Source organism: Trichosurus vulpecula, chromosome 5 (assembly GCF_011100635.1).
Source record: "Trichosurus vulpecula isolate mTriVul1 chromosome 5, mTriVul1.pri, whole genome shotgun sequence".
Classification (NCBI taxonomy): Eukaryota; Metazoa; Chordata; class Mammalia; order Diprotodontia; family Phalangeridae; genus Trichosurus; species Trichosurus vulpecula.
The window spans coordinates 69,096,415-69,163,016 of record NC_050577.1 but is presented as its reverse complement, the minus strand read 5'-3'; the positions used below and the strand labels follow the sequence as shown (position 1 = coordinate 69,163,016).

Here is a 66,602-nt window from a genome sequence, read left to right as displayed (position 1 = left end):
GGTAGGTACGAACTAGTGCCACAGGAAATGGGCATTAGAGTGGCTGTGGTAAAGTTCCAGTGTGGCTGTATGGTCAGCCAGTGCCGACAGAGGTGAAGTGTAATGTGGCTAATTAGCAGTCTTGCATAGCACTGTATTATGGCCCAAAGAATCTGCCTCCCAGCAGAGTACACTGGTAGTAATAATATACTGAACCTTGTTTAAATCATTCTCTTGATACATGCTTCAATTCCCTTAGACTTATAACAATAATATTCTCTGTGAGAATAAATTACTTGCCCTATGCTTGACTTTTACTATTCATTGAGTACCTCTTTTATTTTTCCTTTTATAGGAACCCCTTTGACTTTCAAGCTATAGTCACAAATATTAGTATAACTAGCAATTTTCCTCAGAATGATGAGCTATGAATGTGAGACTAGGAAGCCTACTGGTGTTAATGAGAAGCCAGGCTTCCTTAGAACTGAGCCTGAGCAAACCTCAAAGGCTAGGTAAAGGCCAGGAACTGAAGTAGATTGCCAGCCCCAGGCCCTCTCAATCAAGCCCTTGCCTCTACCATCCATGCTAGATTTCTATAGACTCCTTCCAACACAGGCAGATAACCCTTGAACCCTCAAATGTGAGTGCTCCACAAGGTTCTGTCTTAAGACTCTCCACTCTCCATATACTCCTGGTAACACCATAAACTCCTCTGGCTTTAACCAACATCTCTGTGTAGATGACTCTCACATCTATATATCCAATCCTACTTTCTCCCGAGTTCCCTGTTGGACACTTCAAATTCAACATGTCCAAAACTGAACTCGTTATCTTCATCCCCAAACCTTCCTCTTGTCTATACTTACCTATTTCTGTTGAAGGTAATCACCATCCTAGCAGTGCGCCAGGTTAAAAATCTTAGCATTATCTCAGTCTCCCTACTCTCCTTCCCCTACATGTCCAATAAACTGCCAAATCTTGTCATTTTGTGCTCCATGAGGTGTCTCTCATCCAACCTCTTCTTGTTACTCACAAAAAAAAAAAAACCAACCCCAAACCTTAGTTCAAGCCCTTATCACCTCTCACCTAGATTGATGCAACAGCCTTCTAATTGGTCTCCCTGACTCAAGTGTCTCACTTCTCCAGTCCAGCCTACACATGGTTGTTGCCCAAGTAATTTTCCGTAAATGCGGGTCTGACCAAGTGTCTCCTCTACTCAGTCACCTCCAGTGATTTCCCATTGCCTCTAAGATAAAATACAAACTCCTCTGTTTAGCTTGTAAAGCCCTTCACAAGCAGGTTCCAAGCTCCCTTTCCAGCCTCATTGGAAATTATCCCTGCTCCTGTAATGAAGCAACCAAGTGGACCTTCTGTCTCAGTTACACACACACACACACTCTCTCTCTCTCTGTCTCTCTCCCCCCCCTCCCCTCTTCCCCCCGCCCCCAGCTCTGATCTCCTGCATCTGGGATTTATTCCTTCCTTACTTTTGCCTCATAAAAGTCCCTCCCTTTGTTCTTTAAGATACAGTTCAGTTACCATCTCTAGATGAAGTCTTTTGATTCACCCAGCTGATAATGCCCTCCCTCCAAAATGGCCTGGTGCATAGCTACTTTGTATTTGTTTCTATTTATTCACTATATATTTATGCTGATTATATATGTTCTTGCTGCTTCCCCCATTAGAATGTAAGCCCTTTGAGAGTAGGGATTGTTCTGTTCTTTGTACTGGCTTCCCACCAGCTTAGATAGCATAATGCATGGCATTTCATATATGCTTGTTGCTTGATTGGTTGATGTAAGTGACCCACCTATTGTCTCTCAATTGAATTTCCAAGTTTAAATGACTTACTTTGTATACTTCCCCCATTGCTTTGCTTGAAGTCAGCCCTTAAGAGATATTTCTTGGAAATTAATTGACCTTGTAGTTCTTTGAATAATTAGAGGCTGACTTTAAAAAATATTTAATACCTTGTAAACTTTAAAGAGGTTGCAGTAAACCTAATTCCACTCATTTGAAATTTGGCTAGACAGGTTTACTTTTGTGCTGTCTTCAAAAGAAACCTTTGCAAAGGACATCAAACGTACAAACATTCGCAAATACTTAAGCTATATGAAGTTGTAAACCTTTGAAAATCATCCTTCGGCTCTTTAGAAGCAGTAATTCTCATACAATTGATGTAGTAATTACACATTACCTTAACTCCAATGAAACTGCATTTTAAAAATTGTATAACATACTTTACTCATCAGATTGGCTTATTGGCACAGCTAGGTCAAATCTGAGATTTTTGCTTGTATCAAATCATTTTCATCTGCTACTTGCTATCCTTTAATTTGAGATATTCAACCCAAAAGAGCTTAATTTTAATTCAGGTTTTCTTTTGCTTCATATTGTGGCAGTTTATGTTAGTCTCTTGTAAAAACTATGCATCTGGTTAGGATCTATATCATGCCTTCCCTCTCTCGCCAGTGAGGCTGTTGAAATACTCCTATACAGTATCTGACAAGTGGCACAGTCACTCTTCTAAACTCATTACTAAACCTTGGGCTTCCTTACCCCGCCCACAGTTCTACCCTGGGGAGAAATAGCTTAGTCTCAATCCCAGCATGCCAATCTCTATCATTCACCTGTCATGCAGTCTCAGAAATTGCTAGGAATTTGAACACTCAGAAAAGTGCCAAAGTGATTTCTCATATATGGATTGTGAAAGTATCTAGATGGAGACATTGTCTTTATGCCCTTTCCTGTAGATATAAACAGCACCTCAAATTACAGATAAAATAAAACTTCCCAGAGAATGGGTGGCCCCCTTCAATTATGGCCCCTCCATTCCAAAGCAGCCTGAATCATCTTAGCATCGTAGATTTAACACTGGAAAAACCTTACAGATCTTGCAGTTGATCCCTTTCATTCTACAGATATGCAAACAGGGGTCTTAGGACTTGCTTAATTAAGGGCTGACTTGCTTGCAGCAAATTTTTTGTTCTTGAAGGGGGAGGTGATGCCGTGACTAGCAAATGAATTGGATTACTTTGAAGGAGGGCTATGCAAAGTTACTGGCCTCACTTTCTCCTCCAACACCATCTGGATCCAGTGGCCAGATACCGACCAGGACTACTGGAGATGACCCAGGATGCAGTGGGAGACCTTGACGCTTTTCAAGTCAAATTCTTTAACGGGTCTCAGTAAGGTTTAATGAGAAATGAGGCAGAAAATGGCCTCTTAAAAAATAAAAAAGACTTGAGAGGGGAAGACCCTAAGGGTTTCTGTTTAAAACAAAAACAATTGCTGTTTACATTCACTCTGAGCCAATCAGGGCCCAAACAGTGACCCAATAGGGCTTGGTCTGTGACCTATTGTTGGCCAATCAATGAGAGCACATAGAAGAGCTGGAACTGTCTCTGCTACCTACTACCAGAGTGAGCCTGGGCAAGTGCAAAAACTTTCTTTGGGCTGGTATTTCCCCATCTAAAATTAGGGGTTTGAATTTAATCTCTGAGGTCCCTTCAGCTCTAAATCAATGGTCTTATGTTCCTGTGAGTCTGGTGTCACCAGGTCTCTCAGACTGCAAGGAATCTATATAGGAGAAGAAGCAATGGCTGTCAGAGTTCACTAGACTTCCTGGATCACGGGTGGGGAACCTGCAGCCTGGAGGCCACAATCAGCCCTCTAGATCCTCAAGTGCAGGCCTTTGACAGAATCCAAACCTCAAAGAACAAATCTCCTTAATAAAAGGATTTGTTTTGTAAAACTTGAATTCAGTCAAAAGGCCCCACCCAAGGACCTAGAAGGCCACACTTGTGGTCAAGAGGCCACAGGTTCCCCACCCCTGTCCTAGATTCCTACAAAATTAGTGGTTAAACCAGGTTAGGAAGAGAACGGAAAGGAAAATAAGAGAAAGTATTTAATCAATAAGCACACATGCACCTACAAATTGCAGCTATATGGCACAGCACCAGGCCTTGAGCAGGAAGACCTGAGTTTAAATCTAGTCTCAGACAGGAATTTTCTATGTGACCTTGGGAATGTCACTTACCCTCTGCCTCAATTTCCTCACCTGTAAAAGGGGGATAATAACAGCACTTACCTCTAAGTGTTGTTGGGAGGACCAAATAAGATAACGTTTGTAGAGTACTTTGCTTAGCACTAGATGCTATATAAATGCTTAATCCCTTTCCAAACTCTTGGGCAGTGGGGGCACAAAGGCAAAAAAAAAAAAAAAAAAACAGACCTTGACTTCAAGGTGCTGAAATTATATTGTGAGAAACAACATGTATGTGTATGCTTAAATATAAAAAATATAAAGAGTGAATACAAGATCTGTCTCTCCCTACTCCGATGCATCCTCCACTTAACTATCAGAGTGTTGTTCCTAAAGCACAGGTCTCATCAATAAACTCCAGGGGTTCCCTCTTAATCTCCAGGATTAAGTATGAAATCTTCTGTTTGGCATTCACAGTCTTCCATAACCTTCCTACCTTTCCCTTCTCTTATGTTCTTCTGCCCTCTATGTACTCTACAATCCACTGGCACTGAGCTCCTTGCTGTCCCTTTCAGGAGACACTCTCTCTCCCAGCTCCGTGCATTTTCACTGGCTGTCCCCAAACCCTACAATTCTCTTTCTTCTTGTCTATGTCTTTTTGGCCTTGTCTGTGTCCTTCAAGTCTCAGCTAAAATCCCACCTTCTGCAAGAAGACTTTCCTGTACCCTTCCATGTTAGTGCCTTCCCCATCACCTCCAATTTTATCTTGTACATATCTTGTTTGTACGTAGTTGTTTGCATTGTTGTCTACCCCTTTATACTTTGAACTCCTTGTGAACAGGGGCTATTTTGCCTCTCTTTGTATCTCCAGCAATTAGCACAGTGCCTGACACACAGTAGATACTTAATAAATGCTTTTTCACTTGACCATGTAACTCCCAGAGGAGGCACTGAGTAGCTAGAGGGGATTTTGGGCTCACCAAAAAAAATTAAGAGAAAGCTTTATGCTAAATGAGGAACCTAGGAGCGAAATTACTACCAAGGCCTTCCAAAAAGACACCTCTCTGTCTCTCTCTCTCTCAAAATAATTAACAGCACTAGTCCAGGGGAATGATGGCTTCATACTATGAATCTCTCTTTGCTTTTCTTTTGCCTACTTATCCCCAGGAGCTGCCTTAGAAAGCTGTTGCAGGCAGGTAGCACCACTGGAGCTATGAGTTTCTGAGGAGACCCTGAGGTTGTTCAAGCCGCTTCCCATCTAGACCTGACCCCTCTCTCCCACCCCCAGCTGCTGCTGCAGAATGAGTCTACCCCTTATCCATATTAGATTTGCTCTATCACCCAAATAACAGCGCAAAAACGAAGGTTGGGGTACTCATATTCACGTTTTGTTTTATCTAGCAAAGAGATATCCAAATAGAAAAAGATGGACAAAAAACACAAGGGGGAGGTAGAATAACAAGTGCTGGCCAGCACAGTGCATTGGGAATAGAGTATTCAGTGCAGTACTCTTCTGACTGCAAGGCCAAGACACCAGAGGGGTGTCTTCAGAGACTCTCTGAAGCTCAGAGTTTTTGGGGAGGGAAGATGTCTCTGAGAATCCACCTCATCAAAGTGATTCCACTCTGCACATCCTCCTCCACTACAGCATCACAGTAGTAGCAATCATCTGGTATTCATCATCTTTTCTTTGAATGAAAGAACTGGAGAACCAGCATCCTTCCATATGTTCCCAAGAAAGAGAATACATTTGCACCCTGTACTTTGCCTCCTCCTTCTCCTTTTGGTGTCTTTCTCCCAGAATACTCCATGAACAAATCCCTGTCACAAGTTCATGACTACAGGGACTATGGAATCTTACCTGCATCTACAATAGTCATTCTTTTGCAAGGTAACATTCTAAATGTCCCAAGGATTCTTGTCATGACTAGCCTTACAAAATCATGAGTTTAGCAAGATTTACTTTTGGATCTCCTTCTCCCTAACCACCAACAACCCTGCTCCCAAACTATTCCTTTTAATGTCCTCTCTACTCCCTTAACATGACCTTTAATTCGATATAAGGGTATCTCTATCAATACAGACCTGCAGCTATTCTCTAATTTAGAGTCTTAGAGAGTTTCCTGGGAAAATGAGAGATTAGAGACTTGCCCAGGGTCATAAAGACTGTACAACATGAATAAGAGGAAGTACTTGAAACTTGGTCTTCCTGACTCTGAGGCTGGTTCTCTATCCACTGCCCTATGCTGCCTCTCATCCATTTCCTACCATAAATCATTCGTAAGGGTTCCACCCAACTTCACTCCAGTTTTGTTATTGTTTAGTCATTTCAGTCATATCTGACTATTTGTGACCCCACTTGGGGTTTTCTTGGCAAAAAGATTGGAGTGGCTTACCATTTTCTTCTCTAGCTCATTTTACAGATGAGGAAACTGAGGCAAACAGGATTAAGTGACTTGCCCAGTGTCACACAGCTACTGTCTGAGGCCAAACTTCTTGGCTTCAGGCCCTGCCCTCTATCCACTTTGCCACCTAGCTGCCCATCATTCCATTAGACCTTTTAAAATTACCTGGATACTAGTGCAATGCCTTATTATGTAATTAAATGTATTCCTCTAATACTATTGTACTCTAGAAAGGATAAAGGGTATGGTTCCAGAGAAACCTACAAAGACTTGTATGAACTGATGGAAAGTGAAGTGAGCAGAACCAGGAATGTAATTTATACAATAACAACAATGTTGTAAAGATAAACAGCTTTGAAAGACTTAGAAACTGATCAACAAAATGACCAACCTTGATTCCAAAGGACACATGATGAAACATGCTATCCACCTCCAGGTAGAGAGGTGATGGACTCAGAATACAGATTTAGATGTTTTGTCTTGTTCTTTAGCCAATGCAGAAATTTGTTTTGCTGGACTATGCTTGTTTGTAACAAAGGTTTTGTTTTTGTTTTCTTTTTCAGTGGGGTGTGGGATGTGGAAGGGAGAGAATGCAGGGCTAAAAATAAAATAGAATTTTAAAATAACAAAATGTATTTCAATGATTACAAAAATGTAAAACTTTGCTGCTTTCCTTTAAAAGTAAGTAAAATCACAGATTTAGAGGCAAAGGTCATCTAGTCCAACCTTTCTCATTTTACGTATGAGTAAAGTGAGTCTCAGAGGTACACTGAGATTATATAGTCAGTAAATAGTTAAGGTATGCTTAGAATCTAAGTCCTCTGATATCAAATCTAGTTCTCTTTCCATTGTACCACTCTGGTGGTAAAGAGGCTGGTTGTGACAAAACCCAGTTCCTCTAACCCATTCTAAAACACTGGAACCCAGGTATTGGTAGTAACTACATTGATGAAATCCATTAGTAAAGAAGTATCGTCTAGAAGATTATTTTTCTGTTCATTCTTTAGGGTTTTCTAAGCATATCATTATATTATCCAGGAGTAGAGATAATTGTGCTTTGCTTTTGTTAGTGATATGATTTGCTTCTCCTATTCTTACTGTTAAACCATTTTCAGTATGATTTAAAATAAATTGGTTTGAGTGGATATCTTTTTATAATTTTTGATCCTATTAGAAAAGTTTCCAGTTTCTTTATTACAGAGAGTTATAACTGTTTTAGGCACATACTTTTGATCATATTAAGAAAATTTTTTCATTCCTATGTTTTTATTTTTCATTTTTGTCATGAATGAGTGCTGCATTAAATTGAGGGCTTTTTCTGCATTAATTAATGTGAATTATAATGCTATTTCCCCTAATATTAGACCATCCTTGCATTCAAGTTAGAAATCTAACTGGGTAATAATCAATTTTTTTGACATATTGTTTAATCACTTTGTCAGTTCTTTAATATTTTTTGCATCAATGTTCATGGCTGAAATTAGTTTATAGCTATGTTTCTCTGATTTACTTCTTCCTCATTTCTACTATGGAAAGAGTTTGATAGAGTGCCATCCCTGTTCTCAGACTTTTGATAAGAATTGTAGCATTTTCAGTCCAAATTCTAGCATTAGAGAAGATTTGATCTCAAGAATTTGACGGACAGAAGTATGATTTGAATCATAGAAGCAGACCATATTTTCATGCCCTGCTCTCCTAAAAGAAGTGGTTCATTTGCATAACAATAAGTATTTGTTAGAAAGGGTTTCTCTGTTTCTCTTTAATCCAGTATGGACAGGTAGCTATTTTCTCTAACCTATGCTACCAGTGTTTTTTTTTTTTCCTGTTAAAGAGGCTGTTTATTATCCCTCTACATAAGAGTCCGTAGACTGACTGAGGTAATTTTAGCCAAATCACCTCAGCCTCAGTTTCCTTATCTGTGAAATTTCCATATTTTTGAAATACCTGCCTTATTTACTCACCAGATTCCTGTGCTGATCTAATGAAAATATGTGAGTGTTTTGTAAGATTACAGTTTACATCTCTATGCAAATTATCATTATTAATCATTAGTATCTCATTATTTTCATCTTCTCATTGGATCTCAGATAAAGACAGTTCTGGGACAAGCTGCTATCCTACTACTTTTCTTTTATGTTTGATGTTCCATAGGCTCCTGCACAGGTGGATAAAATAACTCATAATTGTAATGGAATAAATATATTGGGATGCAAGCCTATATTCTATAGGTTTACTAAAAACATTATCAGAAAGTCTCTGGTATCTCCAGAGTTTGATATCCTTGAAAGTAGAATCATTTCCAAAATAACATAATTGTTGATAAGGAAAATATCTTTTCATATATGACATATTTAGAGTCTGGAGCTACTCTCAATCCCCATTTGTGTTGGCACATTGGGTCCCCAAAGGGCAGCTGCTTCTTGTCCTCTCAGAATCTAGGAAGTAGCCTTAAGGAATTGGTGGTTATTTTTTCCCTAATGTTATAATTCATGAATTCCCATGAATATATGTTTTCTGCTGTGAGTATCAATTGATATTAATTAGCCAGACTTAGCTTTTAGAGATACATTTTTATTACAGTAATACAATTTGTAAATAATATCCTCCCCTCCAAAATCTGTGAAACATTCTCCCCCCCAGTTCACACAGAATACAGTAGAAAGTGAGTTCAAGCTTAGAGCTTGTGGCAAAAGGGTTAACTCACAGTTCCTGATTGCTGGAAGCATGTCTGCTCCTTTGTGTTGTGCTCATGAAATTTCCTTTAGGCATTATTCAGCTTTTTATTTGGAGGTCCTTGTAGAGTCTCAAATCTGCCTTTTCTCATCACATTCATTCTATTATTGACTTCCTGGGAATGATACTAGAACACTGATGGGAAGTCTAGAATCCTCCAGACACTTTAGAACTCTCAGAGCCTTCCTGTGGCCAAGGGGTTGAGAGTGAGGGGTGTTAGGGTAGTGAATAAGATCAAGACCAAGTCTGAGGTGCTCCCCAAGTGACTCTGAAGAGGTTTAAAAAAATGATGTTGGGGGGGCAGAGCCAAGATGGTGGCTGGAAAGCAAGGACTTGCATGAGCTTCCTGCCAGGTCCCTCCAAAAACCTATAAAAAATGGCTCTGAACAAATTCCAGAACTGCAGAACCCACAAAATAGCAGAGGGAGGCAGGGCTCCAGCCCAGGACAACCTGGATGGTCGCTGGGTGCAGAGGGGAGCAGAGCCCAGACCAGAAGCCAGGCGGAACAGGCCCTAGAGCCATAAATCAGTGAGCTGTGGCACTTACCAGACTTTTCAACCCACAAACACCAAAGACAACAGAGAAGGTTAGTGGGAAAAGCTGCAGGGGACAGAGTGAAAGGAGTTTGAGGTTCCACCACCACCCTAGGGGGCAGCGGGGGTAGTGAAGCTACAGAAATATAGCTGCAGTTGCTTCTTGCCCCAGGCCCACCTGGTGGGAGGAATTACGTGGTGGATCAGAGCAGGAGTGCAGAGCCTGCTTAAGATCTGAGGCAGGTCCTGGTTGGCAGTTCTTGGGGGAGGAGGAGCACTGGTGTGGCAGAGCTTGCTGTGTAGAAATAGCTCTGAAAACAACAGTGCAACCCCTCAAGCTTGGAACAAAGTAGTCTTTACTCTACAAGCAGTCATACCCTGACGAAAAACTGAAGGGTCAAGTAAGTTGGCTGGGAACATGGCCAGGCAGCGAAAATGGACTCAGATTCAGACTCAGACTTTGGAATCTTTTATTGGTGACAAAGAAGACCAAAACATACAGCCAGAAGAAGTCAACAAAGTCAAAGAGCCTACATCAAAAGCCTCCAAGAAAAACACGAACTGGTCTCAGGCCATGGAAGAGCTCAAAAAGGATTTGGAAAAGCAAGTTAGAGAAGTAGAGGAAAAATTGGGAAGAGAAATGAGAATGATGCAAGAAAACCATGAAAAACAACTCAGTGACTTGCTAAAGGAGAACCAAAAAAATGCTGAAGAAAACACTGAAGAAAACAACAACTTAAAAAATAGACTAACTCAAATGGCAAAAGAGCTCCAAAAAGTCAATGAGAAGAATGCCTTGAAAGGCAAAATTAGCCAAATGGAAAAGGAGGTCCAAAAGACCACTGAAGAAAATACCACCTTAAAAATTAGATTGGAGCAAGTGGAAGCTAGTGACTTTATGAGAAATCAAGATATAAAACAGAACCAAAGGAATGAAAAAAAATGGAAGACAATGTGAAATATCTCATTGGAAAAACCACTGACCTGGAAAATAGATCCAGGAGAGATAATTTAAAAATTGTTGGACTGCCTGAAAGCCATGATCAAAAAAAGAGCCTAGATATCATCTTTCATGAAATTATCAAGGAGAACTGCCCTGATATTCTAGAGCCAGAGGGTAAAATAGAAATTGAAAGAATCCACAGATCGCCTCCTCAAAAAGATCCCAAAAAGCAAACTCCTAGGAATATTGTTGCCAAATTTCAGAGCTCCCAGATCAAGGAGAAAATACTGCAAGCAGCCAGAAAGAAACAATTTGAGTATTGTGGAAACACAAGCAGGATAACACAAGATCTAGCAGCTTCTACATTAAGGGATCAAAGGGCTTGAAATGTGATATTCTGGAGGTCAATGGAGCTAGGATTAAAACCAAGCATCACCTACCCAGCAAAACTGAGTATCATGCTCCAAGGCAAAATATGGATTTTCAATAAAATAGAGGACTTTCAAGGTTTCTCAATGAAAAGACCAGAGCTAAATAGAAAATTTGACTTTCCAACACAAGAATCAAGAGAAGCATGAAAAGGTAAATAAGAAAGAGAAATCCCAAGGGACTTACTAAAGTTGAACTGTTTTGTTTACATTCCTACTTGGAAAGATGATGTGTATGATTCATGAGACCTCAGTATTAGGGTAGCTGAAGGGAATATGCATATGTGTGTATATATATAATATGTATGTATGTATGTGTATACATATATATATGTGTGTGTGTATGTATGTATATATATGGCCTTAGGGGAAGGCCAGATCTAGTTGGAAGATTCAAGGAGAATTCAAGGGGGCTCCCAGAGACTGTATTCCAGATTCAAGGAGGTTCCCAAAGACTGTGCCCTCATGAACTCCTCAGATCACCAGCCAGAACTTCTCTCTCCTGGCTTGCCACTTGCTGGCATCTCTTGGATTCTGAACCAGGTCCTGGTTTTATACAGGTCTCAGAGGGGATACCAACATCTGAAAAGATGTCACACCTAGAGAAATATCCAGACCTTATTCACACCCAGTGAAAAATAATAGATATATTCTCACCTGATAAACATATCAGAACTAAGTCGGTGTGATTTCAATCCCTTTGTTACATTTATGTAATGTGAATGTCTGTTCTTGCAATATGATATGAATGACTCGACAATTTTCTTTGCATATTTGGGTTTTCCCCCTGTAATTGGCTAACTAGCATGATTCCTTTTTTAAAAACCATACATGAAGGCTCATTATAAAATTCATTACTTTTAGATTTTTGTGGTTCTTTTAGTTATAGTACTGACTCTACGTTTATTTCTGCTATGTAAATCTCATTGAGAACAATATTGTTTTAGGATGTGGATAGTAAGATGGCACTCTTGTCCCTGATAGATTTAATTAGCCTGTTTCATAAACTCAGACTTTTTTTGTTGATGTTTTATTTATTCGTTGACCTAGATTTCTTCTTGACCTAGAACTTATATATATATATATATATATATGTATATATATATATATATATATATATATATATATGTATGTATGTATGTATCTTGGCGATTAAAAGCACTTCTTGTGTTGGTAAGAAAAATGGCATTTGTTTTCTTTGAGTTACTCAGTGTATTTCATTAAGCCTTGCTAGGTGATGTGGCCCTATTAGGTGTGGAACCTATGTGGGTGTGGATTGGTGACTGGGGTGGGGCCCAAGGTGGGGCTGGCTAAGGCGAGGTGTTAACTCCAGAGCCATGCCCTATTAGGTGTTAACCTAATCTATGTGGATGTGAACCTCCCAGGGTCCTAAGGGGAGGGGCCAACTCAAGAACCAATCACCAGAGCCTAAGCTCTGGTCATTCAGATGACAACACTTGATGATGTCAAAAACTCTAGAAGAAGAGAAAAGACAGCTTGAAGATTGATTTTCTGTTGGAGCCAGAGACAGCTACAGCCAAAGCTGAAGATAAAGCCGAAGCAGGAGCTGCAGTGGACCGAGGAGTCCACCTGTTATATTTTATAGTATGATCATGGGCAAGTCCTTTAACTTCTGAGCCTCAATTTCTCCATGTGTACAATGGGAATGATCACATCTGTAGAACTTACATCACTGAGTTACTTTAAGGATCAAATAAGATGTATGCAAAGCACTTAAATCTTTGAGAACTATATAAATATCAGCTATTATTAATAAGAACCTTTCTCCTCCAGCCAAAAGATTCTATTAATTTTTCCTAGGAAACACTGTACATAGTCCTACCTCAGTAGTTTTGCCCAAGCTTATTCATTCTTCTATAGGAATTTCTTCCTTCTACCTTACAACTTAAGCTGGAGATAGTTTCAATTCAATTCAATTAATATATACAAGAAATTGTGTTGGGAATATAAAACAAACAAAAGATAGCCCCTGCTTTCAAGGAGCTTATATTCTACTTTAATGAGTCAGGTCTAATGTATTTAAAGGGACACTGAATTTGGAATCAGAAGATGTAGGTCCAAATTCCAGCTCTCATCGCAATCTCAATGCCAATTTGTGTGACCTTAAAGCAAGTCTTGTCATCCCTGTGGGTCCCGGTTTTCTCACTGTAAAATGAGGGCTTTAGACTAATCAGAGGTGTCAAACTCATGGCCATGTAGCTAGTATGCCCTGAACCAGATTAAAATGTAATTGGAAAATGGTTAACAACAAAATAAAAATTCAATACGACATAGATGATGTTAATTTGTGGTTTTCTAAGCCAAAATGCAGGCTGGCAGGGATCCATTTCTAATGAAATTTGACACCCCTGGTATATGATCTCTAAAGTCCTTTCCATCTCCTGTATGGCACCAAAGTCCCATCACCTTCATGAAGATTTCTCTAACTGCTCAGCCCTCACTATTCATATTTTGCTCAGAACACTTGTAGTATCTTATTGTGTTTGTCATTATTTTCACAGTACTACCTTGTGTTCTTATCTTTTAAAAAAAAAAACATCTTTATGGCTTGGGTCCCCAGCTAGAAGAGAAGCACCTTGAATTGCCTTTTCATTCCCTTTCCATATATAACACCTATTACAGTGCTCTCAATGTAATGGTTAATCAGTAATTATTTAATGATGGTTTTCAGCATCCTACTTCCCTATCCTCCTTTGCCCTTCTCTTACCTCCTAGAAAATACTGGAGTACCCTTGCTGGGCTCTCCCTGTCTGAAATATATCATGCTCCAAAAGGTTTATTTACTTCTCTGACATCCCTCCCCTAACACAAAAAAATCTCCACCCCACAAGTGCTTTCCGTTCCCTCAGTTTTTATTATCCCTATTAGTAAGTACAATAATTTACTCTAATTTGTGAGTACTTAGTTGGCCTAACTCAACTGTGGGGTGTTTGCATTTATAAGAGGAATATTCAATAATCCAATGATTTTGAATTAGTGTAGTGTGTGGGGTGCTTCACTCCTCTCAAAAGAATAGGAGCCTGTGACTTGGTACCTCATTTCCAAGAAGTTTGTAATCCCTGAGATAATCTACAATCTACCATCTACCTAGCTGATTTAGAGGCTTTTCTCTTTGCTACGAAGTAGGGGACAGAGCCATAATGAGGTAGGTGGTCCAGCAGGTACAATGAGAAGTAATCTTTTCTGAAGAATGCTGGGCCCCCAATGCCCTTCAGGGTTCCCCAGTTCTCAACATAATAAATCACTTCCCTTTAGCCTGTGGTAAACAGCTCGGTTAGAGTCTTCCCTGCCTTTAGCAGGAATAGGGAAATACTGCTTATCCATTTGGCTAGAATGAGAAAATCCTATCTGAAGAGTTCTCAGGGGACAAAGAAAATGAGAATCCGGCTCATTGCTTATAGCTTCAGTGTCCTGAACTACCAGACAAAATTTTGAGAAATTTAAGAAAATGAATTCTTATATATTTCAAAGGGTTTTTTTTTTTAGCATTTACAATATTGTTGTTATATAAATTGTTCTCCTGGTTCTGCTCACTTCACTTTGTATCATTTCATACAAGTCTTCCCAGGTTTCCCTGAAACTGTTGCCTTCACTATTTTTTACAGCACAACAGTATTTCACCATATTCCTATACCATAATGCAGCCATTTCCCAATTTAAGAGCATTTCCTTAGTTTCAAGTCCTTTATTACGACAAAAAGAGTTACTATCATGGGTCTTTCCCTCATTCTTTGATATCTTTGGAGTATAGGAGGCTGATACTTAAATCTTATCAGAATATAAAGTTTGAAGGGCACTGTCTCTCTTAAAGTCTATGTCTTCTGGGCTTAGGTGCCTCCTCTTTTCAGTGTCCTGTGAAGAAACTGCCCTCATACTAGGCAGCTTTACTCAATGGACTCAGGACCTTAAAACCTCTCTAACTCATAAGGTTGCTTCCAAGCCTAGATATATTCATCCTCAAAGTTGATTCTTGGTCACACACCCAGGAAAGGAAATACAAGACACAAAGGGCAACCAGGGTTCCAGGTGTGAGCTTGCCTAATGGAGTCCTTCTTCTACTCTAACTACCACATTAGAGGTAAGGTAGGGAAAGGCCAGTCCATCCTTTTCTCCTCACTTTAAAAAAAATAGCATTAGATTTATAGATTTTTATTTATTATTATCTATAGATTTATAGTTATTTTGCTATATTATATTTATTATATCATATCATATATATCATATTAGATCATATCATATATCATATGCATTATTTTGCATATTAGAAAACTAGCATCCCCTCTTCCCCAAAGGTTAAATTACATGCCCAAGGTCTCATAGGCAATACATAAGAGAACTGAGTCTTCTGACCATGAATCCAAGACTGTTTCCACTTAGCTGTGCTACTTCTTTTATATTCCATAATGTTGAATATCAGTCAGGCCTCTGCCAACTAAGTTTTAAAAAAAGGGCTGTTTTTCTGAGTTGACTATTTCCTTTTTCTTAGTGATTTTGGTGGTAGTACCAGGTACACTGGGGAAATTTGCAGTGGGAGAATCCACTTTCCATGGCTCAAATGAAACATTACCACATACCATGCCAATTGTGATGCTATAGAAAAAGCAAACACAATAACATAGGGACAGAAGGAAACTACTCATATGACTTAAGTCTGTTCAGTTGGCTGCCCTGGTTTCACTCTGCATTGAGTAAAGGTTTCAGTTTCTGATTTTACTGTTTTTCACTGAAAGAGAAAAGAATTCACCTCTACATCACCAAGGTCAAGAATCCAGAGCCTCGTTTCTTTTTTTCTACTTTAAAAAGCTAACACTAGCATGTTGAGATATTTTTCCAATGTACGCGAGGTATTCTGTAGCTTCTTTCTCGCAGTAGTTTTAAAAAAAGGCACCAAAGTTCCATAGATACTGTCTCACTAATCACAGATATTAACGATGGAGTTACAAAGACAGTATAAAGTTAGATTGTTGTTGCTTGGAAAGGAAGCCTCACAGTGCAGTGAAAGTTTCATTAGTCTGAGAGTCAGGAAACAGCATTGCAATTGTGGGAAACTGCACACTCACTGACTCTCTCATCTCTAAAATGGACAATTGGGTTTGGGGGTGGGGTGGGCTAGAATTCTAAAGCCTCAAAGCTCCAAAGTTTTATCAGCTAGTGTTTATACGGTACCTTAAAGCTTGCAAAGCACTTTCAAAATATCTCATTTGACCAACCCTAGGAGGTAGGTGCTGCTATTATCCCAATTTTATAGATGAGAAAACTGAGACAAACCAGTTAAATTACTTGCCTAGCATCATACTGTAGTAAGTGTCTAAAGCTGATTCAAACTCAGGTCTTCCTGACCTGAGGTCCTGTATGCTATCTGACACAACCTAGCTGTACCATGAATCTCAGCTCAAGGAGAAAAATAGTGGATTCACCTGTTTTTTTAATTTTTTAATTATAAATGTAAGAAACGTCAACAATCATGGACAACCCAGGGAAAAAAGAATAGTAAAGGATATTATATATGTTGTAGGAGACTGGCCAATAAAGGCTTGACCTCCCAAGTATAATAAACATGGTCTGCCTGCCTCCAAACCTCATGGGGAGGCTTTGGTGAGCTCATTTATGGAAGTTTGTAAGGATGGGTAATGAAAGATTGCTGGTCATGGATGGGGGGTGGGGTGGGGGGGTGGGCGGGGAAGAGGGAGGAGAGATGGAACTCAGTCTTTTTTTCTTCCCTAATGTCCAGTAAGGAGAATAAGCTGCTCTGGGCCTCTGCTTAGGGAGGAGCCTTAGACCCTCTCAGCCAGGAGAAGGCATAATAGCCCCAACACATGGCCCTGCTGTTGTTGAGGGAGGTAGCAGCCAGCACCAGTGGGCTATCATCCAGTAGACCCAAAGCTGAAAGCACTTGGCTCTGCCATTTCCTTGGGTCTACTTGTAGCTTTTCTTTCCCATCTTGGGCAAGGAATATTGGAGATAGAATGGACTAGACTTCGACCTTAGGAGTTTTTGAAAGGTCGGGAAAGACCCAAGAAGTCTGGGAGCTGGTATCTACTGCATCCACCGAGAGGCTCGTGGAAGCTTGTGCCTCTTCTGGACACCTTTGAAGGAGCTGCTGGTAGGTACTCTCACTTCTGGCTCAAGCCTGTTTCTTCACTACCAGGTGATCAGACCATGAAGAGTCATACCTGTACAAGCTTTGAAGAGGAGAGCAGTGCCCTCTGTTGTATCATAGACTTCCAGAAGCCACTTCACCAAACCTTCCCATGTGGATTGGGAGCAGACCGGGCAAGCATGCTCTGAGAATAGTATGCCCATTGCCCAGGGTCCCCGTAGACAGAAAAACTATAACCTTCTGTTACATAGGGTTTTTGGAAAAAAAAATTATATAGATATATGTATACGTATATATATTAAGTTGAACAGGATAGTAACAAAACTGCTCTCCTTGTCAGTGTCCTTTTCTGATGTCCTTCTGCTCTCTTCTACGTTCATTTCTTCTCTTTGTTCTGTACAACCTTCTCATAAGAATAACAATGACTAACCCATATACTTACCTATATTTGCACTTACTATATTACTATATACACTATGCTAAGCATTTTACCAATATTATCTCGTTTAATCCTCACAACAACCCTGAGAGATAGGGCCTATTATTATCCCCATTTTATAGACAGGGAAATTGAGGGAAACAGTGCTCAGGTTACTTCAGCACTCTATCTACTGTGCCACCTAGCTGCCCCATTATTACATTATTATCCATCACCTCCCCCCACAATGACTATGTCTATAATGTATGTTTCTTTCTGTATTTCTAGCCCATCCTGTCTCTACCAAGAGGTAGAGGGCATGCTTCATCCTCAGTTTTCTGAAGTCATGCTTGGTCACTGCACTGATGTGCCAGCTTTTACAGTTTTAAATTATTGCTACTCATCTCCAATGTTTGACTCATACCTCACAGTATTGTGAAGAAAGTGCTTTGTAATGCCTAAAAATTATATCAGTGTGAGCTGTATGCATGTATTGAACATGAACAGTGAACAGTAGAGTCAGTGCTCCTGGACAGTGAGTAAATTCCCTTTGTCCTGCCTCCTCATTGGCCTTGGACCATAACTTACATAATTAATGACTTGACATCTCAGAAAAAGTCTTAAGTTGTCTTGTCCATTGTGATCCCTTGGGTTTTGCTTTTAAAAAGTGGATATTGGGCCTGGGAATCCCCTTGAAAACCATATGCACAGAGGAGCCACTGTCATTTGGAGACCTGAGAGAATGAACTGGACCCAGAGGCAGAGAAGTAGGCCCACAGAGAGGAGACCAGCCGCATGGATACGGAGAAATATCTGTGCAATGATAGCCTCTATAGAGAGACACATTCACCTAATTGCTAGGGCCAAATGGAGACACAGAGAGATTCTATGCCTGAATAAAAAATGGCAAGAGAGAAAGATAGAGACTTCCTGCCTCAGATCTGGAGAGGCCTGAAGGCTCTCCTTCAAAAGACCAGCTCAGCAAAGAGTGATCGCAAAAGGAACCCAGGCCTCTCTTTTCACTACTCTGAAGTTCCGTGGACTGCTAGGGAATAACACTTTTCCAAAAGAAGAGAGTATTCCTGACTGTCAGGGGATTAGGTATGAACCTATTCTGAATTCTCTGTTGGGTCAAATAAAATTGTTCTATATTTGATACCTTATTAGCCTGAATGCTTTTAGGGGAGCTGAGAGCTCTCTTAAGAAGAAACAGAGCTAAATTCTCCTCTTTCCAGGGAAAACCAAAGCATAGACATGAGCCAAAGGGAGGCTGCAATAGCCTCCTAAATGTCAGGGCATAGAGTACAATTACCACACTAGTTTCATGTATTTTCACACCAGACAAGAAGTGAAATAACACTAATACTATTTATCCAACTATCTTGAGGTATAGAATTTATTAGTCTCTGAGTGTCTTTTTTTAAAAATAATTAACAAGGCTAATCTATGGGAAAGTATAATTCCCAAATGTAGTCCTGATTTTTTTTAAAGCCTTATTTGGACTTTTTTTTTCTTTTGCTTTTTTAAAATTTGGGGGTAATAGGGGAAGGTGTAATTGACAGAATTCCCAAAAAGAAAAGAAAAGGAAAAAAGAAGCAATGATTAATTTTTTGAAATGTACAGAAGACAACAGAAGGAAGGTCAGAAGGAATCACAGACAAGCAGGATAACTGAAAGTTGCTTTTCACTGTATAATGGATTAATAAATAATATTAGTTAATTAATAGAACTCTTCCACCTCTACAAGGAAGATGAAATACAGAATAGCAGGCTACTTTCATTTATTTATTTATTTGTTTGTTTGTTTGTTTGTTTTTGCTTAGCTTTATCTAGATCTGAAAAGGGTACATTGAGGTTTCTCCATTATTACATTTTACTATGTTTCTTTGTAACTCATTTAGCTTTTCCTTTAAGTATTTAGACACTGACTCTCTCTCTCTATATATATATATATACACACACATATGTATGTATATATGTATGTGTATATATCTTATTTTTATATATATGTATACACATATATGTTTATAGCATTATTTCGTTGTCTATGGCTCTTATCAGCATAAGGTAGTTTCATTGCTTATTTAAGTCTTTTTTTGTCTGGTTTTTGTCTTTTTGGTTTTTTGGTTATTTGGTTTTTGCTATTGCCTTGTCTGAGATCAACATAGCCCCTTCTAACCCCTTCCTTCCCCCACCCCCACTTTGTGTTTAAAAAGACTGTAAAGGCAGCCACTGAAAACAAGGTATTTCAGCTATTTCACAGTTCTACTTGGGGTCATTCCTATTTAATTGTATCTGGAGAAATAGAAGCTGAGGTACCTCTTTCCTAGTGCCATATAAGTAGTCTAGATACATGCTAATAAGTAGAACATTGCTGTTTAGTTTTTGGTGCATGCCAATGCCGGTTTGCACAATTTATAGAGGGGGTTCTTGTGTTTTAACATATTTTTATTTATTTCATTAAATATTTCATAATTATGTTAAAAAGTGTAACATTTGTTTAAAAAAATTGACTTTCAAATTCTCTCCCCCACCTCCTGCCAGTCCCCCAGCCCTTGAGAAGGCAGGCAATATGATATGTGAAGCCAGGCAAAACATGTTTTTGTAATAACCATGTTGCAAAAGAAAACACACATACATAAACAAAACCCCCAAGAAGAATAAAGTGAAAAAAGTATGCTTAAATCTACACTGAGAGTTCATCAGTTCTCTCTAGCATTTTTCATCATGGGTCCTTTGGAACTGTCTTGAATCATTGTCTTGATCAGAGGAGCTAAGTTTTTTACAGTTGACCCCATTATAATATTCCTGTTACTATATACAGTGGTCTTCTGTTCTGCTGATTTTGCATGAGTTCATATAAGTCTTCCCAGGTTTTTCTAAAACCATCCTGCTTATCATTTTTTATAGTACAATACTTTTCCATCATAATTTATTCAGCCATTCCCCAACTGGGGAAATTGTCCCCTCAATTTCCAATTCTTTGCTACCACAAAAAGAGTTGCTATAAATGTTTTTTGTTTGCATATGTCCTTTTCATTTTCTTTGATCTCTTTGGGGTACAGACCTACCTAGTGGTTGCTGGATCAAAGGGTGTGCACAGTTTTGTAGCCCTTTGGACATAGTTCCAAATTGTTCTGCAGAATGGTTGGACTTGGTTACAACTCCACCAACAGTGCGAATTAGTGTCCTAATTTTTCTCTATCCCTTCCAGCCCAATTGATCTCCCTACACAGAGCCAGTTGGGAGAATTTTCCTTTTCTGTCATGCTAGCCAATCTGATGGGTGTGAGATGGTTAATTTATGGAGTTTTTCAGAATCATCTGTGTAACCTTATTCCACCCAAGCCTGAGGTGGTTTCCTGAGGAATGGTTCAGTGGTACTTGAAAGTGTCTTGTGGAGGGGAGGAGAGTTGAGATGTAACTCCTGATTGACAGACATCTAAGCCCTCCCAGCTGCATTCCTGCATGAACAGAGAGACTTTTTTGGATAAGGAGAGGCTCAGAAGGAATTGGAGATTGACAGTGAGAGGCAAGCTTGACTTTGTAGCTGGCAGACATGTGGGAAAGCTATCCCCCAACATGATCATTTACTTCAAGTTGCTGAAACTCTAGTGACCACTAAGAGAGAATCCTTCCCACCCATCACGGTTCTATTTCAGCTGAGCTGTTATTGTCTTGCTACCCAAGGACTCACTTTTGTGTATTCATTTGCCTATTTTATAAAGTCTCTGATTTCTGGATTCTGTTTAATGTTTTCTGTGATAAAGAGATTTGCTAGTTTTCTGTCATTGTCTTTCAGGTAACCAGCCTTTGATAGGAGGGAGCTAAGCTAGTGAGAGTAATCTAAGTGTTACCTTCCCCTTTAGAGCAATCAGGGAAAGTACCTTTTATTCTGAACCTCTAAAAGAGAAAGCATGATGCCCTTAGAAATATTTGAGGCATGGCAGATATATATAATTCTCTCAGAAATAGAAGAATGAAGGAATGGTCACCCACTCGTAGCTGTGCTCGATCCTACCTGCCCCACCTCCACTAGGCTGTTCAATCTCCTATTTTCCACAAAAATGGAAATCAAAGTCTCACTTTTAAGACTTGACAGGGCTTTCCAGATCTCAGGCCAGATATCTATCTCTCCATGGCACGAGTGCCAGCCATGCTTATATTAGAAGCGTTCATATGTGGGTTAGGAAAACAGATCCATAGTCTGACTTCACTTATTTTTAAGGAGGTTTTTGTTTTTGTTTTAGAATGGGTTGATCATTATATCATCATTCTAAAGAAATTTTCTTTTCTTTTTGTTTTCTTTTTAATTAAATTTTTTTTCAATTAACAAGCATTTCTTTTTCTCTCCTTCTCACTTTCCTCACCCCCTTCACTAAAAAAGAAAAAGAAAAAGAAAATCCTTGTAACCAATATGCAGAGTCAAGCAAAACAAATTCCCACATTGGCCATGTCCAAAATTTTATGTCTTTTATTCCATTATCTCTCTGTCAAGAGGTGGGTAGCATTCTTCATCTTTGGGCCTTTGCAATTATGGCTGGTCATATTAATCATTGTATTGGTCTGAGCTCTTAAGTCTTTTCAAATTAATCATTTGGGGAAACCTGTTTCCTATGTACTATTAGTTTCCTGGTTTCTTAGAGGAGTCAGAGGCCAGCAAAGGATAATCTCAGTTTACTTGTGGCTAGTTTAGTTGCGGTTAGTTTATCATTTTTTAAAAAATCATCTCAAAGGAAAGAAATGTTTGATTAGCCTTAAAAAAACAATTAACAGAGTACCACCTGAGGTTCCCTCCCACGTTTTTAGAGATGTTAAATACTTCAGACCACTCATTCAAATGGGGATGGAAGGGTGATGGTGACTTTTTTACAAGTAAAGGACTGATAATGCAGTCACACTTGACCACCCTCCACTGAGCCAGTTGGGAGAATTTTCAAGATGTCAGGCCACCAGGCAGCTGGAGGGCTGAGAATGTGCAGAGGCTGACAGGGAGGGGCTGGTACCTGTGCTGTTGGTGGTGGTAATGGTAGGCCAGTGTTATTACTTTCTGTCCATTACATATGTAAAAAGTACAGGTTACCCAATGGGTCAGAGACCAAGTGTTGTACTATATTGTCTTTAGGAAATAGTCCCAATAGCATTTGCTGACATAGTCACCCTTAGACTGAGAAACGCTGAACTAGAAGTTTTTATTTGTCAAGGGGAAGAAGGTGGAACAGAGAAGTAATTGGAGTTTTGGTTTCTGTTTGACAGTGTGGTCCAAGGTCTAGGGTTTGTGGAAGTGATGGTGTATAGTAAGGTAACACAAAGGCAGATCCTTTTATTATACAGTGTCCAAAAAAAAGTTTTAATACTCAAATGGCTCTGTGATCTCATCAGTGTGGATGATCCCTCCCACAATGAATCTTACCACCTATTCATGCTTACCAGTCCTGTTCAACTTTTGTCCATGTCCTCATGTAAGTTCACCACGGCATTCTACCCAACCTACCAGAGGCCTTTGTTGGTTTTTGTTATAGCCTCGTGAGGATACCAGTGGCACATAAGCTGTCCATCATTTATCTTTGCCGCTTATCACATGACCAGCTGATTTCTCTTTTCTGGTCATATGTTCCTTTGATGACACCCCTTACTTCAGTCCTCCTTTGTAAAAGTCCTTGTTTCTAATGTATGAGGTCATATGACATAGTGAATAGTGACTAATATGGAAATGCTTTACATGATTGTACATGTATGACCTAGATCTGATTGCTTCCCATCCTAGGGAAGAGGGAGGGAATGATAGAATTGGGAACTCAAAACATTTTTTTAAAAGTTTAAAAATAGATTTAACATACAATTGGAGGACATAAATATATTTTTTTAAAAGAGAGAGAGAAGCATCAAGGAGATCTGGGTTTAAGCCAGGGATGTCCTGGAGCCACCTCAACTCAAGAGCTGATTGCTATATTTGCAGCATGGGCATTTATATCTTGGGCAAATGAGACAAATCAGGGCTTGATTCATTGTTTTGGTGATTGTCTAGATTTAAGAAAGTAAGGGAGAAAATGGTAATAATACAAATCAACTTAAAAATGTAATCCTAGGTATATTTTGGCCCCACCCCCCACCGCCCAGAGAGCTGATTGTTAAACTTCATCAGCACCTCCCGGGTTCCTGTTTCACCTCTGACACATACTACTTGTGTGATCTTGAGCGAAGTGACTTCTTAGGAAGCTCTCTAAGATTACAGGTTGCAGAACACTGAGTAATATGCAGTGGCAGAAGGAGTTCTTCATACGGGTGAAATCACAGCTCCTGTTCCCCTCCCCCCCCTCCAAAAAAGGTGCAATATAGACAGAAAAGAGAACACTGACACTGTTTATAATGATTTCATATAGAAGTTTAACTGCTATGAACCAACTGCTCTTATTAGGTGACTAGAAGAGCTTACAAAGCACTTATTCAGCAAAGCAGATTTACTTGCTAAGCAGAGAAATATGGCAGGCAAGGGAGACACTGGTTTAGGAAAAAAAAAAGAAAAACTTGGTTGTAACACCTTATGGGGAAGAATGATGGAGAGTTATGAGCTGTTGCCCCTCTAAAATAGCAAGAGAATGTAGAGGATGAGACCACTTTAAGGAAGACTTGGTAGAACCAACTAATTAAAGTCAGCCTGAGGCCATTTTCAGGATGAGAGTGGAAGGACAATAAAACAATATAAGATAGAAACAATTTTCAAAGATTTTTAGAACAAACTCTCTTTACCAAAAGGACAGTGGAGCCACCATATTTGTTCTCCAACATCTTCATCCTGGGTGTCATTAGATAGGAAATAGAAATTACATGGAATGTAAAAATGTGAAAAGCAGCTAGACTAGACCAAGTGTAGACAGACAGATCTATATCTACATCTATAATTATATATCTATGCCTATAAATATTTATACCTATTTATATAAGACCCTGCTAGACCCATACCCCAAAGAGACCAAATAAAGAGGAAAAGGACCTCACAAAACTTACACAAAACTATTTATAGCAGCTCTTCTAGCTCAAACTAGAAAGTGGACTGAAATGAGAACTGGAAACTAAGGGCTCTCTGTAAATTGAGGAATGGATAAATAAATGATGATGTATTGATGTAATGGAATATTATTGTGCTGTAAGAAATGGCAAAATAAATAATTTCAGAGAAACCTAAGAAGACTTTTATGAGTTGATGTGGAATGAGCAGAACCAGGAACATGATTTATATTACACAATAACAACAATGTTGGAAAAATAAACAGTTTTGAAAAACTGAGGAACTCTAATGGATACATTGACCAACCATGCTTCTAGGTGATTGATGATATAGAATGCTACTCACCTCTGGTCAGAGAGTTGATGGACTAACTATGCAGAGTAAGACACTTATTTTTGGGTGTGGCCAATAAGAGAATTTGTTTTGTATGACTATGCCTATTTGTTACAAGGATTTTGTTTTTGTTTTTCCTGGAGGGGATGACGGTAGAGAAAATAAATGCTTAGTAATTGGAAATAATTAGTTTAACAAGAAGCAAAGGAATACTCATCATTGGAGTTCTTCAAATGGAGGTTGGGTGCCAACTCATTAATAATAGAAGGGATTCCTGACCAGGTGCAGGTTGTATTTAGACTTAGAGATCCCTTTCAACTTTGGGATTCTGCGATTTAGGAACACTAGGGATAAATCTCTTACTTACCAATCATCTACCTGAGTGGCTGCAGAAACTCCCCATCCCTCCCCACTGCTTTTGGTGATTTCCCTTTCCTTTCCCTTCCCCAGCAGAAGTACCAGTGCTGTACTTCTCTTCCCCCAACATTGATTCCTTATTCTCACTTCTCTATATCAAGATCTGTAGGGGGGGTTAAGTGGAGGGAAGGAGCTTGTAGAGATGGAGGAGGGAAGAAAGATAAAGTCTTTCCCTCCCCATCAACTAGCACTTGTTTGTGAAGCTAAATAGGGAAGAAGAAAAAGGCCATCCCCAAGGCAGGTGTACTTTGGAGAGGGCAGAGTGATAGACAGTGGGACAGGGTGTAATAGGAGGTGTATATCCATGGTATCCCAAATTGGTTATCTTTGAATGCAATTTCCCATAGGAAAAAAATTGTTATGCTTGATACTTAGGTTCTTTACAACCCTCTCTGTTATGACACTGCAGGTACATTGCAAATTAATTAGATCATCTGGGTTCTGATCTAGAAACAGAACCATTAGGTGTAATTATTTCTGTAATAACGGTGATAATGAAGTTTGTTAGGAGGTAGTATGAGGGCTTTGGAAAGAACATGGGAATTGGAGTCTTGAGCACCTGGGTACAAATCTAATGTGATTTACTAGCTTGAGTGACCTTAGGCAAGATTATTTAACCTCTCTCTGGGTTGCAGATTCTGTATCTGTACAATGAAGGGGCCTGACCAAATGACCTCCAATGTCTCTTCAGCTCTATGATCATGTGATGATGAGTTTCAAACAAATGAACTTTGGGAGCATGATTCTCTGCTCCTAAGTTGGGGAGTTCTGGATCAGTCTGCAGTCAATTGGTTGCTCTCCCCTTTGAAAGCAAATTCTGGCTGCTTCAGGTAAACCATTCTGAACATTTGTCATTTCACCTTCATTCACACCCCTCTTTCCGTACAGTCTCAATTTGCTCATTTATCACTTTGTTGACACAGACACATAGTAGGTGATTAATACATGAATGAAGTTTCACCTAGACTATTGCAGTAACCTTTTGATTGATCTCCCTGACTGAAAGTCTCTTCTCATTCCAATCTAACCTTTACTCAGTTGTCAAAATGATTTTTCCTCAAGGATAGGTCGGGCCATGTAACCTTTTGCCCTACTCAATAGACTCCAGTATTTCCCTGGAGTCAGGAAGACTTATCTCCCTGAGTTCAAATCTGGCCTCAGACACTTAGTAGCTATCTGTGATCTTGGGCAAGTCACTTAGCCCTGCTTGCCTCAGTTTCTTCATCTGTAAAATGAGCTGGAAAAGGAAATGGCAAACCACTAATGACTGAACAACATAAAAACAGATGCGTAGCATTTAAAGCTCTTCACAATTTGTCTCCTTCCTACTTTTACAGTCTTTGAGCTTCCTCCTCTCCCACGAACTCTGCAGATACTTCACCTCCCGCCTTTGCACTGACTAGCTGGCTGTTTTACTTAGACCGCTCTCCCTCTTCCCTGCTCCTTTTCACTTCCCTGGCTCCTTCAAGTCTGAGTTCAAATCCTGCTTTCCTCAGTAGTCCCAGCTGCTCCTGACTTTCTGAGTTTACCCTGTTTGTATCTTGTATTTCTGTAGCAAGTTAGTCGTCGTTGTTTTCCCCTTAAGGATGTGGACTCCCTGAGAGCAGGGACCCTTAGGATCTCTCTTTGTAGCCCCGTGCCTGGCACCTAAAACCTCTTGTCAGCATTGTCACTAATAATTAAGTGTGCAGGTCTGTGCTAATCGCTGCAGATAACCCCACCTAAAAAGAGTCACAAACCAGTCCCTGCTCTCCAAGATTTTTACAGGCTAATGGGGAAGACAATATACAAACAATTATGATATGTGTGGTTGTGTGGTTTTGTGTGTGTGTGTGTTTGTGTACATTGTAAATGGAATGTGATCTCAGAAGGAAAGGGCAGGGGTGGAGGTGGGATAGGCCACAAAACCTTCTATAAGAAGATAGGATTTGGACTGAGTCTTGAAGAAATGAAAGCAGGAGGTGGAGGTACAAGTTAGTGACTTTACAGCTGTACCCCAGCCATTTTATAAGTTACCTAAGGCAGAGGTGCCCCTGTTCCTTCCGCCCCTCATGTTCTGTACATAGTAGATGATTGATAAATGCTTATTGAATTGATTTGAACGTGCTGCATCCTTGATGGGTGGTGGGGGTGGGGGGAGGAAAAATGAGCACCATGTTTCAGGGTCGAGGTATCGAGGAGTCAGAATTTATGGAGAGGGTTAACCGTCTCCCTAGCCTCAGTCACCAGTGTGGTTCTGGTCAAATCTATCCCTCAGTTATTCATTTGAGCTGGCCTCTCTCCACAATAGACCAGAGGCCTTGAATTGGCCTCTAAACACCCCCAGGCCCACGCCACCCTTGTCAGGACACCAATTATTACTTCGGATGCAGGATGGTAGAATGCAAAGACCCCTGGACCCAGGAGGCAGGGGTGGCTGCAGAGAGGGTGCTGAATTTGAAGTTACAGGATCGACGTTGAAATCCAAGCACTGCCACTTACTACCCGAGCGACCTTGAGCAAGTCATTTACTATTCTGTGCCTTAGTTGCCTCATCTGTGAGATGGGAGGGGTTGGATTAGATGGCTTCTAAATCCTAGATGTAGTTTGATTTCTGACTTTGCCACTGGGCAAATCGCTTAATTCTCAGACCCTTCAATAAGCTTTTTCACTTTGTGAAATGTAGATGATAATATGTAAATTGCTGACTTCACAGGGCTCTGGCATTAAGGTTTGCAAAGTTAAGGTTGCCACCTGGTGAGGTGGGTGGGACAAGTGTTATCCAAATGTTTAGATAAGGAAACTGAAGCTCAGAGATTTGTCCACAGTCACACAGCTGTTATCTGAGTCAGGAACAGAGTCTAGGCCCCTTACTCCAAGGTCAGCTGCACTCTTTTCTTGATACTTACCATACAGCATTCACTTTGTAGTATGATTTCCCAGTACAGCCTTTCACAAAGATAGGGCCACGGCTACTGGAGCTTTGTCTAGGGCATTGAAAACCTCTATTCTTTCCAAGGATAGAAAGAACTGGGCTTTGCAACTGGTTAGCAAGAATAAGCAACCATACCCCATACCCTAGGTGACCTCTGCCTACCTTTCCCATTCTCTCTACCCTAGGGCCTTCGGCGTCCCATGGTCCTCCCACACCCACCATGTTCCCTCACCCAACTAAATTCTTTAAAAGTTGGCTTTTCATGTTGCTTGCCCTGGCCCTAGAATTTCTAACTATGATTCTAACTCTTAGTTAATAATTTCAATGATTTTTCTATTGCAGGTGGAAGGTGGGGAGTATAAACTCTGCAAAGCCCAAACTGCTAAATAGAGCATGTACCTAACAGCAATCTGCTGAATAAGCAACTTTCAGTATTTGCAAAGTGTTTATTAATGTTCCTTGGAGGTTGTTTATTATGATTACATGATCCCAGTCATAACCTACTTGATTGTAGAGCAGAGAGAAGTTATATTTATCCAAGGTCATACAGAAAAAGATTGTGAAAGCCCTCCCCTCCCACTTTTTACCTCAGTCTTACATCAATGAAAAAGGCTTCATTTAGTGTCTTATCTTTAAAAAAATGTTTTGCTCTCTTTTGTTTTTACATCTTCATCTTCCAGTATCTCCACCCTAACCTCTATCCTCCTTTCACCATCCCCCTTGCCTCCAATTAAAGAGTTACCACCATCCCAGGTAACAAAGAACAAAAAAAGGGGAAGATTAAAATCAGCAAAACCAAGACATCAAGTGTCTGGATCAAAATCAAGACATCTTGTGGTGTATGAAATACCCCACACCCTTAATCCTTGAGTCAGTAGGTCAGCCAATCAGCCCACAAGCATTTATTTAACACTTACTTACTAAGTGCCAGGCACTGTGCTAAGCGGTAAGGCTACAAGAAGGCAAAAACATGGTCACTGCCCTTAAGGAGATCACATTCTGATGGGGGACGCAACATGCAAACGATTATGAACATACGAGATATATACAGAATAAATGGGAAGTCGTGTCAGAGGAGTTTGGCGACCAGGAAAGGCCTCCTGCAGAAGGTGCTGAGTCGAGCCTTGAAGAAAACCCAGGAAGCCTCTGCAAAGAAGGGAATGGGATACATTCTTTTTTTCTATTTTGAGCTCCATTAAATTTCAAGTTAGATTCGCAGATCCTTTTACCTAGCCAGTCACAAGTCAAATGTTACCGGTGTTGCTAAGGTAAGGGATCCTATTCGGTGTTTTGAAATTGGGGGAGGAAGGGCTGGATCAATCAACGTTTATGGTACAACACACCGAAAGTCCAGGCCGCTGTTGCCTGTCAGTGGGAACAGACAGGCAGTGCCCCAAAGCCCTTTCACCGAGACAGGGCAGAAAGAATGAACGTGTAAATGCAGTCTCTGCTCAACTTTCCACTGCCCGCCCCCTCCCTCTGCGAAATCCCTCAATTCTCACAACATTCTCACAGCATTTTCTATTTAAAAAGCAAAATATTGTCAAGAGCTTTCAACCTTTCTACCAAGCATCACAAGCAATCCTCAAACCACAGATGTTAAGAATTTCGGTCCTAATTAAAGTCTCCCAAATAATTTCGATTCCAATTATTGGTGCAAGCTCCGCAGGATCTAGTTAAGCTTAACAAGGGGTGAAGTTGGTCACCAGCTTCCGGGCTGGCTCCTGTGCTCATCTGCTGCCGTATACACAGAGTTACTGAGAAAATGACCATTAATACAAATTGCCGCATTCCTTAAGTGGGAAGACGGGACGTGGAAAGCCCAGGTTACTGGCAATTAGCTCAGTAAAAGAGGTCCGGGGGCCAAGAGTGGCTCAGCCGCGGGCCCGACCCAGGAATGGAGCCGCTGCCAGCGGAAAGGGAGGAGGGAGGAGGGGGGAATAGTGGTGAAACCTTCAGGGGTAAGGGAGTGAGCAGGCCGTTCCCAGCAGTGAGGAACTCAGTTGAGGGTGGAGTTCAACTGTCTTCCCAGCACTGTTAGACAGGCTGTTAATAACATCAGTCCTCCAGGGTCCTTCCGCAGGGGACTAGTGAGATATCAGAGGATGTTAGATTACTGTTTAGAGAGTCCACCCCTTTCACTTTACAAAAGGGGAAATGGAGTACTTGTCCATGGTCTATCACAAACAGTAGCAGAGCTGGGATTTGGACCTCCTACCTCTGTCTCCAAATACAGTAGTCGGAGGCAATGTGGTACCTGAGGAAGACCCTTGACTGCAGTCTGAGGACCTAGGCTCAAATCCCTCACTGACACTTAGCGTACCTAGGAGACACTGAGCAAGCCTCTTAACGTGCCTGGTGAACCTCAGTTTTCTCATGCTCAAAGTGAGGGAGCTGGGCCTTAACCGTTCCTTCCTAGATCTAGAATGTAAGCTTCTGGAGGCTCTTGCTTATACCTGGTATACGGTAAGATCTGTCGATCGATCAGCTATATCTATATCTAGCTATATCAGGCTATATCTATATCCTTCTGTGCCACCGAAGATGTAGTGATTGAGCTAATGAAGTAGGACAGGGACGGGAATATGTTTTGGTCCAATTCATGGCGGGTGCAGCGAGGAGCCTTCGGTGGGGAGGTTAAGGGTGGGGAAGGAGGATCTTCGAATAATAGAGCCTCCTCCAAACGCTTTGGCCGGGCGAGGTGGGAGGAATACACACCCTTTCTCTTCTCAAGCACGCACTTGGAGAAAAGATCCAAATCCGCAGCGGAGTTTTTGGTTTTTTGGTTTTTTTGAGGGGAGGTGGCAGTCCGTGGGCCACTACAGCTGGGAGCTGCGGGGAGCTGCTTCCTGTCTCGAAGCTGCCTTCCAGAATAATTTGGGAATTCCCCAGTAGAGTACTTGGTGCCCCTCAACTAGTCTCGCCTTTCTCCTCTCTGGTTTCCCTGGGCCCTAAGTCCTGCCCCTGGCCCCGCCCCCAACTCTTCTCGGGTGTGTTTAAGGCCTTGGCACCTAGAGGGGAGGAGGAATTTCCCACCTCCAGTACGCAGGCTTCCCCTTCCACCGGGGCCACCTCTTTCTGATTACACAGAGAAAGGGGAAATGGAAAACACCAAAGAGGAGGGGGCGGTGTCTACTGGTCTTCTCCGCAGCGCCACCCGTCGCCGGGCTCAGACGCCGTGAGTCAAGGAGCTGGCTGCGTCTCGGCGCTTAGCAGCCACCAGTTCGCTTTTGCTGGGGCGGAGAGCCAGGGCCCGCACCCTGGCGCTCTCCGCCGCTCTGGGCTCTTGCTCCGCCCCCTTCTCGTTCACGTCGAACCTTTCCGGAGAGACGGCGGCTCGGCGTGCGCTCGCCCTGGCTGGAGCCGCACTCTGGCTGCGCGCGAGCGGTGGAGCGCTACCCCTGGAGAGGTCCAGCTGCCCGCCCGCGGGGCTGCACCGGGGCTCCAGGTAGGAGAGAAGCACTGAGCTGCGGCTTCACGCGGACGCTGGGGGACTCGGGGGCAGTGGGGACAGGACTTTTTTATTTTTTTTTGGCGGCGCCCCTTTTCTCTGTCCCTGGGTTTCTCCGCCTGGCTGCCGGGAAGAGGAGGGGAACTCCTGGGGTGGGGGCTAGCTGGATCTGCTAACCAGCCGCTGCTGCCGAATTTCCTTCCTTTCGGACCGGGTCGGGATGCTACGAGATCCCGCTGGAAAGCACCTTGCGAAACTCTTAACTGGTGGCAGTCTTTCGACCCCGCCCCCTGCCTTCTCTCTCCCGGATCCCTGCTGTCCGCAAGACTTGCTCCAGGTTGGTAGTGCAGGTCTGGGCTGTGCCCGGGAGAGGTGGGATTGACGCCCCACCTCCCTCCCACAGCCGCTGGGAAGCTCAGGGAGCTCGGACCCAGGTGAGTGCGACCCAGACCAGAACCTGCAGCATCCGGCCCCGACTGCTCTCTGCACCCCTTTAAAATATCATTTAAGACATAACTATATACTAACAGAAAAACCCAATGGATCTTGTTGGCCTCATCCTAAGAATTTTTCCAAAACTGCAGGTCCTCGAGGGACTGATAATTTTAATAAAGTAACAAGAACTGGGGAGGCAAGGCTGGGGGCGGGGGACGGCAGGTTGGATGGGAAAGGAGGAGGGAGTTTGGGGCTTTGGAGAATCCGACTCAGTCGCTCCGAGTATTTTCTAAAGGGCTTTTGCGTCATAGAGTCAAGATTGGGCTTTTGGACTAGGAAGGCTATATCAACCAGAGAGGGAAAAACTTCATTGAAGGTGCTTGCTGTCATTTTTCTGCCACCGTGAGACCCAGCATCCAGACCTCGCGGGCTCAAAGTGACAGGCTCAACCTGAAAGTGTTGAAGGCTGTGCTTCAAGTTGCTGGTTGGGATTTTTCAAAAGGGAGTGTGGAAGGGAGAGGGTAGAGGCCAATCGAGCCTGTGTGAAGTGATGTAAACTCTTGCTAATTTTCGTCTTGGAGAGTGGGTGGTTTGAACCAAAATAAGGGGCTGTTCCTTGAAACTAAAAATACATCAGCTTTACATACCATTACTTTGAGTAACCCATATGGGCCAAATAGATTATCTCATCCTAAGGTTTTCTTTGGTTACTGCTTGATGACCTTAAACCAGTTTTTCTCTTCGGTTTAGATCTTTCGGCTTTTTTATGATTAACTAATGCAGTGCTTCAGCCCGATTAAAATACATCATCCTTAGGCTTTATTCTGAAAGGTCTCTATTAAGAGATTAGAAGTGCTGTTGGGACTGCGGTTTACCTGTGAGAAAGGGTACATCTTTTATTTACATATTAAAGCAAGAAATCTTTGCCCCTGGAGTAATTGACCACCAAGTAAAACTTTTTATTTTTTCCTCCTTTCCTCCCGGAAACTGTTTAATACTAACTAGTGAAGGGTTCTTACATTAATTGCCACCTCCTCTATCAGGATTCTTGCAACCTACATCTCACAACAAGATTCTTGCAGATGCTTGGTACCTTATATTTTTAGGGGGCTGTAGTTTTCACCAAATAATGGATCTCTTGCCTCTCCAGGACTTTGAGGTAAATAGATTAATATTATTTTCTCTTGTTTTTTACTGATAAGAATACACCAAGGTGTGAAAGTACTGGGCCGGGGGACTGAAAGACTGAAGTCGGGGGACCAGTGTTCCTAAGAGAGTACACACTTACTATGTGAGACTTTGTGAGCCTCTGCTTCCTCAAATATAAACCATGGTTATAATACTTCTACTTAACTATCCTACCATAAGGGATTGCTGTGAGGAAAGTAATCCTTAAGGCTCTAGAGAAGTAAGTTGTAAATAAGGGCATCAACCTTAGGTGACAGCTGGCCAGTTGCAAAGTAGGGACTGGAAGTCAGGACTTCTGACACCACTTTTGCTGTCAGTTTAACTGAAATTAACCTAGAACATTGTGTTGGTTACCTCTGCTAGGGCTTTCGCTTGATAACTGGAGGCAAATGACTCTTCCAGGTGTAAAGTTTTGCAAGGGGTTTTTTTTTTGTTGCTTTGTTTTTGTCACCAAGGTCCTAGAGCTCTGTAGAGGGGAGGCATTGCCTTTGGCTTACATATGCTAAAAAGTCTTGATTGCTATGCTAGCACAACTTTGCAATTAATTGGCTCTTTCTGTAGCTGCCTGCTCTCATTCTGTCCTAGTTGTCTTAGCTTTCTGAATCTCACTTTGCTCTTCTCTAATACAGAATTTTAATGGTACCTGCACTACCATGTATTCTTGAGACTAGCTCAGAAGCTATCAGTATATTGTCCATTCAACTAAAAAAGCAACTCAGAAAACTTCAGCTGCATCTGTAGAAGTATTAAGACAATAAGTTGTTCTTAGGGCCATGTTGCTGGTATGTCAGTGAGAGGAATGTAGCCAACAGGGCATGGGTACTGCTTTGGTTTCATCGAACAGTTAGTTGCAGTTTCTTCTTATACAATTCAGGCTTGAAAAACAGAAGTTGTAACAAAAGTAACTGTACTTAGTATCCTGTTGGCTGGGGAGTGCTTATTGACTTACTAATCAAATATGTTTCTTAAAAAAAAAAAAAGTCCATGAGTTCACATGACTCCAGAGAGGAAGCAGGGGAAAATTCCACAGAGTTTACAGTTTGCTCAGCTGATGCCAGTGTGAAAGGCATGCTTTTTAAATTCCTGCAGATTGTCTCAAGAGTACACCAGAATAACTTAAGAGGTGAGCCTGATCAAAAGATTTAATGTTGGGCCCTAAAATTGTTTAGCTTTACTGAGACCTGCAATCTGAAATTAAGATTTTGGGGAGCTTTATTTTTTAAACTGCATCTGTGACTTCATCCCTGTAGGGAACTCCCTCCTCCAATGGAGACTGGCTCCTACTCTGCAACCCACAATCTAGAAGATGAATTAAGATAATGTGAGAATGAGAGAATTGATTAACTCTTCCCAAATGCCAACAGTATCCATAGCAAGATTGTCTTTTTTCACAATCATACTTCTTTACACAAAAGCCATAAGGACATATTAGCTGTGCTCTACTGTAGTGGTAGATTGTTTTCATATGACAGCTCAAGTACTTCATACTTTAAAAAAAATATGATTTCTGTGGTAGCTGGGGGCTGGTGGCCACATCAACATTTTTCAGAGAAGCACCTGAGGTGAAATGTATCCAGAACCTAAGGCAGCTATATGATTCAAGTCATCTATTCACAGCCTATCACTGTGGACTGTAGTCTCAGAATTATGATCTGAAGTACCAGTTTGCCGGAGGAGAAGGTTGTGATCTTTATCACCTTAGCAGAATACTGTTTGGCAATTGATGGTTACAAGATCCTTAAATATTTGTGTATTTATGCAGGGTGGGGAGGTATTATCCTTTCAGGAAGGCATGGTTTGAACTAAAGGTCATTGCCGATCTTCCAGGTCCTATTGCCCAGTTATTGCCCCTTAGTTATTCCAGCAAGAGAAAATATAGGATAGGGATAGGAATTAGACTTTTAATTTCATTAGTATAGGATGTTCTCAAATGTTTTGATCCATTGACCCTCTTACATTCTTAAAAATTGAAGGTGTCCTCCCCCCACTTTTGTTTATGTGAGTTGTATTTATTGATATTTACCATAATAAAAATGCCTATTATTATGAAGATAGTTCTGACCCTTTGAAAGGACTTTGGTGCACAAGGGGTCCCCAGACCACAACACTCCAAACTGCAGCCAGAAGTCATTGGGAAATATTTAACAAAATAAAAATACTATAAAATACAGATAATACTGTGTTTTAAAACTAAATTAATATATGGCCCAAAATGCTGTATGTACAGATTAGTGGCCTCAATTTCTATTAGAGTTGAACACCACTGGTCTAGAGCATTGTGAGGTTGTCATTTCATAGTCCCAAAGCCAGTATATGCCTGAGATTGAACTTGAACCCAGGTCTTTTGAACCCAAGTTTCTATCCATGAGGCTATGTTTCCTCTGGAAAGAAAATATCCCTTCTACTCCTTTTTGAATTGACAAACTGTTCCCTGGTACTGAGTACTTTAAATTCATTCCCTTCCCTTTTATGTCCTTTTCTTTTGAAAATTCCCAGATGTTGCACCTGATGTATATGATAGTATAACTCGAGACAGCTAGGTGGTGCAGTAGATAGACCACAGACCCTGGAATCAGGAGGACCTTAGTTTGAATCCAACCTCAGACTATAGCTACAGACTAATAGCTGTGTGACCCTGGGCAAGTCACTTAACCCTGACTGCCTCAAAAAAAAATGATACTATAATTAAGTGTTGGTTAATTTCATTTTAAGAGCTAAGCAATATTTCACTTTTGAATTACTAATGTTGTAATCGTTTACTGTTCTTATTACTGCTGCTTGCAGCAACCTTTTAAACAACATCCCCTTCCATAGTAGCATCCAAATACAGTGGAAGTATATGTTTTTGGTGAAGAGAGGTTAAAAAAAAGCCTAGTTCACTGGTTAAGCGGCATGTTTCCAGACTTGCAGACATTAGCAGAACTAGAATCTTAAACTATAATCCTTTTCCCAATTAGCTCTTTTAATATATCTATTCATTTAGATCCAGAAATATTCCCAGAAATAGAAATTTCATCTGACAAGCTCCCAAAGAATGTAACCCAAATTATTTGCATACAGACTGGCTCCAGAGGGTGACTTTCATTTGCCAAGTTAACTAATGGAAAGCTGTTTTATGATGTGCAGATTTTGTATATAGAGATTCTTGTGGGGAGAATGGTGGTGGTGGCGTTTTTTCAGGAGTGAGAGCCAAGGAAAGGTGTTTGGCTCAAAACTAGAATTATGTTGGGCCGATAGAACTTCTGACCTTTGGACCTCCTTGATTTGGTTTTAGGTAAACTGCAAGGTTTTGATTTCAAAGCTATATCTTCTCATTTTTCCTTTCCGTTGAGCTTTCCATGGTTCTACTGGGTTTTGTTTCAGGTTCTACCAGTTGGGCTTTGAATATTCTATGCCAATGGAGAAATGTTCCGCTTTCCATTGTGTGAGTAGTTTAGAAGGAAATAAATTTCCAGAAGACTGCAAGGAGGAAAAATATATTTGGTTGTTTTTGTACTTTCATATTTTCTGCATAATATGATTATCGTTTATATATATACACGTTTATATTGATATGTGTGCCCATGCATTGTATATACAAGTACTTGCCTGTGACTGTAGGTGATTTTCTTTCTGATCTATGCTTTTTCTCTATCTAGTGCTTTTATCATCTACACATTAGTTTTTTTTTAAGCTTCTACCAGGTTTGTTAAATTGAACTAGACTTTTTTAATGGTTACTGAAGTTAATGAATTTGTGCCACTTGTGTTTCTTAGATTTAAGGAATTTGTGTCCAGAAATAAACTAAAACTGCTGAAGTTGCAAAAAATTATTTATTATGCACCTGTGGTATGGATTCTGAGCTTAAATTACTGTAAACCTTGTTCTGGGACACACAATTAATAAATGTCTGAGGCCAGATTTCAACTCCTGAAGATGAATGAGCTCCTGATTCCGGGCCCAGAGCTCTGTGCTCCATGGTGCCACCTAACTGCCCTAAATGTTGGTGTAGGGCCCCGGGGTAGGGCACCTGAGGCCCCAAGGCCATATGTGGTCCTTTAATGAATCCAAACTTCCCAGAACAAATCCCCTTAATCAAAAGCCTTATCCTACACTGTAGGCTGTCTTTATTTCAAATGATCTGTGCCATAGAAGCTGATGCTCTTGAATTTGACCTTGCTTCCCAATTTTCTTTCCTATAATTCCTCAAGGGGATAAATGTACAATGCCATAATGCAAAATGTTATTTTTTCTCTAACTTAAAACCAAGGAGCTTAAAGACAAACCATATTACCAACAATTTTATACTTAAATAAGAATTTACCCCTCTGGCTAAAGACTTAAAAATAAATAATTTTACCCCTCTGGCTGAAGACTTACATTATTTTTCTTCCTGCTAAGCAGAGTTAATGGTAACATTGACAGCATACAAGAAAATCTTTGACTTACACACATAAAGATGTAAATATTGAGTCTTTTCAGCCTTTTTCTTTCCTCTGTTTCGGTGCTGATTTATACTTACCAATAATTGTCCTTTGATTTTGCAGGTTGATTTAGAAAACTCAACAGTAATGGAGTATATGAGCACGGGAAGTGATGATAAAGAAGAAATTGACTTGTTAATTGAAAACCTGAACATGTCTGAAGTCATAGACATGATGGAAAATCTCTACCCAAGTGGAGAACCTGCAGTTTATGAACACAGCCTTGTCAAGATGGGCCAGGACACTAATCAGAATGAAGAGCGTGCAGAATCACTTTTACTTAGTGGTCAGGAGGTTTCTTTGCCATCGTCTGTCAAGTATGGAACGGTGGAGGACTTGCTTGCTTTTGCGAATCGCGTTTCCAATGCCACAAAGCATTATTGTGGATGCAGGCCGCAGGAATCTGGAATTCTACTAAATACAGTAAGCAAATGACCTGCCAAGTTTTTGCTTTTCATGATTTTTGCATTTGTATTATTGCTAATCTTGCCACTCAGTGGAGAGAAGGTAGCAAGTAGACCAGTGTAGCCTAAGAGTAGTTAAACTGTGGCCAGCTTTCACAACACCCACAAATGTGATAAGAATCACCCTGAAGTTAAAGGCTCAATACAAAATCTTTTAAGATTTCACTTTTGATTTTTACTGAATGCAGCTGAAAAGCAGTAATTGCAACTCACAGTTCTACAGGGTATCCCCAAAACCTACATACAAAATTCTTTCCCTGCAACAACTTTCTGAAGGGGGTAATATGAGTATTAATTATCTCTAGTTTACAGATAATGAAGCAGAGGCTCAGGAGTCACATGACTTGTCCATGGTCTTACAACTAATAAGTGTTGAAGCTAGTATTACACCTCAGATCTTTCCTCACTCCAAGTCAGGATGCCTTTTAACCCCTATACCATATTACCTGTCTTTAAATATTAAAAATTTCTATATTAATGAAATGCATTTAAAAAATTTATATACATTTTTTATTAAAAAGTAAAATTTATAAAAATATTTTAAAATTTCTATTGGTGTCCAATCTGTGTATTCTGAATGAGGGGCCTCATAACAAAAGCTCCTCTCTTTTCATGTAGTTTAGGCAAAAGGATAGTAAGAATTCTTCTGAAAGAAGTATTCTTATTCTAAAATAGAAATAACAACTGTACAGGGCACCTAGGTGGTGCAGTGAGTAGAGCACTGGCCCTGGAGTCAAGAAGACCTGAGTTCAAATCCAGTCTCAGACACTTGACACACTTACTGGCTGTGTGACCTTGGGCAAGTCACTTAATCCCAATTGCCCTTCCTTCCCCCCCTGCAAAAACAAACAAACAAAAAAAAAAGAAATAACAACCGTACCTAACTTTTACTTTGTGGAAACCAAGCTTCTTCTTCATCTCAGTCGTTTGGGGGGAGGGGAGGATTGAGTGAGGTTCCTCAAGTCATTGGAATTTTACCAGTAATTCGAGTCAGTCCTTGCAACCATACAACTTGGAAGCTACAGCCTGCAACTATCTAATCACAAGCTCATCCTTTTTAATTGGCAGAGTGTGAGTGAGCCATGGATATTGTGTTTGCTAGTCATCTCTAGAATTCAAATAATCTAAAACATCGTGGCGACAAGTTGTTGTTCCAACAGAAGATCATGTGGCGTGCTCAGGTGTGCCCGTGTTGTATTAATGGCCTTAGTGTTTGCGAGGTGGGGTTAGGCATCACCAGAATCTAACCTAATTTAGAAACAACTGCCCACACAGTACTGAGAGTAGGAAGCAGCAACTTATAAATAACACTTATTGAAAGTGAAGACTTTTATGTCATATCCCTTAATCCCGAAGTAAGTAACTTGGAGGAGACCCATGCCAAAAATCTGTACTTAATGATTTTTTCTTTTTTTTTTGAATGACTACTATCCTACCTTCACTTAGGTAAAAACAGTATTCTCGCTTGGTTCAACTGGGTGGTGGGATGGTTTGTCTTTGCTGGAAGCTGGCTGTGTTCAGCTGTAATCTGATATTGTTCAATAGAAATCTCTACAGTTGGTGTTTGCTTTGCTTGATAAAGTAATGGCCATTGTGAACTCTGCTGAATAGCAGATTGGGTAGAGTGCCTTCCTCTTGGGTGCCTTCACTTCTTTTTGGATGTTAATTTCCTCTGGAAAATATCTTGAACTATGTATAATGTCATGATCGATCATTATTAAGCACCTACTGTAGGCTACCTACTGTGCTAAATGCTGGGGATTCGGATATGAAAAAAGATCATCCCTGCCCATAGAAGTTTACAGTCTAGTGGGGAAAGCACACCACACAAAAGGAAGCTAGGAAGTGGCAGGAAGGGATAGAAGTTAGAAGGCCCAAAGTAGTGCAACCAGGTGAGAGGTGAGGATTAAGTAGTAGCCTGTTATTAAATGTCCAGCTAGTCATCTCGAAGGCCAAAATGATCTATATATCTGCAGTGAGATGTACATATTATAATTATATGTATACATCTTCTTATGCACAAAAGAGTTCCATGTGCTGGCTTCAGTCTCCATTTCCATTTTTGTTTCCGACTATTTTCCTACCACTAACTCATGTTTTTAGCCAAGATGGACTATTTGGTGTTCCTTGAATACATCCTGTACTTTTCTTATCTCTTTACTTGGTTCATACCATTCATTTCCTTCCACCTAGAACAGGGAGGATGATATCTCTGCCTGTCAAAGCTTTTTCCATTCTTATGGGCCCAACCTGAATGCCACCTCCTTCACAAAACCTTCTGGGACCCACCAGCCTCCTCTTCAGAACCACATCTGATCTGCCCTTTCCAAGTGCCCCTCTACTCTTCTTACCCTTAGAACCTAACTGGCTTAGACTCCTGTTACAGCGTGGATGATATTCTACGTCATATTAGTTATTTGTGGGCTTGTCTCTTCTCCCTACTGGATTATAAGCTGCCTGAAGGGAGAGAAGACAACACTGTCTTGTTCATCTTTGGATTCTTCTTCTCCTGTCCTAAGACCCTTGTGCAATGCCTAGTGTAGAAGAGGTGTCCAGTAAGTTAATGGCAGGTTCAGATGGCAAAATTTAGTCTTCCAAAAGAAGTGACAGAAGTCACTCCAGACTCAGTTCTCATTTTAAAGAACATGCAGAGGGTTTTGGAAGTGGGGGGAAAACTCCAAGTAGCTCCAATGTTTTTGGCAGTGCTTTAGGGGAAGGCTATGGATCAGGACCTTGGAAGGTATAGAAGTACAGACTTCTAAAAAAAATTGTTTTCCAGGCCTGTAAAGATCATGATTACAAATAGAAGGTTACGGCAACAGAAGAGTAGGTAGTATAGTTCTAAACGTGTCATTGTTGTTGTCACTAAAATAGTTATTAGGAGTGGAGTGGCCTGATACCCAATAGGACTTTGTGATAAACTGATTCTAAATAGATTACTCTAGCATGATTTCATGCAAGTGCCAGACCTGTTGATGGTGATGGTGGTAGTGGTGGCAGCAGTAGTGACGGTGGTGATGACATAATAATAATGATAGCTGGCACTTGTTTAGGATGTTATGGGTCACAGATTGCTTCAGAATATCTCCTTTAATCATCACAACTCTGTAGATGGAGGGCAAGTATAATTTCTGGAACATATGTTTATGTTAATAAGGTTTTTGATTCTTACTCTTCACATACTCCAGCATAGCAAACTATGGTGATGTCATCTAAAACAGAAGACTGGATGCTTGCGATTTTGTAGATTAGACATTGCTACCCATGGACTCTTTGGTCCAAGGCATGTATTTTCTGATTATTAAGTCTTTGTGAAGAGAAACAAAGATTAATATTATAGTTATTTATATCAGAGAGATAGCATGACATTGTGAACGCCATGGCCTTAGTTCAGATCTTGCCTCTGAAACATACTGGCCCTGGTGGTGGTGGTGTTGTTCAGTTGTCTTAGTCACTTCTGACTCTTCATGACCCCATTTGGAATTTTCTTATCAAAGATACTGGAGTGGTTTGCCATTTCCTTCTCCATTGAATTTTACAGATGAGGAAACTGAGGCAGAGTTAAGTGACTTGCCCAGGGTCACACAGCTAGTGAGTGTCTGAGGCCAGATTCGAACTCATGAAGAGGAATCTTCCTGGTTCCAAGCCCAGTGCTTTATCCACTGTATCATCTAGCTGCCCAGATACTAGCCCTCTGACCATAGGCAAACTACTTATCCTTTCCAAGTCTCATTTTTCTCTTCTGTAAAAAGGGCATAATCCTATTTTTGGAACCTAACTCATGGGGCTCTTATGAAATTCAAGTGAGAGAATAAAGAGAAATCAGTTCTGTATACTTTAAGATGCTCTCTAAATGGCAGATGTTATTAACATGTCATGACACGAACAGTGACTGAATCGGACACCCCTGACCTAGATAAGTATGTAGTATATAGATAACCAACCAAGGTTTTTAATTCAGTTTTTTCTCCAAGTTTTTGGTGGAGATGATATCCAAAGTCATCTTCAAAAGTTAATCCTGAATCTGGAATTTAGTATGTATGTCAGAGATCTGGAAGGAAAATGCTTCAAATATGCATTAATTCAAAGTGGATGTGTTTTTCACAACCTTATGAGTGCTCTTGGTAAGTTGGAGAAGTGGTCAGAAGCAAATAGCCTGAACTTTCATAATGGTCATGTGTGGGAAAGAGTACTATGGAGGAGATAACAAAAGAAATTAAATTCAAATTGGGAGAACTGACCATATGCAAATATGGCAAGGGAAGATGAGTTTCACAGAAAAAAAATAACCAGCTAGGACTAGCATATTAGCACTGTATTAAGAACATCCAACCATAATTATCACAGAAAGTTGAGATTAATTGTTGGCTCCAAGGCTAAAGAAACATGGGAACTGGCCACCAGAAATTAAAGGAATTTGGATTATTCATCCAGGAGAGGAGAAGGCAGACCTGTGCTCAGTGCCTGATAAAGTTAGGCCACTAGTAAATATATTTTGATGTTGATACTTTAAGTAAAGGATTCTTATTTAGAGGGTGGTAGCTACTTGTTCTCTGTTTCTTTGGATGGAATAAGAGGAGATGGGTTAAATTAGAGCATGAGGATTTAGGAGAGATAGAAGTAGTGTTTTCCCAATAGAGAAGATTGTTAAAAATTGAATTCATTTACTGAAGGAGCTTATGGAAGTTCCATTATCATCATTATTATTATTATTAATTTTTTAAGAACAGGAAAACTACACCTCCAGTAGAGGTGGCAAGAATTGTTCTGTCTAAAGGCTTAAGATAAAATAAATCAAATCAATCACTTACTGTTTTCCTAGTATGGTATTCAGTAGTTTCTTAAAATTCCTGCCAGCTCCGAGATACTGTTTCATAACATAGATCTGGTTTTGCCAAAAGGCCAAGGTTGTATCTTATGCTTCTTAACCCCAATAGTGGCCTAATCCAAAGTTTTGCACACAGTAGGTGCTCAATAGATGTTGATTTCTATACTGTTAGACTTATTCTCTGCCCTAGTAGATGCATTGTTTGGAGAACTTCAGCTAAAGTTAATTGTTTGGTCTCATCTGTTTTAAATAGTGTACCCAAAGAGAAGGCCAAAGTCGTGAGAATGTGAGACATAGTGAAATATATTCAAATTCTCATTCTCCCTCTCTTAATCATTAGCTTTTTAGGACTATCAGTCACACGCCCTTTTCCCCCTCTCCCATCTACAGTCTTTCCTATACTGGAGCTAGATAATCCAAATGTCATTTTGAAAAATAATGATCTCCTATTTAATAATGTTTTGATTCATTACAGTTGGAAAAAATTGTGGCAGAGTTGATTTTTGGGAAGAGTGGGCATGTATTTAGGCCATTTTACTGAAGGCATCATGTGCAGCCTATTACAATTTGATTTTAACTCTCAAATTTGGTTCCCAGTGTTAGTGAAGAAATGGCTATCTTCTTTCATGTCCCCGAGGGTTGGAGACAGCCTATGCAGAAACCACGCTTTGGGTATATTTTTGTGTGATTGCTGTTTTATTACATTCTTTAGGTAGTGCCTTTCTTAAAATGGTTCAGTCTCTCCTTGACCTACTGTTTTTAGAATGCTTCGTGACCATTAGTTAATCTCTGAGGTGTGCGTCATGTGTGAGTAATAGCTATGTATACTAACAGGTTATCATATTCTACTTAGAAACAAATCAACCTGCAGATCTGTTTATGCAGTCATTGTTTTCAGCCAATTGGCATGATATGGCAGTAGTGTTCCATGGTGAAAATAATTTTATAGGTTGCAATTTAAAGAGCTTACTCATTGCTACACGGAAATTTGAGCAGGTTTCACCAGGAATGAGTTTTCACATGCTTCTTTTGCCTTGTCAATGGTTCTAAATATAGCTTTCTGTGTACAGTGTGTCATGGTGATCACTCATGGTCAGTGGCGTCTCTTCAGAAATACAGTACATTGTAACATGTATCCAAAAGGACCTTTTTAATTGAGATTGCCTTTTTTTAAATCATTTAACAGATCATCACCCCTCAAAATGGAAGGTACCAGATCGATGCTGATGTTTTTCTTTTTCCATGGAAACTGACTTACAGGAATATTGGCTCTGATTTCATTCCCCGGGGAGCTTTTGGAAAAGTATACTTAGCACAAGATAGGAGGACAAAAAAAAGAATGGCATGTAAACTGGTATGTATTTATAGCAAAAAAAAAATACTCCTTCCCATTCACATTTTTCCCCCTTTGCATATTTCAAATATTTTCCCTGGATTGTAGTTCCTTTGGCTGGATCCCATCTATGAGATGACCCACTTAAAAACATCTGTATTCACTTGATTCACTGTTTCAGTCGCTACCTAAATTCTTGCAGATTCGGAGTCTGTATGCGTCTAACTGTGACAAAAAGAAAGGACCTGCAGCTAGCCCAGAGCTGGGATGTCACTTGTTTACCCACAGCTTCATGCTGAGGTGTAGGACAATTACAAGTTGTGGTTGACTCTATGACTCTGAGCCTACAAACTCCTTCTTCCTCTTTCTGAGATGAGAAGTGGTAGAGAACTAGGCATGGAAAGAATCAGAGGCTGGAAGAATGAGCTTTCTAGATTGTTTTCTTCAGTTTGTAGGACTTCTCAAAACTTAGGCCCATCTAAGAAGTAGATAACTTAAAAAGGATGAATGTACACGAGATTGCTTAATAGTGGGACTGTTGTCTATATTTTTATCTTTGCTCTTTGTCTAATGCTTTTAATCTATGTTATAGATTGAATTTTATATAATACATGCATATATATGTGTGTGTATATGTGTGTATATATGTATACACACACTTTTATAAATACAGACATATAATTTGTACATAATATAAGTTTGCAACTTGTGCTAAGATATGAAATTAATGTGGTTGGCCTCGTTGAGTTCTCTGTGTGTTGAGAAGAATGTCACCATAAAACACCAATGATTGGAGTTTATTGGCTACCCCATTATATAGGACACATCTTCACATCATTCTGAAAAGCCAGTGAAAGATTGTCTAATTCTGCTAGCATTTGAGAGCCCAACACTTAACTTTCATTGAAGAAAGTGTAGGTATTTAGCATCGTGGATTTGTTTTCTTTGTGGGTACATGTTTTAAGTGTTTGAGGAAATGGCCTCAAAGATGAGGTCATTAATACTTAATAAAGTATATGGCAAGCAATTGATTTAGATCCCCTTGTTACACTAAAAATAGAACCCTAGATTTGCTGCCCTTTTCCAAATCTAATAGTAATATTTCTTGTTCTGGGCCCACGAATTAAAATATACTTTTGTGACACAGAAGAAAAAACCCTCCTTGGTTGGAGTACCCAAATACTTGATCATAAAAGATTACAGTCTAGGTAAAAACTTACACAGCATATGTGTCCATATATATTCAAAGGCAGGATTACGTGTGTGTGTGTGTGTGTGTGTGTGTGTGTGTGTAGTCCTGACCTACAGGGTAGGTCGGTGTTACCTGAAGCAAACACTTTCCTTCAGACTTTATGTAATTTCACAGAGGGTCCTAGAGGGCAGTCAGCACGTCTGATTTGCTGTGGGGGTGACCACTCATTCACTTTTTCAGGGGTGGGAGGGATAAACAATAATGACCCATCACTCGTGGGAAGTGTGACTTAGCTGCATGGCATTATGTGGTTTTTCCAGTCTGGCTCTGTAGAGGCTAGCCTATGGCTTAGTCATTATGGTTATAATTATAATAATAATTATTTGTCCTGTTGCACTTGCCATCTAAATATATCCTTTTGGCTACCTCATTTATCTCTATTGATTCTCTGCTAGATCCCCATTGTAAGAAGTCAAGGAATTAGTATTATACTGTCCTTAATCTGCCTTCTTTTTTTGTCGTTTAGATCCCTGTAGATCAATTCAAGCCATCGGATGTTGAAATTCAGGCCTGCTTCCATCATGAAAATATTGCAGAATTATATGGTGCTGTTTTGTGGGGTGAAACCATCCACCTCTTTATGGAAGCAGGCGAGGGGGGATCTGTTATGGAGAAGTTGGAGAGTTGTGGACCTATGAGAGAATTCGAAATTATTTGGGTCACAAAGCATGTCCTGAAGGGACTTGATTTTCTTCACTCAAAGAAAGTAATACACCATGATATTAAACGTAAGTTGTGTCTTGGAGTCTTTTGGGAGGGGACCTGGGTGGGGATAGGTAGAACTGGATCTGGGGTTTCATTTGAGCAACAAAATCCCTTTTGCCATTGCCTATTGGAAGCAATTCTGCTGTTTATAATCTTCAAGTATTAAATAATGTGCCTAAAGTTGCATGGCTAATATGTGTCCAGAGGCCAGACTTGGCCCTCATCTTCCTCATTTCTAGTCTGTCCCTGCCTCTTGTTGCCTTGCTTAATATATTACCATGTGGTGGGTTGGTCCCATAATACCCTGACAGGTGACAAATGGTTTTTCATCCCTAAATTTCTAAGTCCCTTAAAGGTAGGGGTAGCATCTTCTCTGAGAGCTGGTGGCAGTAATAGATATGCTGCTGTCAATTTTTTTCCTCCTTTCCTCCATGAAGCTCTTACATATTGAAAAAAAAAATGCCATGGCACTGACTTAGAAATTTAACAAGACCCTATAAAGCAGATCACCCTGTCTCAGCCTAATAAGTGCCACTGTTCCACTACTCTTTAAGTCATTAAATGTCCTTAAAAGGCATGTCCTCTCTACCACCCCACCTCAACAAATTTTATTTTTTTAAAAAAAGTATTGCTATCTTTTGTTTTTATATGGCCGTTTCCCCTGTATTCCTCCCACTCTTCCATCCCTAAAGAGCCATCACATATGACAAAGGATTTTTAGAAAGAAAAATTGGAGGAGGAGGAAAGAATGAGAAAAACTGATTTGATACATCAGAAAAAAAACATCTGAAAATCTGTGTCTTAATTTACCCTTGTAGATCTCTCATCTGCAGGGGAGTCGAGAGAGGCATCTTCCCATATCTCTTCTTTGGGGCCATGTAAAACAAATACAGTAAATGTTTGAAACTCTCCTAGTAATATCTAGAACTAGATAGAACTCATATTTTCTACTCTAGTACCCCATTGTGGTATGGAGGTGACCCTGGATTCCCAAAAACTATGCCAGTGAAGCACAAGCTCTGGCAAGGTTTAGGAGTGTGGACCCCAAAACAGGTGATCTTGTCCACGGCCCAATCTAACTCATCACTGGAGGGCTTGCCACTGAGTGCAGGCATTTTTCTGGCTGTAACAACTCAAACCTCATGAATATAATCTGTTAAGGCAGACCATTTTGTAATCTGTATTAGTAAAGGAAATAGACTCATGGGCGACGTCATGAATCCTTGAAATTTCCTAGCAACATTAATCAGCAAATCTGAAAGAACCAGTATGAATCTTGGTACATGCATGGGGCTCCATTGCAGGCTCAGGTTTTCTAGGGTCAGAGTTGGGATTGTTGTTTCCTGTTTCAGAAAAATGATCTAGTCACAATGTGACACATTCGGGTCCACATTTTGGGTCTGAGAATTTGAAGCTTGGGTCCCTGAAGGCTTTGTGGGCGTGTGTTGGTCATTTACGTACATATTGAGCTCCTCCAATGCTTAGAATCGGAATCTTTTGTTCCACTTGTGTTTTTCTGAAAACTATACCAGATGGTCATGCTATTGTTTGCTATATGATATCTTTTTCTTTGTGTATTGTATCATAACATACATGTACATTTTTAGACTAAGAAAAGTATTTTTTTTCTGCTACAGCCAGCAACATTGTTTTCATGTCAACAAAGGCTGTGTTGGTAGATTTTGGCCTGAGTGTTAAAATGACAGAAGAGATCTATTTTCCTAAGGATCTTCGGGGAACAGAGGTAATTATTACATATCTGAGAAAATACTTTGTTTTTCTGAGATTTTTTGGCAAAGATTCTAGAATCCCTCAGAGAGGGTAAAAGGGAAGGAAAAGCCTGTGAAGTAATGCTCTGTAAGCTGGTAATATCACTAGTTTTCCTTAAAATAAATGTATGATTATGGATGGATTTAATTTAAATAGTGAATATTGAGCACATCTGAACCAAAAACAAAATAGCAATAATATTTAAGGTTTCCATGAAGCAAAAAGGAACAGAATTTCCTGAAATGAAAGGAGACATGTCCTCAGGGTTTTTCATATCCTACGGAGCTTAGATTTGTCATTAGTAAATTGCTAATAGGTTTTAACCATTTTTGAGTATCTACTGGGTGAGATGCCTTTCTCTCTCTCCTCCTTCCATTTTGTAAGGAGAGATTTTTTAAAATTTTATTTTATTATTTTTGGCACCTGAGTCTCTCCTGGGCTGGAAGTGTAGTGGCCACTCACCCCATGGCTCATTGGCATGAAAGTTTTGACTCTCCGTTCTGAGGTGGAATGGTCCATCCTGATTTCATCAGCCTGAGGCTCCTTGGCAGCTTGCCATGTGGGTGGCAGATTTAAAGCGCATATATCTCATGGGCTTTTAGCCTACTGCAAACTCAAGCAATCCCCTAGCATGAGCCTCGCCTAATAGTGTACATTACAAGTATGCACCATTATGCTGGACCCCAAGGGAGTATTTTTAAACTATTTAGTCTTTGAACTTGTGCCTGGATGTCTGTGAGCCAGAAGAGAAGGAGACTTGTAGGTTCTTGGCCTCATGTAAGTTTTTTTTTCTTTACAACCTAATATGAACGGCAATATGGCCCAGTGGATAGAGAGTTATCTTTAAAGTCATGGAGACCTATGTTCAACCCCTGCTTCTGACTGATGCTCACTGTCTGATGCTGGCCAAATCTTTGGAAAATGCTTCAGGATATCTTGTTTTTAGATTAAAAAGGTGAAGCATTATAACTTTTTCTCCCCCCTGGATTTGTTAAAAAAAAAAAAAAAACTAAACTAGCTATGGTATTAAACGTAGGAAAAATCTCTATATCTCACTCCCCCTGCTCCTACTACTTCTCCCCAGTAGTGTGATTAAATTAAGTATTTTGCAATGTTGGAGGAAAAAACCAGACTTTTCTGGGAATCTTCTGTGAAAAAGACAGCATGCCTGTCTGAGTTAGAAATCCAGCAATGTAATGTTCTACCACTAGATAGCATTTAGATGATCTATTTTTTCTGCAACAGTAAATTGCTTCTTATGGACTGGCTAGAATGGGGTGCAAGAGAACTTCATGAAGCTTTTGTAGCTCCAAATGCCAGAGCTAGTCTATATCTTGGGAGTATCAAAACTAGAGTTGTCAAATTTTGATTCTGGAGGGAAAGTCTGAAGTTGAAGAAAGACTATCTCTGGTCAGTAACATTGCATTTTAGTGAAAAAAAAACTGGGAAAAATCAGAAGTTAAAACATATGAGAGAAATTAATCAGCATTAGGATGATTACTTTGAAACCATCCTACCTTTTTCTTCCTGAAGATTCATTCTATTTTTGGTTAAAACCATTTTCCTTTTATTTAATTTTAACCTATGTGGTGGATAAATTAATTAATCAATGAACATTTGCTATACCTCTGTCATGTGCCAGGCACTGTGTATTTTGCTAGGGATGCCAATGACAAAGAATGAAACAGTCCATACTCTCAAGAAGTTTACATCCTAATGGGGAAGAGAATAACATATATATATATATATATAAAATTTACAGAATAAATATTAAGAAAATAAATACAAATAAATGCAGATTAGCAAATGAAGTACTATTTATGAGAAACAGGCCAGTTATGCTGGATCAGAGTATAGGTGGGAAAGTAATATAAAATGAGGCTGAACAGATAAATTGGGGCCAAGTTGGGAAGAGTCTAAAACTTTCACCTTATCTTTATCCTAGAGGAAATAGAGAGTTGCTGATGTTTATAACTGTTTTAGTGTGGGGGAGAGGCAGAATGGAGTGGTATAGTAGAAGGAGCGTTGAGTACCTTTATTTGTGAAATCACTGGGTGGGTGTGCAACCTACTGCAGACATTGACTAGTGTGACCATGGCGGTCACTGAACCTTGCTAAATTAGCTCCATTCTCTCATTTGTAAAGAGGAGTTGTGAGCATGAAATAAAGTAACGTGTATGCGATGTCTTTTGTAAGCCTTAAATTAGTCAATGAATGCCAACAATTATCCTTTCCTCTGGCCAGTAAGCCCCATTGAGTCCAAGGATGGCTGCTGATTGTCTTTATCCCCCTGCATCTAGCCTAGCACACAATTAGGTAGTAGGTTGCTAATACAAGTTTGCTGTGTGTAATTGCACAACAGAGCCTACATGAGAATTCAGTCAAGGTTGGCTTCTAGCCATTGGATCATTAAAAAACAAAACAAAACAAAACACCCACCTTCTGTGGACCATAACATGGAGGGCCCAGAAGAGTACCCAAGGAATACAGGCTCACTGTGGTTTAGAGGTAGCATCTATTTGTCCTTTTCCTTTTGCATACACAACTTCTCAGTTCCCAAAACACAGAAAATGAAAGAATTTACTTTAAAGAATCCTGACAATGAATAAGACTTTTTTTACCCTGGAAGGGATCTTCCAGTAGTTTCTCTCTGATTCAGCCTCATCATTTTACTGATGAGCCAACCAAGGCCCAGAGAGATTCTCAGAGGTCTCACAGCCAGAGATAGAGCCATTGCTAGAGGTCAAACCTCCTAGCTCCCAGGCAAGACTTCAGCCTTGAGTACAGTGAATCTCTTATACCAACAGTGTATTCACTAAGCCATCATTAAAGTGTGATAAGGCTCAACTATAAGACCGCAGGTTCTTAACTTTTTGTGTGTCATGGAACCCTTTGGCAATCTTGGGAAGCCTATGGAGCTCCTTTCAGAGAAATGTTTTTAAATGCCTAAAGTGAAATACATAGGATTTACAAAGGAAATGGAAAATTAGTGAAAATAATGATACACATTTTTTTTTCCATCCAAGTTCACGGATCTCCTGAAATCTGTAGAATCTCACTAAGATCCCCAGTTCCAGACAATTTGGCTTTGTTACTGAAAATCATCCTACACATTCAAGTTCGTTTTTTCAAGGATGTGGAAACTCTTTGAAAAACAAAGCCATTAATTCACCAGTACTTGCTCCAGATTATTTAGAATCACGTAGAATCTAATTTGTGCCCTCCAAGAATTTGTGCCCTCCAAGAAGACTGTCTTCACCCCAGTGTCTGGGCCCCAGGAAACAGTTGAGTTAGGTCATTCTTCTTGAACTAGAATTAAATTAATTCCCAGAACATTAGACACATTTACATTCAGATGTAAGTATAAAAAACACATTTTCAAGCCAAGTAGAAATGATTTGATGATTATCTAATTTTTGGAGCATTCATACCCCTGTGTGAGTAATCAAAAAGCTATTATTTAATGTTAGGCTTTGGGCTAAGAATGATTTGTGTGTTAACCACTTTAAATAAAAAAAGCAACTCACATTTTAATTTAAAAAAACCTTTCCAGTAAGCATGCTGTGGTAGTACAGTTTACCTGTAATCAGTGCTTTATCTTGTAGGCTGAGACTGGCAGATCTCTTAAGTTCAGGAGTTCTGAGCTGCAGTGGGCTGAGTCTACTGGCTCTGTATTAATATTATTAATTGTGTAATTAATAATAAAAATTCAATATTACTATGGTGAGCCCCCAGACATGATGGAGGTGGGGAGGATGTTTAAGGAGTGCTAAACCAACCCAAGTGGGAAAAGTAGCAGGGTAAGCTGGACCAAGTCTTCAAAAAATTAAATAAAAAACAAAAAGCCCTTCAACTCATTAAGAAAACCATTAAGTGCAGTAGGTTGTTGCTTATAGCAAGATGGAAATCCTTCACAGTTTGCTTGGCATCAGGTCTCTTCATGACCGAATCTGTAGCACCTTCAGCATATGGCTGAAAGGCATTCTTTGTCAGGTTAGTTTACTCCCTCCAGCCAAGGTTGCCTGGCTCCTGAATAAAGTGTGTCTCTTATTTTCCTTAGCTAGAAGAAGCAAGCATTGTCTCTTTTGCAGAAGGTAGAAAGTTTGATAGAAATGATAAGGCCGGGGAATTCCCAGAAGTGGAGCAGGAAAATAAATACTAAAACAGCCAAATGAGGGAACACCAGGCTGATTCTCTACCTCCCCTTTTTTTTCCAGATTTATATGAGCCCAGAAGTGATTCTCTGCAGAGGCCATTCAACAAAAGCTGATATCTACAGCTTGGGGGCCACCCTCATCCACATGCAGACGGGTACTCCTCCCTGGGTGAAACGCTACCCTCGTTCTGCCTACCCCTCCTACCTTTACATAGTAAGTATGGGCCATCAAACCAGCCATGGGAGGGGTGGTTCAGCCTGGCTTGGAAAACTCCCGCTCAGACAAGCTCCCAGGTTCTCATAGAGTGTTGAAATGGTGTTAAGAGCCACAAATGCTTCCTATGTTCAAGGAAATGAATAATAGAAATAAATGATATAAAAGGGAAGGGCCTCTTGGGTCTGAATCTGCCATCCGTGAAAGATCATTTCTTTTTATCTCACAAAATTAAAGTATTTGGCAGGAACCTTGAAATGACATGAGTCTCCATGCCAGAGATTTACACTTTGAACTCTTTGAGTTGGGGGTTCTTTACTTGGGAACAAGGGGACATAAGATTTCAGGAGGTCCATGAACTTGGATGGGGAAAAAAAATGACAACCTTATTTTCACCAACCTATAACTGAAATTCGGCATTTCCTTTAATTATAAATATAGAAACTAGCATTTTTATTTTTCTGAGAAGGGCTCTTAGGCTTCACCACATCACAAAAGAGGTTTATAACCCAGAAAAAATTATGAAGCCCTGTGCTAAGTGAAACAGAGCTTAGCCTTTTGATCCTTTTGACAGCCTGGGATCTGGGTGAGGTAATACCACCCTCCGTACTCAAAGGAGAATAGTGCAGTGCTGAGCCTTTGCTAGAGCAGCAGAGATAAGCTGAGGCCACAGCTCTTTTGTGGAGAGAGCACAGAAATGAGGTCCCCCCTTTCTAAATTCAGTGCTTTTAGATGATGAATCCAGTGTTTGAATTGAAACCCATGCTCTTGGGGACTGATATTTGTTGTAGTTTTTGTTGGAGAGGGGATTGGTGACAGGAAGAATGTAATTTCCGGTAGCTTATCCCTAAGACATTTTCTCTCATGAGACTATTTCCACACCCCATTAACCCCCCAATCTATTCTGTGTACATTAAAAATTTGGTTTGTTGTTAGATTCACAAGCAAGCACCCCCTTTGGAAGACATTGCTCAGGACTCTAGCCCGGGCATGAGAGAGCTGATAGAAGCAGCACTGGAAAGGAACCCAAACCATCGTCCGACTGCAGCAGACCTACTAAAACACGAGGCCCTAAACCCTCCCCGAGAGGACCAGCCACGTTGTCAGAGTCTGGATTCGGCCCTTTTTGAGAGGAAAAGAATAACGAGAAAGGATTTGGAGTTGCCTGAGAACATTACAGGTATGATTGATCTCTCACGAGTGCACTGCCTCCAAGCTTTCTTTTCTTCTGACCCTTCCAGATTTCTTTCTTTTAAGTTTATGGAATAAAAGTAAATCATGAACTACTGTTACCATAGCTAGGATTTTAGAAACAGATTTTTTTTTTCTCATTGAGAATCAATTTACTAGAAAACCATGATGTGCATCCATGGTAGATGGGCATCAAATTGGTCACTGTGGGATGGTTCATATATCTGGATATTCCAGTCCTGTCTTGAGTGGTTTCTGACTTCATGCAACAGATAATTCACTTGTTCATTTTAAGTTAATGAGCCATAATAGTTTGGCTCTTGGTAAAGTATCATTATAGGCTTTCACAGCAAATGTCCTTAAGCCTAAGTCCTAACCCATTGGATAATATCCTAAGTGGCCTATGGATACAAAGCTGAGTTTGAATTCAAATGGCATTTCTCATCTTTTCCTAAAAAATCTTTTCCCCTGACAGAGAACTTCCCAATTTAGAAAGTATTCTATTTTTTATTAAAAGCTATTGAGATTCATGCTCTGTCCCCATGTGTAGTAAAAGTCCCATGGACTTTCTCTGGCCTTTTCCCCCTGCTGCTCTTTTAAGAAGTATCTGGATGTTGGGTTCCTCTATACCATGACATAGTCATTTGCTTTCTTAACTGCTGTTTGGTCTGTTTCATCTGAGATGGACAATTGAGGAAAAATACTCAAGCATAAGCTTTTGAAGTAAAATCAGATTTTTAAAAGACTTCTCAGTCCCAAGTGATTGTGTTTATTGGCTAAATGTCCATCAAATCTGTTCTGGATGGCAAATTTATAGTCCCCCAATTGTTGTCTTCACAGATTCCTCTTCATGCACTGGGAGCACAGAAGAGTCTGAAGCGTTGAAGAGGCAACGATCTCTCTATATTGACCTCGGAGCCCTGGCTGGCTATTTCAATATCGTCCGGGGGCCTCCCACGTTAGAATATGGCTGACAGCCAGCATCATCTGCTCCAAGTTAGGGTTCGGTCTTTATCTCCTCCTAGGAGATTTAGTGATGACTCTACATAGTGACCCTGTAGTTTGTGGTACCACAGGTCTTTAGGCTGGATCGTATGGGCTCTATGTCGCCCATGTTCAGTTAATCTTTGAAACTAGACTGGTGCAAATTAAGAAGAAATGTTCTCATATTTCTGATGATAAACCCCAAATAAGAAAGTTGAGAAGTTTAGAAGAATGACTTTCTGGTGATTGGTTCCATCTACTGTGCACTTTGGTATTTTCAGTTTTGGACAATTATAAGAATATATTGATGTAGAAATTCTGCTTTTGTTTCTAAGTTGGATAAGAAATCTTCATTTATTGGAGAATGGTTATTGTTTTTAAACAGTATTTCCTTGAGCTATTGATGTTAGATTCTGGCAAAAATCGAATTGACTTTTTTGAGGGGTGATAACAGCCTGGAGTACTGTTTTAACCACCAATAAGCTCGGCCAGTGTATTGGAATGGCTAATTGAATGTATCCCTAGATATCTGTCACTGATGACAAGTCCAGTTATGTTCCTATGGAAACAATTCTTATTGTACATGCTATGCTTTATACATTTAAAACACAACGTTTTGGATGTGGGCAAAACTGTGTAAACCACATAATTCTGTACATCCAATGGGATGAATGAGTGAACTTCTAGGAAAAACTGAAACCTCTGTAATGCTGAAATGCTTTGAGCATTTGAGTTTCGAGAGAGCATACTGTGTATGTTGTATATATCAAATGCTTTAAGGAACAATCCTCTACTTTTGACATTATAAAATATTTAAGAATATTATTAAAATGTGTTTTTGGGTAATGCAGTTGAAACAGTATTTTGCCCAATGTGGACTGGTCAAATCATTGAATAAATTCCATATTTTGTTTTAGTGATGGCATGTGGTTTTCTTTTTAATCATGATTGTTTTTTCTCATACCTTTTGATGCCTGTTCTTCCCTTGAAACTATTCTATTCTTTCCCCAACATTCATTTGGAGGTACAAGACACTAACCTATCTTTTAAAAACTCAAATTAAGATCAAGCATCAGATTATAATGAAAGCTGTTGAATCAAATCAATTCTGGAAACACCCTGCCCCCTAAATAACTTTGAGAATATCTGTTATGCACAAAGGGATAGTACTAGTCTTTAAGAGTTCTGTTTTTGAGGTCAAAGCTTCATTAGATATCTCTATTATTTCTCTGTAAGATATATAAGGCTAGAATAAATCTAGCACTGGCTATGATTTCAGTAAATCCTTGGGGAGGAGTAGAGGGGAGGAAGTGGCGCAGGGGGAGGGAGAAGAAAGAGGAACAAAATCTCTTAAAATTGACCAGGATAAGGAAGAGAGTTAAGGAAGTTCCAATCCCTTCAGCACAGGTTGGCAGTGAAAGTGACCAAGGAGACAATGATACCACAGATATAGACCTTTCCTGGTCATGCTAGGGCCCAGTTCCAGCACAAGAAAGGAAAACCTAGGACTGGAAAGCCCTCTATGCTTGGGGGTGGGGAATATGATTTCTGGGTTATATTGCTAAACAGGAAAATGCCCTAAGAGAGAGAAGAAAAGCCCCCTAGGGTAGACCAAGAAGAGCAAAGGATCTTGGCTCACCTTTGCTAAAGCATTGTAGGGAGAGAATCAGTTTTGGAACACTTCTGTGTCCTATAAAATTTCACCTTTGGTAACAATTTTTGGCAGTGAAGTATCATTGAAGGGCAGCTTCATTAATAGCTATTACTGAAATGCTCAGTGGATGAGCAGAAAACATGAATGAATTTTAGACTCCATGGTTTTTATTCCATGCAATTTCGTGTTAAAAGGATCCCCCTCGCTTTCCCCCCAGCTCTATCTTAAAACTTAACATCACAATGTTCGGAGCCAAATCACTTAGGTAAGGCCCACTAATCTCTTCCAAGGGAAAAAAGATTAACAGTAGCAAAATTAATTTTCTTAACCCTATACGTGTCTATTATTACTCAGCCTTCAAGACTTTTAGAATCAACCAAATCACAAGGCCAACCATCTCTCCTCCCCACCCCACAGACACCTTTGTCTGGAAACAGAGAGTGGACCAGAAGACTGAAATTCCAATGTCAAGGAATGAAAGGAATTATGAATCCAATCTCTCTTTGGCCAAGGTTGGAATATTGACATCCAAGGAAGCACAATCAAATAGTGCTGGTTGTCTTCTTACCCGCAAGTGTGTGCCTGCAAGTCTATGGAGTTACTTACATTGCCTATATTCTTTTTTTTAAATAATATTTTATCCTCCCCCAATTACGTGTTAAAACAACGTTCCCTATATTCTCATGTAGGTGAAAGCTGTATTAGGAGCCTGACTTTGCTTGTGGAGGCAGCTTCTCTCCAGGAAGAAGTCAACAAATTGTACCCTCTAAGGAGAGACCCTTCCTGGAAGGAAAGGCTATATTTTCTTGGGCTGTATCAACTGATAATAAGCCTAGGATCTGCAAAAAAAATTTTGTTTCAGACAAGTAAAATTTTAATAAAAATGTAAGGAATTAAGACTCTCTCTGACTCCTAGAGCCTCAATTGCTTTATCTGTACCATGATGCAGCTTAATCCTAAAGTACCTTCTTGATGTGACATGTGTTAACTCTAGGATTTGTGGCATGGTATAATAGAGAACTGGCTATAGGGTCAGGATGACCTGTGTTCAAGTCCCAACTCTTCACACATACTAGCTGTGTGACCTTGGACAAGTCACTTAACTTCTCAAGGTTCCAAGCAACTCCCTAAGACTTTTAGTCACAGGGAAAGTGCTGAGCTTCCTCACCTGGGAGTCCCTTTTGCCAATGAAATGAAAAGCCCATTCCCTATGTTGTCTCAATATCCTACTTCAGACAAGTGAGTTTTGCTGCCAACAGACTCCTAGCCCAGAGTGGCATTCGATGCAAGGGATTTGGAAATGTGTATTCATAAAAAACAATTAGAAAACTATAAAATATATGGCAGTGCCCTTGAAGTTAACATATTTGTGCTAAGAGTTAAAATGTGCAAGGTGGTTGGAAGGGAGGTTGAGAATCCGTTTTTTTTTTTTTTATTTAGTATCTTATTTTTCGCCAGTTACATGTAAAAACAATTTTAACATTCATTTTTAAAACTTGGAATTTCAAATTCTCTCTTTTCCTCCCCATCCCTTCTCATTGAGAAGGCAAGCAATTCAATATGTTATACATGTGTAGTTATCCAAGACATTTCCATAATAGTCATGTTGTGAAAGACAACTATATTTCCCTCCTTCCTATCCTGCCCCGTTTATGCTATTCTCTCTCTCCTTTCATCCTGTTCCTCCTCAAAAGTGTTTTGCTTCTGATTACCCCCTCCCCCAATCTATCCTCATTTCTATCACCCCCACCTTCTTTTATCCCCTCCCCCTCTACTTTCTTGTACGGTAAGATAGGTTTCTATACCCAGCTGAGTGTGTATGTTATTTCCTCTTTGAGCCAATTCTGATGAGAGTAAGGTTCACTCACTCCTCACCTCCCACCTCTACCTCTCCCTTTTTCTTTTTCCCAGTACATTCCTCTCTCACCTCTTTAATTTTTTAGATATCATCCCTTCATATATATACTCCTTCATATATGTGTGTGTGTGTGTATATATATATATATATATATATATATATGCACATCCCTTCTATATATACTCCTAACTACTCAAATAATGAGAAAGGTCTTATGAGTTACTGTGTTGGTAAGCAAAATGGGCTCCTTAGCACTTAGTTCAACAAGTGCCCTTGAAGAGTTTGGCTTTTGTTTGCTTTGAGTAATTCAGTGTATTTCATTGAGTCTTATTAAGTGCTAAGCCCCAGGCCCAAACCCCTATTAGGTGTAAAACCTATGTGGGCATAGATTGGCAACTAAGGTGGGGCCCAAGGTGGGGCTAACTCCAGGGAGGGCCTAGTTTACATGTCTGGGACAGCAGAGGCTTTTAGACCATGTGGGTTTAAGTCTGCCTCTTTGTGAGGATTCTAGGTCACGTGGGTGAGTCACATGTGTGACTCACCCCTGACCCTGAAAAAGATATAAAACCAGGGGTTGGCTGTCTCTTCTTTGGAGCTCTTTCCCACAGCCGTGGTGGCGCGAATGACTCTGGGCCAGCCCTTGTTCTGAGCTCCCGGGCTGAACCTAAATGTTGGTAACTATGAATCTGTATTTGGTCTGTCGATGTTTGTAATTTGTTTGTATTTTTTTCTGAAGTTTAGGGTGCTGGTTTTTTCCCCTGAACTAAGTGAATGCTGTCTCTATGCTGGATTAAAGTAAACTTGTCAACCCCTTCACCTTGCTTTCCTTAGTTAAGCAGGTCAAAAGAACCTGTGCTGTTGGCAGCTTTCTGGGTGCTGGCTGTGGGTGGATCTTACACCCCCAAAAATATCACCTTTCCATGTAGGAATGTAAACAATTTAATAAGTCCCTTATAATTTCTCTTTCTTGTTTACCTTTTCATGCTTCTCTTGAGTCTCGTATTTGAAAGTCAGATTTTCTATTTAGCTTTGGTCTTCTCTCAAGAATGCATGAGATTCCTCTATTTCATCAAATATCAAATTTTTCCCCTCATGGATTATCCTCAGTTCTGTTGGGTAGGCAGTTCTTGGCTGTAATCCTAGCTCCTTTGTCCTCTGGAGTATCATATTCCAAGCCCTGTGATCCTTTAATGCAGAAGCTGCTAAATCTTGTTATCCTGATTGTGGCTCCATGATACTTGAATTGTTTCTTTCTGGCTGCTTGTAATATTTTCTCCTTAACCTGGGAACTCTGGAATTTTCATTTTGGGGTCTCTTTCAGGAGTTGATCAGTGGATTCTTTCAATTTCTATTTTACCCTCTGGTTCTAGAATATCAGGGTAGTTTTCCTTGATGATTTCTTGAAAGATGATGGCCAGGTTCTGTTTTTGATCATAGCTTTCAGGTAGTCCAATAATTTTAAATTTATTCTCCTGCAACTATTTTCCAGGTCAGTTATTTTTCCAATGAGATATTTCACATTGTCTTCTATTTTTTTTTATCCTTTTGGTTTTGTTTTATAATTTCTTGATTTCTCATAGAGTCATTAGCTTCCATTTACTCCATTCTAATTTTTAAGGAATTATTTTCTTCAGTGAGCTTCTGGACCTCCTTTTCAATTTGACCAACTCTGCTTTTTAAAGCATTCTTCTCCTCATTGGCTTTTTGGACCTCTTTTACCATTTGGTCTATTTTTAAGGTGTTATTTTCTTCAGTATTTGTTTGGGTCTCCTTTGCCAAGCTGTTGTTTTTCATGATTTTCTTGCATCAGTCTTATTTCTCTTCCCAATTTTTCCTCTACTTCTCTTAGTTGATTTTCAAAATCCTTTTTGAGCTCTTTCACGGATTGTGACCAACTCATATTTTTCTTGGAGGCTTTGGTTGTAGGAGTTTTGACTTTGTTGTCTTCTTTTGATTGTGTGTTTTGATCTTCCTTGTCACCAAAATAAGTTTCTATAGTTAGAGTTTTTTTTTCCATTGTTTGCTCATTTTCCCACTCTATTTCTTGACTTTTTAGCTCTATGTTAAGGTAGGGCTCTGCTTCCAGTGTGGAAACAAAACCCCAAACTTCAGGGGTTTTGTGCAGCTATTTTTGGAGATGCTCCTAAGGACCTATAAATTTTCAGTTCTTCCAAAGGGTATGATCTAAGGAGAGGTGTTTACTCCTCTCCTGGCCTGTGCTCTGGTCTGTGAACAGCAACAAACACTCTTTTCTGCTCTAGAACTGTGAGGAGGGTCCCCTCTCTACTGCTGTCACAAGCTTTGTTGTGCCAGCACTCTGCCTCACCCCAAGACTGCCACCCAAGACTTTGATCCAGATCCAAGTATAGCCAAAGCAATAAAGTCTTGCTTTGGTGCTAGCAAAGAGACCCCTGTGATCTCCTTCTGATCAGTGGTTTGATCCCCTTACTGTCTATGGGCTGAGAGCTCCAGAAGCAGCCACAGCCTCTGCCACTGCTGCTGCCACTGCCACTGCCACTGCTGCTACAGATTGTCACTCCCAAGGCCTGCTCCTGGTTTTCTGGGGCCAGGACAATGCTGGCATAGCCTGCAATGAACCGTGCTCCTCTCTCACCCAGGTCCAACAGACCTTTCCTACTGACCTTCTATGTTATCTTTGGCATCTATGGGCTGAGAAGTCTGGAGACTGCCACTGCTTCCAGTGATTCAGTCCCCTGAGGCCTGCTCCAGGTTTGCTGGAGCCCCAGTCTGTGCTGATGCAGCCTGTGCTGGACTGTGCTCCTCTCTGAGCCTGGTGCAACAGACTTTTCCTGTCGACCTTCCTGAAAATTTGTTTCATTCTGTCTCTTTGTGAGTTCTGTTGCTTTAGAATTTGTTTAGAATCATTTTTTAAAGATATTTGGAGGGGCTTGGGGGAGAAGCTCAGGCAAGTCCTTGTCTTTACTCTGCCATCTTGGCTCTGCCCCTGAAAGTCAGTTTTGCAACAGTGCCCATGCTAGCATCCTCTGCTAGTTTCTTGTTGACCCTCATTTCTGCCCTCAAGATTTGACCAGGTTTAGGCCAGAGTGTGAACAAATTCTTAGGCGGGGAGGGTATAGGGTCATATATTTAGAACTGAAAGATACCTTAATCTAATCCTCTCATTTTATATATGAAGAAACTGAAGCTAAGAAAGATTAAGCAATTTAGCCAAGGTCAAAGGGGCAATAAATGGCAGAGTTGAGGTTTGAATCCACATTCACTGAGTCCAAACCCAACAGTCTCTCGCCTGTACTCTTTTGTCTTGTGTTCTTCTCTGCTCAAAATACCTTAGACCTTCAGGCAGCAAGGGGCAGCCAAGGGTACCCTGGAGTGCAATGTTTGCCCTATTCACATGCTCATCAAAAAGTTTTTGTCATTTATCTTTCCAGATATTGCTCAGATATATGCAAAGTGGTTTGTTTTGCTTCTAAATTACAGACTGACAAAACTTGGGCATAGTTCTGAGTGGCCTCCTGTGAGATAAAACATGGCTATTCAGTATCAGTGCCAGGGAGACCTTGTATTGTGGAGAAGGAAGTGATAATGAGTGGAGTACCTGTCTGCTCAGAGCACAAGAGCTATTTTCATGAGACTCTGTTAGTGTCCTGTGGCTTCGCGAAGGAGTCAGTTCAAACTGCTACATGAGTAAGGTAAGTGTCTGGTCACCTAAAGCTTTCTGTTGGGCTTCCCTTGATTGGTCCTCTTCCTTCTCTATACTTTATGCCACATGATCATCGTTGTTTTTGTTGAGTCATTTTAGTGCTTTCTGACTCTTTATGACCCCATTTGGGGTTTTCTTAACAAAGATATTGGAGTGGTTTGCCATTTCCTTCTCCAACTTATTTTTACAGATGAGGAAACTGAGGCAGAGTTAAGTGACTTGCATGCCTTCTTTATATGAGAAAATTTGTCTCAGTCTACTTCTCTCTTCCCTCTTCTTCTCTATATCCTTTTTCCCCACCCCTACATTCTTTTTTTGGAGATCATCCTGACATGATCAAGTCACACCTACACCTCCTTTCTATGCTGACTCCTTCTGACTGCCCTAATAATGATAAAGTTCTTAGGGGTTACATGTATCATCTTTCCATATAAGAACACAAACAGTTTAACTCCATTGATTACTCATGATGATTACTCATTCATATTTACCCTTTTATGCTTCCCTTGAGTCCTCTGTTTGAATGATAAAGTTTCTATTCAGCTCTTGTTTTCTCATCAGGAATGCTAAGAAGTCCTCTATCTCATTAAAGATCTGTATTTTTTCTCCTGAAGGATTAAAACCAGTTTTGCCAGGTAAGTTATTCCTGGTTGTAATCCTAGCTCTTTTATCCTCCAGAATATTCCAAACCCTCCATTCTTTTAACATGGAAGCTGCTAAATCTTGTGTGATCTCCGTTGTGGCTCTACATTATTTGAATGGTTTCTTTTTGGCTGCTTACACTATTTTCTTTGACCTGAGAGCTCTGGCATTTGGCTATAATATTCCTGGGAGTTTTCATTTGGGGATCTCTTTCAGGAGGTGATCAGTGGATTCTTTCAATTTCTATTTTACCTTCTGGATCTAAGATATCAAGGCAGTTTTCCTTTATACAAATTTTTGGAATATGATGTCCAGGCTCTTTTTTGATTGTGGCGGTAGTTTAATAATTCTTAACTTATTTCTCCTGGATCTATTTTCCAGGTCCGTTGTTTTTCTGATGAAACATTTTACATTTTCTTCCATTTTTTTCATTCTTTTGATTTTATTTTGTTGAGGGGGAAAAATCCAGGGATTCAGGGATCCCAAAACTAAAGTTCCCAGGACTGGAGTTCCAGGTTGAGGGGGAGTACCCCTCAAGGATCCGAGTACTGGAGAGGGTCAGGGCTGTCCAGAATGAATTCACGATCTCAAGCATTCTTTAAGTCAAGTTGGCAAAGATTTGTTACACTTTACAGTGGGCAAGAGTTCTTAGGGAACCTGCAACCTTAGAGGGGTGCAGGGAGAGCTTAAATACAAGATTTGGGGGTGAAACATGTCAATTAGGTGTTTTGGGGGGGGATTAGAGAGTGGTTAAGGGGCGGTCAGTTCTCAAAGGAGCATGCACTTTTTGTATCTACTGCACAGGCATATTACCCAGAGTTCACTGGGAAATAGCCCAAGGGGGGGCTACTAGGGGGATGGGGTTTTTACTGTGAAACATCACTAAGTTAACAATCCGTCAGGGCTAACAAGCAATCTCTATGTAGCTTCTCATCTAATGTCTTGTTAGACAAAATACTATGTCTAAGATACATATTAGAAAGGTCAATAAGTAGTAGATAAGGTCATGACTCAGTGCACAGTCAAATATCAGCATCCAGGAATCAATCTATAGATAGGTGCAGCTGCTTACTGAGGAAGGAGCAGAGATAAGCTGGGGCACACTGCCATTTAGCTAGAGAGAAACTGCCTGGGACAGAATGTGTTTTAGAACTGGGATTCAGGCACAGGCATCTAAAGAGAGGCTGTTAGGGTTCAAGCACAAGCACCTCATCAGTTTGATTGTTGCTTGATGTCTCATGGAGTCATTACCTTCCACTTGCCCGATTATAATTTTTAAGGAATCATTTTCTTCAGTGAGGTTAGGTACCTCTTTTTCTATTTGGCCAATTCTGCTTTTAAGGGAGTTCTTTTCTTCAGTGAATTTTTATGCCTCTTTGGCCATTAGGATTATTCTGTTTTTTTAAGGTGGTATTTTCTTCAGTATTTTTTTTTTGTTCCTCTTTTACCAAGCTGTTAATTCTTTTTTCACAATTTTCTTGTACCACTCATTTCTTTTCACAATTTTTCCTCTACTACTTGTATCTCTTTCTTTAACTCTTCCAGGAATTCTTGCTGGCCTTGGGTCCAATTAGCAGTTTTTCTTTGAGGCTTTGTTTGGAACTGTATGGTCAAGTTCTTTTTTTGTTGTTTGCTCATGTTCCCAGACTGTTTCTTCACTTTGAACTTTAACATAAAGTTGAGATCTACTCATCTCAGGGTGGGAAGGCACTGTGTCAAGCTTGAGGCTTTTCTGTGCTGCTGTTTTCAGAACTAGTTCTGGGAGGTCTACAAGTTTTTGGTGCTTCCAAGGTGGTGAGATCCTGGGAGAGGCTTGGTCATTGCTCTCCTGTCTGTACTCTGGTCTTCACCCAGCAGTTCTCTGCAGCCACAGGGGTTAGCACTCCTCTTGGCTCTGGAACTGTGACCAGGGCCTTTGCTCCCTTGTGACCGACCCCCAGTGCTCCTTTCCACCCTGAAACTACAACCCAGAAGTACTTATGGGCAACAGAGTTACAGTGCCGACTGTACCCAGTGCCAACAAAAAGTCCCCTGTAATGTCTTTCTTACCAGTCGTCCAGCCCTTTACCATCTCTGAGCTGAGAGCTCCTGAGGCTGCTGCTGCTGTCCTAGTTACCTCTAAGGCCCACCGCTAGTGTTCCTGCCATATCCTGGGCCTGTGTCCAAACCAGTGTCACCAACTTCTCGTGTGGACCCACTGAGTTCTCTTAGACTGGAAAAATGTCTTCCTCTGACCTTGGCTCTGCCACTTCCCAATTTTCTATAAGGTGTTATTTTAAAGTTGTTTGGAAGGGAATGTTGAGAGAATTCAGCTGGATCCCAGCCCATACTCCATCGCTTTGCTTCTGCCTCTCAGTCCTGGGACTTCTGTAGAGACCTTCTGTCCATTCAGACTTCAGACAAAATTGTCAAGTCCCAGAAAGCCGGAGAATATGTCTTATGCATTTTCTTAATTCCTCTACTGCATGTAGAATGTTAAATATGGTAGTGTCTAGTACAGTTTATTTAGAACTGAAAGGGACAATAGATGCCATCTGGCTCAACCCTCTTATTTTGCAGATGAGGAAACTGAGTCAGAGAGCAGTTAAATGACTAGTGACAGGATATGGAGGTATTAAATGGCAGAAGTGGGATTTTATAAATATTTATTTTATAAATACATAATTACTTGAATAAAATGTCCATAATTAACAGTAATGCTTAGCATCTCAAAAAAGGCATCGAAGTAGGCTTCATTAAAGAAAATAGTACCATAAAAAGGATAATGGACTGAGATGCAGGAGATTTGGGCCGTTTCACTAAAGCTGTGAGATTTGCAATAACTCATTTTGCCTCTCTGGGACAACCTTTCCATGTATGTAAAATGAAGGGATTAACGGAATTACAGAATTTAGAAATAAAAACAACCTGAGAGATCATCTTGCTTAGAAACTCCTAAACTTTTTCTGTGTCCTAGACCCCCTGTGGCAGGCTGAGGAAGCCTGTGGACCCCTTATCAGGAATCATGTTTTTAAATGCGTGAGATAAAATACAAAGGAAATTAATTATATTGAAATATAATTTTCAAAATATTTTAAAAATAAGTTCATGGACCCCAGGTTAAGAATCTCTGATCTAGCCAACCTTCTGGCTTGAAAGTTCTAAAAGCACTTTCAGGATATGAAGACCTTAACAGATATCCCTGAAGAATTTTCACAGTTTATGAATTTTTAAACCAGGGAACTGCAAATCACTTTTGGTTCGAGATTGTTTTTCATACATGCCATGGTTTGAATGCAAACAGTCACTCCTGAGAAGCAAATGATGCCAAGAGGAAAAAAAAAACCCAACCCAAAACAAGTCTTGGTGCCAAGGGTGGCCTTCAGCCAATTTTTCAACTTCTGTGATAAGGCTAATGCGCACATAACTTCCCATCTCCCTTTCTGGAATGGGGCATTTCTTCTGTGGGGAAATTTTGTTCTTACCAAAGTTTTTGCTCTTAACAGCCAAATGGATGGAGGTAAAAGGTTAATGGTGAGTCAGAACAGTGGAGGCCTCCTTGTGGCTCACTTACTACTTCCTGCTCCTAGCTTTTTTGCTATCTTGCCAGCCCAAAGTAGCAAGCAAGCAAAGGCCAAATGTTGTTCTCTAATTAAGTATTTTACACAGTGAAACAGAAAGAGAAGCAGTACAATTTATTCAAGTGCATTCATCTGGAACCCAGAGGTTTCCAGGCCTGCTAAATTCATTCTTTTGCTTTTTCCTCACTCATCTCTAGATATTTGTGTTCAAATCCAAGGAAAGTTATTGTCCAACCCCAATATGGGCCCCAGATTTGTCTGGTTGATTCCTTGGTGGGTGTTGAGGATAGACATTTGGAAAACCCTCCTCCTCCTTCTCTCCTTCCCCCTCACTCCCCACCCACATCAACTCACCATAGCATTTCCCATTTGATGTTCCTTACTGGGTGGTTTTGGAAGGAAGAGTTTTATTCACACTAATAGTTATATAATACTTCCTTCTCTTTTTGAAAATAGATTTTTATTCAGAACTTGATAAATACCAAATAAAATGGGCATTTCCATATACACAGAAGAGAAATAGATGATTGTACATGAAACTGGAGATGTCTGTT

General features: G+C 40.3%; 1 protein-coding gene across 1 annotated transcript; it reads left to right on the top strand.

Moving 5' to 3' along the window:
* The first annotated feature begins 31,596 nt into the window (after nucleotides 1–31,596).
* Nucleotides 31,597–55,568, top strand: MAP3K8 (mitogen-activated protein kinase kinase kinase 8). Its single transcript, XM_036760963.1, has 8 exons — nucleotides 31,597–31,666; nucleotides 37,819–38,178; nucleotides 44,234–44,401; nucleotides 46,099–46,360; nucleotides 47,975–48,081; nucleotides 52,325–52,477; nucleotides 53,414–53,657; nucleotides 54,509–55,568. Exons 2-8 carry the CDS (start codon nucleotides 37,843–37,845, stop codon nucleotides 54,640–54,642), a joined length of 1,404 nt encoding a protein of 467 aa, XP_036616858.1. The 5' UTR covers nucleotides 31,597–31,666; nucleotides 37,819–37,842; the 3' UTR covers nucleotides 54,643–55,568.
* Nucleotides 55,569–66,602: the final 11,034 nt, after the last annotated feature.

Bases quoted from the DNA above. Each gene is read 5' to 3' on its own strand.
- MAP3K8 (XM_036760963.1), top strand. From the start codon at position 37,843: ATGGAGTATATGAGCACGGGAAGTGATGATAAAGAAGAAATTGACTTG. The intron at 44,402-46,098 runs GTATGTATTTAT...TTTGTCGTTTAG, and splicing joins AAAGAATGGCATGTAAACTG to ATCCCTGTAGATCAATTCAA. The intron at 46,361-47,974 runs GTAAGTTGTGTC...TTTCTGCTACAG, and splicing joins AATACACCATGATATTAAAC to CCAGCAACATTGTTTTCATG.